Genomic DNA, 72089 nt, shown 5'->3' with positions numbered 1-72089 from the left:
GACCACGTACGTTATGAATTATTCACAGGAGGTAAACTACCTTTAAAGGAACACATCGCAGACTAAAGTAATTTGAATATCTCCCATGTTTTTTTCAAAATTGATTGGCAATATATTGCCCAAAATTCATTAAATCTTAATTGTGACCAAAAAAAGTTGACCCAAAATATAATTTCTCCTTCACTGCCAAAATGTTATAAGTATGTTATCTGCTGTGTAGTTTTACTGACTTCCTGGGCATTTATACTTCATTTGCTGTCACTGGTCGCCAAGCTGCAAACACCAGGCAGATCATAGACTTAATTTAGTGTGTTAATGAGTGAAAGACGTTGTCTCTTTTCCCCCTCTCAAGATGCTGAAAAGGCCTCCAGCTGCACTGAGCAGCTATTTATGATGAAATGTCTTGTCTTATGGATTTCAACTTGGGCTTCTCAGGCATCCAATTTGGGGTCATATGAAATATTGGGGTAAGGTGTGAAGCCAGGAGCGCAGGCATTTCAAATAATTGAATTGTAGCTCCTCCAATATCCCACACCTGCCAGAACATAAGTTTTAAAGATCCTTACAGTGCAGAAGCTGTTAGGCTGCTGCATTTGGGCAGTCTTATTTCTCCATTACATATACTGGCTGCATCAGTAGCTGCTGAAAGTATCACTGCATAACTCTGAAGCTACAGTGCATCACACAGCTCCTAGCGTTGGATTTCTCATGGTGGACCAGTTACAATTGTCTTTTTTGCTTATATGTTAATAATTTTTTTCTTTTTGTCGTTAAGCTGTATGTAGAGGCTTTATATATGCTATTGTTATGCTTTTAATGCTCTCAATAGACTGATTTCCAACAAAAAAACTCAATTTGGATATATTAAATTAGTGCAAGGCTGTAATCAAGGGGCACAGGTGGAGCAAAGTAGAGGGTTGGAGCTCCTAAAGTTTATATTGTTGGGCCCTTACCTTCCTACTTACTCTATGCTAGAGAAAGTGCCAAAGGGAGCTGGATGTTTGTGACTGTTCTTGCTCCCAGTGCCCTGCCTCTAGCACCATGCTTACATGTTTGTCTTCACTTCTGTTCATATTGTTATGTTCAAATTCAATGTAATGTTGAAATAAAAACACTATGAAATATATGGCAGCCAGGGTAACATGCTTCTGACATGTGCTTCTCTGTGTAAGTGTTCAGTGTTATTGCAGGCTTGGATTCGCTGTTAGGCTGGTTACACACTATACAAAATTTCTCCCAATGCGATATCCTTAACAATTTTACCAACCAATAAAAAAAAAATGTTTCGATCAGCAGGCCGAGTCATGTGTACACACTATACACGTTTTACCTTCAGATCTGTGCTCTTCATCTGTCGTAACCATTGGCTGATGAGATCCTGATTCTGTACACTCCATAGAGATCTATGGACACTGATAGTGGTGAGTGCATACACACTGCAGCATTGGAACGACATTGTTCTAGTGTTGAACGAGGTTTTTAGTCTGGTTTAAAAATCAAATGAAACGATACAATGTGCTTTGGAAAGATAATCGTTCATCGTTGGAGCGTGCACACTAATGTGATATCGGGCCAAACAGTCATTTATTGTTTGATTGGCCCGATAATCATCTGAAAACCCTGTACTGTGTACCCAGCCTATCATGGATGGTCTAACCTACAGGTAAAAACATAGATTGTGAAGCAAACGGGAAACAAAAATGAATGTCCAAGTCCAGTGCTGCATACCACCAGGCAATGTGTATGCCTAGGCTTTGTCAAACTATGTCCAGCTTTTATAGAGTTACAATTCCCAGGATTGTGGCAGGGATAATGGAGTTTGTAGTTCTACAGTCGGTCAATCTCTGTGCAACCCTGTTCAGAGTTCTAAGGACCATATTATGCGCTACTCGGTGTATATGTTTGTTGAGGTTTGTCAAATGTTTTTTGTGGCCCTTGTGTTTGTATGTCATGAGAATAGGGGCTGCATATTGTACTGGGGTCTGGATGGGTCATTTATAGTGGGAAAAAACAGTTGCACAGAAAAACTGCAGAACAAGCCTTGGATGCTATTCGGGGGACAATTTTGTCCTTTAGTTGTCTGCTTGTTCAACCAAATGTTTGAACTAACAGAGTAAAGCTGCCTTACTTAATGCCAGTGGATGAAGTGGATTTGCCGCAAAATCTACTTATCTGCCATAAATATCGTAGCACAGGCTATAGGTATGTTGCTTTCTTGAACTCTGTTGTTGTGGATAATTTCTTTTATAAAAGTTAAATATACTTCTTTTATATATGTGATTTGTCTCCTATTAGCGGATGGAAAATCCATAAGAAAGTTCACTAAATGCCCATATTGCTTGAGGAGATGCGGAAGGATAAACGCATTATGTGTTTCAAAATACACATCCGGATTTGAGTGTGGATCAGACATAATCATGGTAGCACCTTCTATGCAAATCATGGGGACCAGACCATCTTACTGATTAAATAAATCATCTTTTATTATATATTTTTTTCTTATACACTTAGATGCACAAATCACAGTAGTGTCATCTCACAGGTTGACCCGAAGCAGAGGTATCAGGGTTTCTCCTCTTGTCCTGATCTCACCGCACTACAGGGTTTCTGTCACTTTTAGGTGGTGTAGGAATGTCTTTAAGAGTGGACATTAGTGTTCGTCTTACTAGCAGGTCATACTAATAGCACCTGGCTTGGTTGTTCCTGGATTCTCCACTCTACAATTGCGGACATGCACTGTCATGCCATTGCTGTCACTATCCTTAACTCCTGCTATAATGAAAGTATACTGGGTAATAAATGGTTCACAACTAAAGGTATAGACTTGAAGGACAGATAGCAGTCATCCTCAAAGTGTAATCTTAATACTGAGTTCAGATTGTCACTAGCCGCGGCGGTGCCCCAAGCTGCCGCTGCTCACATCATACTCGCAGCTCTGTCCTGTGTTGTCATCCCGACTGTCTCCTAGGCAATGGTCGGGACACTCTTCTATTCTAATTAGTACCATGCCAGCTGGGCATGTGCGCATTAGTTAGGACTTAATTAATTTAATCAGACCCTGGGACTGATTATTTACAGACTGAGCGCTTGTTTCTTTATTAGCTATCTTCTGTATTTAAGGCAGGGAGGGCTTAGCCTCCCTGCCGGTTACAGCGCGTGCTGCTGACCGGCTACCCTGCAACTCCTAGATACTTGGCTATTTGTGACCTGTTTTCCCTGTTGTGAACTTGGTTTGTTTTCTAGACCCTATTTTTTTGTCTATACTCTTTAACCTTCCTGCTTGCTGTGGACCCATAACCTAGACCTGTCCCTGATTTCTGCCTCCAGTATTTCGGTTCACTACACTGTGCTGCATTTATCCTGATAAGCTGCTATTACCATAGAGTTAAGTCCTTTAGTCTTCTGAGTACCTTGGAGTGCATGTTGTCCAAGAGAGAGGCTGCTGCTAAAGGTGAAGACCTCTAGTAGTCCGATTTCTAAAAGCTTACTAGATAGTTGCAGCTCTAACAAAGATGGAAGGTTCAAAGCTGAACTTTTTTCCCCTGGCACTAGATGGGGCACTTAAATGTTCCTTTAGCACCAATACACACTAACTGGCCTCAAAAGTGGTCCCATTTATGACACAGCGGTCTGGGGCATCACACAGTTTAATTATTATTGTTTGTTTGTAAGAGTGTTCCTCAGGACAGTGGGGAAAACACAGCATACTTACAACAGGGTCATATAAGGTAAACACAATAAATTAAAACTTGAAAGCAAAGGGTAGGGAGGAGCCTGCTCATCAGAGAGCATACTATCTAGTTGGAAAAGCTTAGACAAAAGGAGCAGGATGGAGATGAGGTTAGACTGGTGGGAGTAGAGCGGACTCTAATAAAGAGGGCTTTTAACGATTTGCAGGCTTGGGAAGAGTCTGCTCACATATGTTGCAGAATTCCAAAAGAGTGTAGCATCATGGGAGAAGTCTTGTAAGCAATAAATTCAGTTCAGATTAATGATGAAAGACACTGATGGTTGCAAATCTTACGTCTCTACTTAGCACTGCCTCTGCTCATTTCAACTGTACCACATCATCATCAGCTATTTATATAGAGTTACTAATTCCGCAGCACTGTACAGAGAACACACTTGCATCAGTCCCTGCCCCATTGGAGCTTACAGTCTAAATTTCCTAACACACACGTCACTTTTCTCCCCTGCAGCTACAATTGTTATTCCACTACTTTTATGTATCAAGTGTTTCCCACACCTCTTAGATTATAAGATTATTTGGGCAAAGACAGCTTTACCTTCTGTTTCACGTCACTGTTTTTATAATTGATTTGTGTCATGAGCTCCTCAACAGACAGTGTTGTGTTATATACTGATAAGTCACAACATTAAAACCACCAGCCTAATATTGTGTAGGTCCCCCTTCTGCTGCCAAAACTGCTCTGACCTATCGAGGCATGGACTCCACAAGACCTCTGAAGGTGTCCTGTGGTATCTGGCACCAAGATGTTAGCAGAAGATCCTTTAAGTCCTGTAAGTTGCATGGTGGGGCCTCCATGGCTCTGACTTGTTTTTCCAGCAGCTCCTACAGGTGATCAATCAAATTGAGATCTGGGGAATTTGGAGGCCAACATCTTGAACTTTGTCATGTTCCTCAAACCAAAAAATGAATTGCTGCTGACCTGAAGGGGTGTACTCTGCTCTGTAACAATGCTTAGGTAGGTGGTATGTGTCAAAGTATCACCTACCAAAGTCAAGGTTTCCCAGCAGAACATTGCCCAGAGCATCATACTGCCTATGCTGGCATTCCTTCATCTCATACTGCATCCTGGTGCCATCTCTTCCACAGGTAAGTGACACACACACACTATGCTGTCCACATTAAGTATGATTCATCTGACCAGGCCACTTTTGGCAATGGACAGGGGTAAGTATAGGCACTCTGAACGGTCTGCGGCTACAAAGCAAGCTGTGATGCACTGTGTGTTCTTACACCTTTCTATCATAGCCAGCATTATCTCTTTCAGCAATTTGTGCTACTGTAGCTCTGCTGTGGTAATGGACCAGACGGGCTAGCCTTCGCTCCCCATGCTAATCAAATGAGCCTTGGACACCCATGACCCTATTGCCGGTTTACCAGTTGTACTTCTTTGGACCACATTTGGGAGGTACTAACCACTGCATACTGGAAACACCCCACAAGACCTGCCATTTTGGAGATGGGTCAGATGCTCTGACCCAGTTATCTAGCCATCACAATTTGGTCCATGTCAAAGTCACTCAGATCCTTACGTTTTCCCATTTTCTCTGCTTCCAACAAGAACTGATTGTTCATTTGCTGCCTAATATATCCCACCCTTGACAGGTACCATTGTAGTGACACAATCAATGTTATAAACTTCACTTATTAGTGGTTTTAATCCTGTGGCTGTGTTTTATAAATAGAGGATAAAGGATAATTAGATCAGAGAAAAAAAATAAGCTCATGCTCGGTATATCCCACATTATATATGGTACCAGCTGCTTGGCAATAAGCCAGCGCTCGTTATATCCCATATTGTATTGTTTGATTCAGGATCATTAAAATAAATCTAAATTTAAATAACCTCCTTCAATGGAAGGAGCATTGTTACGACCCGCGACCACCAAGATGAGTTTTTAGAACGGATAGTGTTGAGGTCTTCACCTTTAGCAGCTGCCTTTCCTGTAGAGCTTTATGTGCTCACACGTACTTGGATGCCCCCAGGTCTTAAGCTCAGTGTAGTAAAAGTTCATCTATGATGGCCACAGTGCAGATGGAACCGGTGGTGCTAGCCCAGACTGGAGCGGGTGTTCAGAGACAGGCCAAGGTCAGGGGTCCGTAGCAAACAGGCAAATCAGTATCCATGCAGAAGTCAGGATCACAAGCGAAACAGTGGAGTCCAATATTCAAGCCAAAAGGGTCAGGGCAACAGGCAAGTCCAAGGTACAGGCAAGGGTCACAACAAGAGATCAGGCAAACGAGTCCAACAGCAGGTCAGCAACAGCACAGGACTGCAAACGCTATCACCGGCAGGGAGGTCCAGTCCTCCCTGCCTTAAATACCCAGAGCAGCCAATAGGAGCAGAGCAGCCCGGCCTAACCTAATCAGCCCCAGGAGGCTCATAATAAATTATAATTTAATGCGGACACGGCCGGCTAATTTCCCTGCCGGGATGTGGCGTTTTGGCGCTTCTTGCCCTAGAAACGGTCTGGCCGGAAGTGACGTCCCGGTCTTCAATAAGACGACCAGGACGTCGGGGGGCAGAGGAGAGCGAGTCGCAGCGAGTATGGACAGCGCCGTGGCTCGTAACAAGCATTAAGTGGTTCCCAAGTTACTTTCACTGTCAGAAAATTGCTGAACAAGTCTGACTTTCATGAAAGGGAACAGGACAAAGCCCCGTCTATCCAAAACATACTCCATGGCGTAGGTTTGCAAAGTTGTACTAAAAAGAAACAGAAGACTTTGGAAACAATGTTGTTCAGACAGATCAGATGAAAGTGAAGTTGTTTGGTCTTGATGCACAATGTTTAGTGAAATCTAAAACACAAACACAGCATATCACACAAGAACCTCATATCAACTGTCAAGTTTGGTGGATGGGTGATGGTTTGGGATTATTTTCCAGCTACAGGGCAGAGATGTTTGGCCACCTTTGAGTCTACCATGAACTCTCTATACCAGAATGTTATATAGGTTAATGTAAGGCCATCTGTATGACAACTGAAGCTTGGCCTCTATCCTGGATGGATCACTGATGAATTGAAAAAAAACAGATAACACACTAAAGGCAAAACAAGGTATAATAAAAGTAAAAATAGTAGTTTAGGTGTGTGCACACATATGCACCCAGGGTATTGTCATTTTTTTTGTCTGTTTTTTTCCCCACCCATTTCTCCTATATAATGTCTATTTTTTTCACTTTATTCATCTCCATTGTGATAATATAGTGGGACCTTGAGAGAACTGTGCATAAATGGATGATATTAAACATCAATAAACTGATGCAGATTTATAAGTTGGAATAGGCCAAAATTCCTCAAATAGAAAGAGACTATTAAACTCACACAGAAAATTATTAATTCAAGTTAATGCTTCTAAGAATGCCTCTATAAGCTACTGCATCATGTGGTGTACCGTTTATTTTTTGATGTATGTGTATGCTTGAGTGACAGCTACCCCCAGAGAGGTGCAGAATCTAACAGGGGAAAGGTATTCACCAGGGTTTACCGCAAGGGAATATGGTCTTAGCTGCTCTCAACTGCTGCTTGCGATCCTCTAGGGGGCGCAGAGCAGGTAATACAGAGAACAATGAAGTACCTGTAAGGCAGAATGGAATATAGCCTCAGGTGTATGGAATTCCTGAACAGAACGGGTGCTGTGCGATGATCAGCAGTATAGCCATGAATCTCAATAATAGGATAGGCTGAGCAGGAAGTACTGTCACAGGTCTAAACAGCGGAATAAGCTGAGCAGATATAGCTGTGTGGCAATGCACTGCAATGAGCAGAAGCAATGAGATCCACACAGGTGTTATAACTCTGGAACAGGACCGATGCTGCAGCTGATAAACGAATGGCCCAACTCGTGAAGACAGAAACAAAGATAAGTATGACCACGGACGTGAGTCAGAGAAGATGCTTCCTAACAGGTAGGAGACCTGATGATCTGACACCCATAGAAAGGAGGAGGACCCTTATAATGGCACCTGGTTGGTGATCCTCCTATCACCGTGGAGCAGAGGCGTTAAAAGGTACCCGGGGTTGCACATTTGCAGAATGCTTGGCAAGATGGCGTCTGAGGATAGAGGAATGCCAGGCTGTACAACTGATAGGAGTAACCATGTGAAACCCATGTATACAAGGCTCAGAATGGAACTAAACCGGTGAGATGTTGGATATTCAAATTCAAAAACTATAATAAACAACTAATCCAAACTAATTTGTATCGGTGGAAACTTTTTTTTCTTAAGGATTCTGGCTACATTCCCACTCTGGATATATTTGCATAATTTACAATGTGGATTGGGACCCCATTAATGTCTTAAAGCAGCCCTAACTCAATATATCACATAGTCTATACCAGTCTATCAAGCTTAATACTTTCACATTTGTTTTGCTTTTGTTTCTAAATGTAATATTCTAATCAGCTCTATGGGCCATTTTCATGTTCATCTTGACAGTCTGTTTACCTTACCTGGAGAATGACTGAACATCATATGTTAACAATGAGGAGCAGATAGATGTATGGTGCAGACAAGTGTGAACCATCACAAGTGTCAGTGATTGGCTAGCACTCTTAAATGCTTGGTGAAGATTGATGCATTAATATTTAGGGATGTGACAGCCAATCTTGATGCAAATATGACACTGGATGCCCACATTGAATCTGCAATTAGATTGTATGTCTAGTGCAGGGGAGGGCTGGCAAATTTTATCCCAGGGGGAGAGACTTTACTCATCAGCCTATTAGGAACATTTTAAAGTAAGAAAAATGCAAGTAGCCCAGTGATCCTGCCTGAGGTAGCCCAGAATGGACCGGCCTGGGCTAGTGCAAGTTTAACATTGAAGCCAGTTGCTATGGCTTAGCGAAACCTATTCTTCAATGCAAGGCTAGATGTGTTTTGTTTTATGTTGTTCGATTCATCCAGCAGCAGTTCAGCTATTGGCTAAGGCTTGTGGGACGCGTGTTTTGGTGTTTGTTATCAACAAAGGAGATTGAATTTCCAAGGTTAAAGTGTGATAGTTTACAAAGTTATTTTGCATTTTACCCCTATGCTTCAAAAGCAAAAAATTACTTTCTTGGTTTTATTTTTTTAAAGCACTTAAAAGCACATAACATTTAAAGACAGACTGCAAAGCGACCTTTACAGGTATCAATTTTAGTATCCAAAGTTTATGTTCCCCTGTTTACAGCACAGCATGTGCATTTATTTGGTTTTTGGAGCATTCATAACATTTGCTTCTGCAAACTTCCCTGACGGTAAATTAAAAGGACAATTATAGACTATCAATATTCTAAATATGGAGTCAGAAAGCATGAAGAACATGTGACTTATTAGGACAGGACAAACGGAAAGGCTGACTTCAGCTAATGACCTGTCTCCTGAATGTCCCTCCTCATAGTTCCCTTTCGGATAAGACTGTATCATTTTCAGAATTCCAGCATGTGAAGACAATGGGAGGATGAGACATCAGGATCAATCAGTAAAAATATCCTTGTTTACCAGCAAAATCTTTGTTGGAAGGGTCAGAGGTTTGGTCCATTTCATCCTCTTCCTTCTGATAATGTGTCCATGAAGTTGATAAATGAAGGTCATAGTGATAAATAAAGAAAAACAGGATCATTCACACCAGAGAGCCAGAGGGGAGAGAGAACATCACACAGTTATTTGGAAGAAGGACCAGATCCAATTCAGCCATCTATACTTGGATTTTTAAAATGCTTTTTCTTCTGACCTTCTGTTTCTACTTCAGAATTAATCAAGTGACCCCTTTGGGTAAGTGCCTTCACATATTAATCAAATCATAGATCAGGAACCCTACATGTTCCAATATTGGACTGTATTTAAGTGGAAGTTAAAAAGCTCCACTGTTATTCATAATACTACAATAAGCCAGTACTTGCACAGCACGGTGTCTATATGCTTGTGGTCTTTATTGTTGATTCTCTTAATTATAAAGACTAAGTGAATTGTGATTCAAACACAATAGCAACAGTCATGTTAATACTGCATAATGCCTGTATTTTAAGTTGAGGTCTGTACTTAGAGTTGAGAGTACCCTAAGTATTGTGAGTGATTACACTTTAAATTATCCATTGGGAGTTTTCCATATTTATCCTCCTTTATCCGACATCTCTGCTCTACTCTCTTTCTTCAATAAATAGGTTGTAGGTTAAGGACAAGTTTAAAAACAAAAGGGAGAGCACTTGAGATATATAGATAGTTTGCATATATGATTAATAGGACCTTATATAGCTTAAGTAAAATGTTTTGTCTGTGTACATAAAGCTAATATGAACCAACGGTAGATAACAAACTGCTGCTGAACTTCAACTCCTAACATGCTTTGTCAGTCAATGACCCAAGTCAAACACTGCATCCTGTTAGTAAATCTGCCCTAGGGGTTTATGGAGAACAGTACATGTTATGGTGCAATAGTAGAATGATACAATGTGATGAAGTGGTATCCAAACTTTCCAAGCTGTTACTCAGGCCCCTTTGTATAAATATGTATAAATTCATGTACACGTGTGAAAGTTATATGAAGCTGTATAATGGACATTTTAGATGTTCATGTTCAAGGGAGATGCATAAAAGTCATAACTTTATCTAAATGATGTTGCTGCCTTGGATGCATTAATTAACCTACAATTAACATTATAATTCATAACTAATTGCAAGTAATTTAGCTTAGAGCTGACTTTGATCATTTGGCAAATGCCTTAATTTGTCAAATATGTAGTGTGGTAGCTATTTATGTCTAAATGCAGCACAGATAATATACATGTAATTTTAGTGATTTATATTGCTGATAGATGCATAGCACAACAGTTTTCAGAACAAAAAAATATCTCAGAGGGGACTGAATATAGAAATGTTACAATTATTTTATACATATAATAAATTAAAATAATCTGCACTTAAACCTAAACAATCAATACCAATTTTATTTTTGCTCTCTCATAATGTTATTTATTAAATTTCATCCCGTATAGTTATGAAGAATTTGCAAACAGCCACATTAGTAGCTTTATTGTATGTACAGCAGATGTTATCTTTTTAGTTGTTAAAATGTTTCACCATTTTAATCTTTCCATTTGCTTTAAGACATAAGTGGATGTTTTTTTACTTGAAGGTTTATGAAACTATGTGCAGTAGTTTTACTTTTTCAAACTTAGCTCTGCTTTATAATTTATGTTTACTATTATAACTTTAATAACTATTTTCTTAAAGATAAAATAAGCTAAAAGTAAGGTTTTAAGTATGTGGCTCTTGACACTGAGGATTGTAGTTCAATAACACCCAAAAAGTTTCATGTTTTCATAATCATATATAACATAACAAACATACTTTCCAATATTAATATTTTCTGTTCTTTATTTGCTATAATATTAAACATTTCTATAGTAAATAAGTTCTAATGAGATCTCTTCATTGTCTTGAGCTCTGGATCCATGTTCTGCTTACATAAGTCTGAACGAGCCTTGGAGAAACACAGACCACTTGTTTAATGAGTCCCAGGACAAACCAATGTGTGACAACCACCTTGATGGGGAGTGGTATCGCTTCACTGGCATGGCTGGAGATGCTATGCCAACGTTTTGTATTCCGGAAAACCACTGTGGCACCCATGCGCCAATCTGGTTAAATGGGAGCCACCCAAATGAATCAGAGGGCATTGTGCAAAGACAAGCCTGTGCCAGCTACAGTAATAACTGCTGCCAATGGAACACCACTTTGGATATCAAGGCCTGCCCTGGAGGATATTATGTGTATCGACTAACAAAGCCAAGTGTTTGCTTCCATGTCTACTGTGGGCGTGAGTATTCTTTTGTCTATGCATCAGAATAATGTGAAGTCGTGTATTTTGTCCACAACTATTAAATTGTGGAGTCATTTTGTAAATGCAGATTTTCGCTGCTTTATTGAAAATAATCTAACCTGCTTCCCATCTCAACTGACATTTACACAATTTCTTTTAAGTTTTCATAAACTACCAGTTTGTGAAAACATAAAGTAGAAAAAGAACAAAGAGGCATGTCTATAGTTTGTTTACAAGGTTAACATTATTGAATGGTTTATTCATTTGTAAAATTTTATCCTAGAAGTTCATAGTATTATTTGTTTGGACACTTATGAAGCCATATTCATTTTTTTTAGATGATTTCTTAACATTTGAATTGTATTTTTGTCTATGCTTGTGAATTATATTCACAAAAGTTTTGCCGATTTAAAACAACATTTTAATTGACAAAACTTTTCGGAATATGGGCATGGTGAACATGTTCTGTAGCGCTCCTATGTGTTTAGTAAGTTGTGTTGGATTCATTTGTTATAAGAAGTCTGCAGCATTTACGGATGTTTTTCTGAGTTCACGTAATGTTTAACATAGAGCATCTGTGTTATTTAGACTTCTATGATATCTGTGATTTGATGGAGTGCGGAGGAACATGTCTGGACACTGGAGATTGCATTTGCAGTTCTGGAACAGTTCTAGGTCCTGATGGTCAGACCTGTCTGGGTGAGGAAAGGATCCATACCTACTCATTATACAGTTTGCCTCGTGCATGCCCCTGCAAAATGTATATGGCCACACATGATTTCTTTTTATTTGTGAACATATTGTATTTCAGCACAGTGACCTATTAATATGGAGGTGCTCATGCTACAATCTGATGGTTTTAAATTCAATGGGTTGAATTTAAAACTTGGGTTGAAATTGAGAAATGACCAACCAGCCTGTATCGTACATATATGTTGCTTATATTAGTATGTATAGTAACTATATTTATATGTAATGGTAAGGAAAGTACAAGTTCCCAAAGAGATGAACATGAGGTTTTAGATGCACCCCTTAATTTGTTAAATTCCAATGTTCATCCATGTAGCATACATCTGAATAGCAGTGTGATGGTGAACTACTCGTCCTTCACATCAGGAAGTAAAAACAACCTCTGCCTTGGGTAAAAGATGGCTTCAAGCAGAGATTTCTATCTTCCAGATCAGATTTGTTACAGGTCGCTAGGCAGAACTAGCGAGCTGTGGGCCCCGGTACAGGGAGGTGGGGAGGAGGGAATTGGGGCCCCCAACCCTCTGCATCTGCCATGCAGCAGGCCCCATTATCTCCATAGGCCCCGGTGCACTGCACCTGCTGCACCAATGTTGGTTCTGCCACTGACCCTAAGCTTGTCTATTGTCATTACTCAAGAACAATGAAAATAAACACATCTGCCTAGAACAGTGAGGGGCAACATGAAGTAGCTGAATGACCCCAAGAGCCGGCCTTCAAAGGGGCGCACAGAGGATGGAGGGTAAGCAGTGCACTCCCTCCTCTGAGTATGACATGTGTCCTCCCTGCATTGCACAGAGGTGGTCACATGATGCCGAACTTTGCTTCCCCCGTTCTAATAACACCTGGAGCAGTTGGCGAGGGGGCCGCCAGAAAAGGCTCAGCAGGCTGCTTGTTGCTCCACGCTGGCTTAACTCATAGATTGCCATTATTGTCTATGTGGAGAGAATACTGGAAATCTATTCCATTATTTGTATGATACTAAATGTTTACCAAGTACCCCATAAAGTACCCTTAATCTGAGTACATTTACACAGAGCTGCTCAGTGAGTTTTATATGTTTTATTTATAAATGTAATGTTATGTTGAGCTACATTTAACAGACCGAAGTATCCCTAGAGTCTGAGGGTTCTCCTTATACATACCACATGTTGAGCACCTCAGACATGGATTATACTGAAAGGAAAAGGCAATAATTATATGCTATATTTATCTGCAAAATGCTGAGTTTTATAGACCTGTGTGAGGTATCCTGTTTTGTGCTTATGTATGTTTTTTCACCTGACCAATGTTCATACCATGACAGGAGCTAAAATATGTTAGACATTGTATCTAACTTTTTTTGACGACTTTCTCATGTATGTAAATATGCAGGATTGTTCTTTAGAATTGCAGCTGAACACTTGGTTTAATGGAGGTCTGTGCCAAGTCTGAAATGTTATATGCAGTATGCACCGATTTGTCAAGTAGTTTTACTTTATCTTAAAAAGTTCCTGATATTTTTGCATAGATCTGTAAAATGTAAGCAGAAATTATTTTATATAATAGTGAATTTATTGGTGCGTTAAATGTTTTGTGTGTTCACATTTTGGCTTCTCTGTTTGTAGCACACAATCGGGGTGTAATGTACCTGCTTTATCATACCTCTTCAGATACAGAATTCCTCCACTATACACTATAATGTATGTTCCTATGAGAATAAATATGGAGATAGGATTCTTGTTGTTTGTTTATTTCCATTCACTTGTATTAATTTCAATAATCTTGTGTCTTCATGTAGCTAGAAGACATGTTTTGAGGAATTTCCTCCTTCATCCACCATAGTATACAATCTAGACCAAGAATGCTCCTCACCACTTCATTTAGCAGATGTTTATTTTTGCTTCTTTACTACAGGCAGACGCTTTGTGTCTGTTATTCTGTCTGAAGAGAAAATTACATTGTGACATTGGTTTTGCCTCTTAACTAGTTATCTTAGTTTTAGTAATAATTATCATGACAGGAAGCATGATGACACAGTGGTTAGCACTTCTGCCTGACAGCGTTGGGGTCATGAGTTCAATTCTCGACCAGGGCCTTATCTGTGTTGAGTTTGTATGTTCTAACTGATTTCTGGTTTCCGGGAGCTCTGGTTTCGTCCCACATTCAAAAAACATGAAAAAGATCCTCCGCATAGCGCTGCATAAATGGTGGTGCTATATAAATAAATGGAGATAATGATGCAGATTGTTGCTCCTCCCCAGCATGCACTGCTCACAGCAACTATGTATGTAAGAGAGAATGAATGTCTATGAGTAAGTATTGGAGCTGTTGTGATAATGAAGTGACATATTTCTCATCACTGTGTACTTAAAGCTGGATCTTGCCTATTGTCAGCAATCAATACATACCTGGTTTGTGCCTTCAATAACCATGTTATTTGATTGCGATTTCAAGCTATTGCCCTTGGCATGAGCTAACTTTGCCTGTAGCAGGCCATTAGTTTCCTCTCACCACCTCTTTTGTCTGCCATATTGCAATGGCTTCCAGTTAGGATTATGTTATTAACTTCACTCCACGAGTTAATTCTGATTTAACCTAAGAAATATAATTCTTATTTTCCCTTAAATCCACAGGACCAATATTCATATAATAACTTATGCTTATCTCTTCAAGAATAACCGCAGACAAGATGTAGGTTCATTTAAAACGTGTTGTATTATTAATTAACATTCTAATTATAAAATCTATGCATATATTATAAAACCGTAAACAGTGTATTTATACAAACTCCACAGATGTTGTTTCATACAATACATTGCAGTCAAATGCCTGTGCTATAAATATACAAGTCATTGTGTCTGTGTTTTGACTAACTATTGTCTAAAGGTGTGTGAATGTGTGCAGGGGGAGGAGGCGGAGACCTGTGGGAGAGAGAGAGACACACAATCAATCACACATTTTAACCTTCCAAATATTCTCACATTTGTCTCTAAACTTCTACCATTTATCCATCTATCACTTCATTTCACTTATCTCAGTCAAAGTCCACCAGCCATTATTCACTGTCCACATTCCCTTCACATGAAAGCTTCTAGATGGCAGCCATTTTACAAGCATGAAGCTTCTAGATTCATTTTCCCTATTGTCTGAAGTCAGCCTACTCTAAACACATGGTATTTCACCTTGCTGCCATATTAACTACATCAACATTTCCAGCAATAAACCATATTATTTCAGAGAATCAGAGTTACAAACTACCCTTTAAACCAACAGTCTAACAAAACGTTATATTTAAATCTGACCACTTCCTGAACAATCCACTCATTTGCTACCATCTAAGTCCTGATCTCAGCCACACTCTTCAACAGCAGCATAGCAGGTTTTCCAATACCATCTAAATCAAAATCTCAGAAATATATACCATATACACTTTTTCTTCACTTTCCCATGAAATACTTTTCCAACACAAACATTCTATCTAACATGCATATCTTCCATGCACTTACTATACCTTTACACTAAACTGCATTAAACAAACTATAACCATACACTTCCTTTATACAGAATTTGCAATTTCCATTACACAAATGCTACCATGACCAAAACTTCACTAACTCCATTTTATCTGAACTCAGATAATTCCATTTAAATAACCTAACAAAACTCCATTTTAACATTAAACTGACACAGAACCACACAGAACTATGTATATATCCAGATTCAACCATCTTCCATTCAGAAACACATTACACTTCATTCAAATTAACTCCATTTACAGACCATCACAAAACTATATATTTCAAGTTGCACTTACCTTCCATTCAATCACATTTTTCCTACTAGCCAGGGCCTAAAAGGCCAGAGACAACTTACTTTCCAGCATGTCCAGCTAGGAGCTGTGTCTACATGTCTTATCAGGCTGGGAGCAGGGCACCAAGAGACCCTTTGTGCTCTTTGCTACATAACATGATACCTTTCTACTGGGCAGACTTTACCTTTCCACAGGAAACGGATCACAGCCTTTCACATGTTAATTCTGACCAACTAAACAGACTTGCACAAACATTCACAAACCTTCTGTTTCTAGTGGGGGGAGGAGAGACTTTGTTCAGACCAACTTCTGTTCATGTATTATAAAATGAAATATAAAATAATTGATTTATATACTCTTCATCAGTGCCCCAGCAAGATATCAGCCATACATGATGAAATAAAAGATGATGCCGTACAAACATAACTGACAATGTCAGGTGATTATTATAATCATCATGATCACCATTTATTTATATAGCGCCACTAATTCCACAGCGCTGTACAGAAAACTCACTCACATCGGTCCCTGTCCCATTGGGGCTTACAATTTAAATTCACTAACACACACACACACACAGATAGACAGAGAGACACACACACAGAGACAGACAGACAGACACACAGAGACAGACAGACAGACAGAGAGAGAGACTAGGGTCAATTTGTTAGCAGCCAATTAGCCTACCAGTATGTGTTTGGAGTATTATTATTATTATAATTATTAACGTTTGTTTATTTATAGGGCGCAACATGAGATCTGCAGTGCCATACAGAGGGCACACAACCAGACTGTACATGGTATAACAGTACAATACAGTATACAAATAACACTACAACTCTCAGCCCAGCTACTGCGGTGCAATGGGTATATTCAGTGCAGGCTAAATCTGTGACCATTAGCATAGGTGCAACTAATAGGTTTAGAACAACTGAAAAAGGTGCAAAGACAGTGGAGTAGTGGAGTCAATGGGCAGAGAGAATTGTCTATACTATATTGCCTATACTCTCCTCACATGCTTCCTTCATTACTCTCTTCTAATTCTCCTGGATCTTTCTGCTGCATTTGACCCTGACCACTCTCTACTCATACAAACACTTAAATCCCCAGGTCTTCAAGACCCTGTCCTATCCTGGTTCCCTTCCTAGCTTTCTAATCAATCTTTCAGTGTAAATTTCTCTCGATCCATCTCTGCTCCGCTTCCTTTAACAGTTGGAGTACTACAAGGCTCAGTCCTAGGTCCTCTGCTATTCTCTATCTACACCCCTTCTCTAGAAAAACTAATCAGCTCCTATGGATTTCAGTATCATCTCTATGCGGTTGATACTCAAATTTATCTTCTCCTGATCTCTCGTCGTGTTGTCACAAAATTTCTTTCTGCCCTTTCATCTTGGATTTGCTCTTGCCAACTCAATCTCACTCTTTCAAAAGCAGAGTTAATAATATTCCCACCAGACTACAGAAATTACCTAACTGACATTTCTATTTCTGTTGACACCATGACCATAAATCCCATCCCGCCAGTTCGCTGCCTAGGTGTGATCCTTGACTCAGAACTATCCTTTGTTCCCCACATCAAGTCTATATTTAAATCATGTTGCATGCATATAAAAAACATTTCCATAATACGCTCATATCTTACACAAGACACTGCAAAAACGCTAATTTATGCATTCATCATCTCCCGCATTAACGATTGCAATTCCCTTCTTTCTTGTCTTCACTGAAACAGACTCTTACTACTACAATCTATTTTTCACTATGGTCTACAAACCTTCAAGCATTCTCTGAAAACCCACCTCTTCAGGCAAGCTTATATTATTCCTCAACCAACCTCCTAACCACCCTCCTACTACCACACTTTACACAATTCACCCAAGGCAAAAACTCTCTGAGCCCAGACCAACATTACTGTGTGACTGCATCACATAGCATACGAATCACTTTTACCTTTGCACTCTGGCTGGACCGAAATGCAATATGTAGATTTAACCTCATGTATCGAACTCCCATTGACCCAGAGATTGTGAGCTTGCGAGCAGGGCCTTCTTACCTCTCTGTCTGTATTAACCAATATTGCTTATTACTGTGTTTGTCCACAATTGTAAAGAGCTACAGAATTTGCTGGCGCTACATAAATTGATGATGATGACCACTTTCTCAGTCACCTCGTATACCCAATATCATTGAACTGAATTAAGAAAATGCAGTTTTATTTCTAATGGTAATTACTACTACAGCCTTATTGCCTTATTGCAAACAGTCTGATCTGAATTAAGAAAATGCAGTTTTATTTCTAATGGTAATTACTACTACAGCCTTATTGCCCTATTGCAAACAGTCTGATCAGAATTAAGAAAATGCATTTTTATTTCTAATGGTAATTACTACTACAGCCTTATTGCAAGTTGTTCTTTCACTGTTTGTTTGTTTAAACATTTTACTGCTAAGGTTTGTTGGGGGGGGGGGGTTTATTGAGGGCTTGATTGAAGTACTCTGATCACATGTGTCTGTTAAGCAGATATATTCATAGTAGAATGGCTGCAAAGCCAGTGATGGCTGATTAGTTAGTGTGTATAGCTCTAAGTGTGTATAGATACAAGTGTGAAACAAGAAATTTAAACAGCATAATTCGGAGTTATACCGGAGGAAACAGGAGAAGAACATTCTGCCTATTAACTCAGCTACACAAGGACAACAGTCAGTACTCACCTGAAACTCCATATTCTACCTCTGATATTTTCAACTCCCTCTGGCTACAAGCTACATGCAACATGAGGACTGTTTTGGACTCTGATCTCATTTTCCTCTCATCTCATGAAAGTTTGTTCTATTTGTCAGTTTGTTTTCAATGCAAAATCCACTCTGTTTAATCAGACTGCTGTACTACTTGCTCAACCACTCCCTACCCATGCTACAGTTATTTCAGTCCCCTATCTCAGCACTGTACTTCAATTCTATTTAAGCTTTGTCTCCCTTTACATGTAGAAAGAAATTATACTGTCTTTCAACCAATCTCCTCTCTCATGAGTCTGCAAAATCTTAGCTACTCAATTACCTGCTCTTTATTGCTCTCCATTCAACACTTCCACCCACTCCCCCACATGGCTCCCCACATCATTACTTTATACTATCCCGACATCCAGGAACACACTACATTTGCTGCAGCCTAGCTCTGCACTACTTATCTGATTACACTGGACATTGCAATTAGGCAACTCCTTTAATTCCTCACTTTTGCTATTTGACTACTAGTCCCAATGCTTGCCAAAATATTTTTCTTTCTCTCTTTTCATGGCATTTTCTTTAGGACTATATCATCCCTCACCCATACTGCAACACACACCTCTGTCCACATTGCCCCTTCATTACTTCACTCACCTCTAGTGAACACTCATGAACTCTTTTGCTATTTAAATTCAATAACTTTAACAGCCTCACCCTGCCGCCAGAAACTAAAAGGACACACATCTTACAATCATCTTTCCTACCTTTCTTCCTCCCTGCTTCTATTAGCTGGTGATATATCACCTAATCCAGGTCCCCCTCACTTCTCCCACACACATATATCTGAACACTACAGAAATATGGCAAACCTCAAACACATAACCTGTCTCCCCTCTCTTCCAAAGTCCTTTAGATGTGCCCTTTGGAATGTACGCTCTGTTTGTAACAAACTTACCTCCGTACATGATCTCTTCCTCTCATACAACCTCAACCTTCTAGCAATAACAGAGACATGGCTCACGCATTCAGACACTGCCTCACCTGCAGCCCTTTCACATGGTGATCTCCATTTCACCCACACCCCCAGACCAGGAGGCAGACAAGGAGGGGGGGTTGGACTACTTCTCTCCCCACAGTGCACATTCACAGTTCTACCAAGTATCCCTTCACTCACATTCACATCTTTTGAAGTACATGCCGTTAGGATTTTAAACCCATTCTTTATGCGTGTTGCTGTCATCTATCGCCCCCCTGGTCCACACCAACAATTTCTTGAACACTTCTCTGCATGGCTCCCTCACTTCTTATCTACTGATATCCCCACCATCATCATGGGTGATTTCAACATCCCTATTTCTAATCCATGTTCCAATGCTGCTTCCAAACTACTCTCTCTAACCTCCTCACTTGACCTCTCCCAGTGGATTGAATCTGCTACTCATCAGGATGGCCACTGTCTTGATCTTGTTCTCTCGAGACTATGCTCAGTTTCTAATTTCCTTAACACTCCTTTTCCCCTCTCGGATCATCACCTTATTAGCTACGCGCTCACCCCCAGTTCTTTACCCTCCCTGGTGTCAAACTCTTCCAAGCCTCCTCGTACCCGCAGGAATATCAACGCTATTGATTTTCAACAGTTTTCCACCTCTCTCCAACATCTTCTCTCCTCAATTTCTACATTCTCCTCCCCTGATCGGGCAGTACCCCATTTTTATCAAACCCTAGCAACTGCTCTAGATCAAGTGGCTCCAGCGACACTACATACTTCGCGTAGAATTCGTTGCCAACCATGGCACACTACAGTAACACGAACTCTACAAAAACTTTCTCGTAAAGCAGAACGTCACTGGCGTAAATCTTGTGCCTCTAATGATTTCATCACATAAACTGATATCTACCACTCCTACAGAAATGCTCTGGACACTGCTAAACAAGCATATTACCAATCTCTCATCTATGCTCAGGCTTCTAACCCCAAACGCCTCTTTAACACATTTAACTCTCTTCTGAATCCTCCCGCCCCAAATCCTCCAACTAACATCAGTGCACAGGATCTTGCTTCCTATTTCAAGGACAAAATAGATAAGATCAGACTTGAAATGGTGTCTCCCTTGACAAGCAATCTGCTCAATTCCTTTGTAGCACCCTCTGACACTCTCTCTTCATTTGATTCCACAAATGAAGAGGAAGTTTCTACTCTCTTCTCATCTTCCTACTCTACCTCCTGTCCTCTTGATCCCATTCCCTCACAAATGGGTATGTCCCTGTCTCCTGTGCTCATTCCCCCTCTAACTAAAATCTGTAATCTATCTCTTTCTACTGGTATTTTTCCATCTATATTCAAGCATGCAGTGATTACTCCCATTTTAAAAAAACAGAATTCTGACCCTAACTCTCTCATAAATTACCACCCCATCTCCCAGCTCCCATGCCCCTCCAAGCTTCTCGAGAGAATTGCCTACACACGCCTCACACACTTTCTTACAGCAAACAACTTATTGGATCCTCTTCAGTCAGGCTTTCGCTCTCAACACTCCACAGAGACTGCGCTGACCAAAGTTGTCAATGATTTGATCACAGCAAAAAATAATAACCAATACTCTCTTCTAATTCTCCTGGATCTCTCTGCTGCATTTGACACTGTTGACCACTCTCTCCTCATACAAACGCTGAAATCCCTAGGTCTTGAAGGCACTGTCCTATCCTGGTTCTCATCCTATCTAATCGCTCTTTCAGTGTTAATTTCTCTGGATCCACCTCTGCTCCGCTTCCTTTATCAGTTGGAGTTCCACAAGGCTCAGTCCTAGGTCCTCTGCTATTCTCTATCTACACCACTTCTCTTGGAAAACTAATAAGCTCCTTTGGATTTCAGTATCATCTCTATGCGGATGATACACAAATTTATCTATCCTCTCCTGATCTTTCACCATCTGTGTTGTCTCGCGTTACTGACTGTCTTTCTGCCATTTCATCTTGGATGTCTTCTCGCCAACTCAAACTCAATCTTTCAAAAACTGAATTAATAATATTCCCACCCAAGAACAGAAGCTTCCTGCCTGACATTTCTATTTCTGTCGATAACATGACCATAAATCCCACCCCGCAAGCTCATTGCCTAGGTGTAATCCTTGATTCACAACTGTCGTTTATTCCCCACATCAACTCTATATCTAAATCATGTTACATACACCTAAAGAACATTTACAGAATACGCACATATCTGACACAAGACACCGCAAAAAACATTAATTCATGCACTCCTCATCTCCCGCATCGACTATTGCAATTCCCTCCTTATTGGTCTTCCCAAAGTCAGACTTGAACCCCTACAATCTATTTTGCACGCAGCGGCTACACTGATTTTCCTTACAAACTGTTATTCCTCTGCTGAGCCACTCTGTCAGTCTCTACATTGGCTGCCTGTATTTCAACGAATCCAATATAAAATTCTTCTACTAACATACAAAGCCATCAACAAAATTGCACCGACATACATTTCCTCACTTGTCTCGAAATATCTCCCTACTCGACACCTCCGTTCTGCACAAGATCTACGTCTCTCCTCCACTCTCATCACATCCTCCCATTCTCGGTTACATGATTTTTTCCGGGCTGCACCTACTTTGTGGAATTCCCTCCCTCGCACAGTAAGACTTTCCTCTAGTCTTCAAACCTTCAAGCGTTCACTGAAAACCCACCTCTTCAGACAAGGTTATGATATTCCTCAATCATCATCTTAATTTACCTAGATTACCCTATTGCCATCCTCTACACTGCTAACGCAAGACAACAACCTTCTGACCAACATTGCAACACACACAGCCCACTCAGTACTTTTACCTTTGCAGTCTGGCTCGTCCATTGTGCAATATGATGTAGCACATGCCCTTGTGTTTCTAACTCCCATTGTCCTATAGACTGTAAGCTTTCGAGCAGGGTTCTCCTACCTCACTGTCTGTATGTATTAGGGGCGGATCTAGGCAACTGCTCTACCCGGGGCGATTTTAGGGGGGGGGGGATTTTAGGGGGGGGGGGCGATTTAGGCCCCGCCCCCTTTCTAATTTCTACGGCTGCTGACGGCTGCACAGTATGTGCAGTTCCGTTCAGCAGTGACAGTGTGCTGTCCCGCTGCTCTGATTGTGTTTAAAACACAATCAGAGCAGCCGGGCAGCACACTGTCACTGCTGAACGGACCTGCACATACTGTGCAGCCGTCAGCAGCAAGCCCCTGCTAGGGGGGGCGATCGCCCCCCTGGATCCGCCACTGGTATGTATTACCCAGTATTGTCTTATTAATGTTTGTTCCCAATTGTAAAGCGCTACGGAATTTGCTGGCGCTATATAAATAAATGTTGATGATGATGATGATGATGATGAATTGAACAATGAAGGTTAACGAACAAAAGGAGCCATGTAGGAATTTTACTTTGTTTCAAATACTTTTATATGTTTTATGAAGGTGGAACTTGTCTCTCATTATTCAGTTATTTACGTTATATATGAACTGTAGCAAGCTGACCAGTAGTAATATTTTTGCTCTGTAACTTAGTCTTTGATTGACAATACAGTAGTGCCCTCGATGGAAACACAGTAACAGGGTAAAGCGACGACGGTTTGGAAGCGAGTTCCTTTATTTCATTCCTCTATGGCTCAGAGTCAGTGTACAATTTGATTTGGAGCATTACCTGTTCCAACAAGAGTCATTAAACTCCCATCTCATGCAGACATGATATATGGAGGGAAACTTTCTAAAGCTAAGTGGATAATCAGCAGCCTTTCTGGAGATAAAGGATGAGCAGGTTTTAACACTATATTGGTAAGGCCAAGAATATTTTAGTTTTTCCATTTGCCAGTAAAGGAGAAGCTGAATACTTTCTGATTTATAGCCACCCTAACTTACACAATGGAAAAATCATCTGCCAGCAGCTATTCCTGATCTATTCATTTATTCCTGTTGAATCATGATAGAAATCTGGTAACTTCAAGACAAATAGGACAGCAGAGGGTTGTTAAGGAAAAGACAGACAGAAAGCGAAATGAGAGAAAGGGGCTGAAAACAAAGACATTCTGAATTTTGTGCGACATCAGTAATGAAATAAATATCCCTGCTGGTTCAATAACATTTAAATAGAAATCCCTCTAGACAATACACAGGCCACTGCAACTGCTACATTATATAGATTGGGGAAGGTGTGTGATGTAACATCTCTTTTCTAATGGGCAGCAATCCAGTACCACTAAATGTTGCAGGTTATACTGCAGTAAATCTGGGCTTTTTTGTCAACTGGGTTTATTGTGAATTGTCAAAATTGCATGCAAAATATTGAATGAATAAATATGGACACACTATCCAAGAAAATGCACCGCTCTGGGCTCATACACTAATGTGTCCATCTACAACAAACATGAAAGATATCCGCCTGAATATATGGCATGTGGCTGGCATGTCTTCTTGCACCACTGACCCCTGGCATAGTTAGAACCTCCTGAAACGTTTGCCAACAATATGCCGGGTTTAGGGCACTGTCTGCTGCAAATCGTGATCTTTGTCACTGTAGAAAATTGCAACACTCACCAATCAATCAGACACTACTTTTCCCACCCCAAACTGATTGATTATGTATGTTTAGAGTTGAATGTAACAAATGCACGTTTGCAGAAATATGCATCTATATACTTATGTCATGTGCAAGCTAATTTCTGGCCATAGAAATGTGCAAATATGTGTTTTTGAATTAATTCCTAGAAATGGTGTGACACGGCTCAGAGGAGCTTTTTAAATCAATATGTTTGATTATGTTAAACTTCCCAAAGGGTGCTGGTAGATAAGAGCCCTAATCCATTGTGGAACCTTGTATCATTTACGGCAGGTCGCAAAGTGAAAGTCTTTGAAAATATCTCTTTATTGACAAATTCAGCTGAATATGGTCACAGTAAAATATCATATAATTTTCTCCAATATCATACTTACCAGAGGCATGTGTGGTATGCAGATGAAGGGGTACTTATGGCCTGTGGTGTGGAGGTAAAATCATGTTTGTAAGCCATTCTGGTAATAAGTTGGGATAGGGTATTTAAAACCTGACTTAGAAGTTGTGTCCACAGTAGTCATAAAACCCTAATTTGCATTTACATAGACCTTTCAGTTCTGACATCACAGGCAGGGGGGTTGTGGGCCCTTCCGCAGTCTTTAAAACTGTAGTATACTTCTAAGAATATGTTCACTTTTGGGAGTCAATCTGATATTGAAGAGTGTCCCATTTTTCTGCTTCTCCCAGCACCAGAAATTTGATCATACGTGAGTTATCAATTCTGTGTTTTATACTTTTTATTTTATTAGAAACAATTGCATTATATTTGTATGTCATTTTACTAACTGTTTTATCTTAGGCATTGTGGATGTATTTTCCATATTAAATTACACTTATTAAGTTCAAGTCTCTGTGTTCTTATGAATTCACGCAAACGTTTGGTCAAAACGCTACAGATTTGAAAACCGGGGAGAACATTGTGGTTTATGTGAACTCTGACTAAAGAATATTGTGCTAGATTAGTTCTAAGGGAGAACCGAAGGCTTCCTAAAAAAAAGAGTGTCCGCTCTTCATAAAAAAAAAACCTTGGTGGTGGCATAGTTGGTACGGTAAAGCTAGTGTGTGGCATAGATAGGGAAGGATTTAATCATTTTAGACCGGCCAGGTGGTTGTTTTTGGTTAACCCTTTGTCACACACGCGTCACGCAGGCTCCAGTGAGTGCTGCTCGAGACAACTTACATTCCAAGTTGTTTTTTTTCAACTACATGCGTCTTAAGTAATAGCAAGCCTTATATCTAGTGTATAGATGTGTCAATCATCTTAAACTTGAAAGCGACACCTGTCCTGTGAAGGAGCAACATTTCTGTCTGTTAAGGAACACATCTGATATGTGTAACCAAAAATATGGTGCACCTCAATCAGATGTGCCTAACTTGCATCTGCAGGCCGCTACTATACGCACTTGCATATGAACGCCCCTGAGTTTTTATCCTTTTTCACTATTAACTGGTAAGCTTTTGAGTAGAATTTTTATTTCTATTGTGTCTCCATATGAATATAAATGTTAATATTCTGGGAATGTGCTGCTCATTCTTCTATCTTTGCCTTGATGCATAAGCCCCAAAGACGTATAGCACCTCATCAATTACCAGACACCATATCCCCCCCCCCCCATATATTATCTGCTATTTATGTCTTACATGCTTCTCAATTCCAGCACTGCAAAGAAAATGTATATTCTATAACAATGTATTTTAAGGCAAGGTGAATCTATAGGACAGTGATGGCTAACCTGTGACACTCCAGGTGTTGTGGAACTACAAGCCCCAGCATGCTTTGCCAGTTGATAACTAGCTAATAGCTGGCCGAGCAATGCTGGGACTTGTAGTTTGACAACACCTGGAGTGTCACAGGTTAGCCATCACTGCTATAGGACATACATTAACTGCTGTTTGAAACCTATTGCAGATGAAAATGAATGTGAGCAAGATAATGGTGGTTGTAGTGAGGTCTGTATCAACTTGAAGAACTCCCATCGCTGTGATTGTGGAACAGGACGGGTGCTTAGCGGCAATGGGAAAACATGTGAAGGTGACTTATCTTGTCCATTATACAATGATTGTCACTAGGTTACCATGGAAACCCCAATGTGAAAACATGTCTTGAAATTGTCTTACATATAAATATGTGGGAATGGTGGTAGTGCAAAATGGAAACTAGAATCAGATTGGTTGCTATGGGTAAAATGTTCCCCAAGTGTTAAGCTGTAATAATGATTGAGTGTCTGGTTACTCGGCAATAACACTAAAACCGGAAATTGCCACAGACCAATCCCGCCAGTCCGTGGCAACTTTCAATGGGGAGTTAAATTCAAGCATCCTGTCAGGCTATTGCTGTGCCATTAGCCAATTAGTGATCATTTTTTGTGCAAAATGATACCCACAAAAACTAAGGGCTAGATTTACTAAGCTGCGGGTTTGAAAAAGTGGGGATGTTGCCTATAGCAACCAATCAGATTCTAGCTTTCATTTATTTAGTGCTTTCTACAAAATGACAGCTAGAATCTGATTGGTTGCTATAGGCAACATCCCCAATTTTTCAAACCCGCAGCTTAGGAAATCTAGCCCTAAGTAACAACTCAATATATTAAACTAGCAAAAATTCCCCTGTACTTTGTTAAGGTGGACTTTTATTAAACTCCACAAACTCATGGGTGTCTGTTTTCCATATGTAAGTTCCATCTCCAACCTCAGAATATTTTTTCCAAAGGTGGCGATGTTACACTGGAATGTGCTGATTGCTAAAACCATGCAGGAGGATATGGGTACATTCTGTACAACCACTGCTCAATGTGGGAAACTATTGTATCTTCTCTGAAGCAGTAGGTTAATTACAGAATTAGTAACGTAAATACATTATTTATTAAATACACTTTGTCTATAATACATACCTATTTATACAAATATCTGTGAAAGTATTTTAAACGGGATTTATTACACGTAGATGAAAACTTAACCAGGATTGGGTGGCTAGGATTTGTTTTGACAAGTATGTAATGCCATACTTGCCAACCTTTTAAAACTTAATTCCGGGAGATCCCGGGCAGGGGGCGCGCGGTTGGAGGGCGGGAAGGGTGGGGCATTTTGGTGATGCTCTGTTGTGAGTGGAACCTGTGAATCTCTAACCAGCTCAGTGTAATATCTCTCCTAATAGACATTGAGAGCTGTCAAAACAATAATGGAGGCTGCAGTCACACCTGTGTGCAGTCTGGTGATACATATCAGTGCCAGTGCCCGCGGGGGCTTGTATTGTCTGAGGACAACCACTCATGTCAAGGTATGGAAAAACATGTAAATGCATTTACATTATATGTTTATTATTCCTTTAAAAATAACAGTTACACCTGTCATGTCCTGCACCCTTCAATCTATGTGCTACTTACATGAGACAGGAAATACCTCTAAGCAACAGAGGAGGTGGCTTCAAATGTAAATAAGGCCATGTGATCCAATGGGTGTAGTGTAACGTGAATGCATTCTGCTGTGTTACTAGAACAGGTCTATGGAATGTAAAAGAGGTGTGGCTAATGACTGGGGTGTGGCTTAGGTTCCAATGAAGTAAATCCAGCCCTGTCCAGAATTCTAATTGATTCAAGATAAAAAGGCATCTTGTAATATTCACAAATAAATATGTAAAACAGGGACTGGCTGAGACAAAAATAATAAAAAAATCAATTCATTTTACAGAGTAGAAATGACCATGCATCCCTAGGAACAGCAAGGAGTGCCCCTAAAAAATGAGCTCTCTCTACACTTTTATCTAATTTTAAAGCTCACGTTATGCAAAAAGCACTGTTGCACCTACTCCATGCAAGGATCACCCCTGCTCTGCATCCTTTTGAATTGCACTCCACAAAAGAACTTAATATTGCCAACACCATCTCTGAGTTGACTGAGATTGGGTCTAGTAAAACACTTTGAATGGGAAGCATTTTGCATCGCTGTTGTTGCAGTTTAGAGGAGAAGCACATTTTTAAGTGTACTTTTCCCAATGTTAAAAAAAAAAAAAAATTGTGTTGTGAGCAATAGGAACCGGCTCCTGGTCAGGGGCAGGCTGGGCTGGGGGGCAAGGGGGCATCTGCTTCCCGGGCCTGTCCCATAATGGGCTACCTTGGGCTGGATCACTGGGCCACCTGGGTTTTTTTTCCTTTAAAATAGGCTGCGGAGTCGAGTCTTGCCCCCCAGGATGAGTTTGCCAGCCCTCCCCTGCTCCTGGTACTGTATATTTTTGGTGTCTGAAGTAGCACCAAGCTCTTGTGTTATCTTTATATGATACCTGACACATTCCTTTTAATTGAAAATAAAAAAATTATTCAAGTTGTTGGTCTTCTTCTGTTGAAGCTGTAATGTGCACCCTGACTGTTTCCACACATAGTTAAGAGCCCCTGTCATGTTCAATATGTACTGGTGTGAAAGTAGCAGGAGGCCTTGACCTGCACAGAGAGCGATTGTTCTGTTCAGTTACAAAGCTCTGTCTATGATGGATCATTTAATCCTACCTCTAATAATCTCCAGGGATTCCCACAATAGAAAGTGATAGAAGTTATCACAAATTGCATTTTCTGGATGTGTGACCTTTATCTATCCCCTGCTCCCGTGGTATATACTGCAGAGCTACAGTGAACAGTAAAAGTTTATTTTTAACCACTTAAGTTTTTCTAACCAGTATTGTTCAGTGTTCTTTTGCGTTGCTTCTGTTTTCAGTTCCAGTGTTATGTAAACCAAGCTCCATAGAGGTCTCTGTCCCAAAGGATCTAGTTGGGGGGCTTGAGCTGTCCCTCTCTAATTCCTCCTGCAAGGGTGTGTCCAACGGCACACACGTCAATATCAACTTCACCCTGAAGACTTGTGGGACAGTCATCAACGTACGTAACTGCGACAGTGGTATACATTCTTGTCATACACCAAATGTTACACGTTGCTTATTTATCAGATCAATATATGTTTTCATGGCTGTCCTCTTTCTATAATGAAATATTAGGTACTTTCCTGTTATCTGGAGCCATTTTTTTTAATTTATGCCATTTTAATTTATTTTTCGGAGACCAGAAAATTTTAATTGCATCCAAAAGTGACTCAAATACGTTGTCTTCTCCGACTTCCAGTCTCCAAATGAATTCGGCTAAATAAGACTTCAAATGTTGCTGCGTTGTTCCTCTGTCGTTTATTCCACCATTTAGCAAATCCCCACATTTGTTCAATGCTCTGAGTACAGACATCAGTGTCAAATGTTGAAATCCGGGCTTTTCCAGTTCTTCCGTCTTGTTGGTGTGCCAACTATCCAAGTAAATTATAGAGCCTCTTGCGATATTGTCCAAAATCACCGTCATTAAATTTTCCGCACTACGACCATCCACTTTTACCAAAAATCACTTGTGCGTCTCCCGACAGAGTCCTTCGAAGATCCACTGCTGAGGATGCACTCGGCTGGCATTGGTCTTACGCTTAGTAAACAAGCTCTCTTTGATTAATCCTTCGCCTCCGATCTTCTGTTTTGGCTGTCGATTGAGGTACTCGGCGCAGATTTCTCACATGTAGTTGTTCCAGTCAACGGTTGTGTTTCTGTTCGTGCCCAATCCCTCTTTGCATGACTTGATCGATGTCAATTCCTTGGCCCAGCTATAGAAGAAGCGAACGGCTGTCACGAATGGTAGACGACTGTCGGTGAACCAATTTCCCGGCGGATGTTGACCTTCTTTCGACAAGTAGATTATCTACAATTCCAGGAAATACACAAACCAAAGTACAGCTTCATTTCTTGATTTCTTTGACACAGCATCCTAGCTGCCAGTATTCCTTTCTTTTTCAAAAATGCCACAGCCTCTCTTTCTGTAGAAGGCAGAGTGACTAAATTCATTTTTAAATGTCTGTTGTATTTTGTTTGTTTATTCAAATGGCTCCAGATAACAGGAAAGTGCCAAATATTATTTATTTATATGTGAGATACTTTATTTAAAAGTTAATGTCATTGCCAAATGAACGTGCAGAATGTATTACATTTCGGCATTGTATAAATTATTTGAAAATATGTCTTCTAGTGTAGTATTTAATTATTGTGGTGCCTATTGTTTACCACAATGTTAAACATGTTTTCTTTAACCAGAAAAACAAGTAATGTAGCAGGGTTTAACTTTTTTATATGTATTAGTTTGACACAATATAGAATACATGTTACTCATGGTCTGCCATATTGTGGGCTGAACCAATATTGACAGCAAACTGACATCATGGAAACATAAATACTGCTTCAGCTCACAAAATGGCTGCCTATCACTCAGTCCATGCACACTGGGCCTGAGTCATTAAGGAGAGCAAAGCAAGAAAAAGAATTAAGTTTGCTCCTGGACCAACCATGTTACAACTTAGTTTATTATTTTGCACATAAGTTTATTACTGGCTGTTTTTTCATGAAATGTGAAGTTGATCTAGGACATGCCCTATCCCAACTATAAATCTGTCCCCACATTTTAAATTTACCTCCCCCTCCAATGTAACATGGTTTTGCCCAGGTGCAAAGTTCCTCTGTTTTTATGCTTTGTTCTCCTTAATGACTCGGGCCCACAGACTTTGAGCAGCTGTGGACAGGTACATGTATTAATTTTTTTCTGGTCATGGTCATTTATCCATCATATTATTATTATTATTATTATTATTTATTAATATGGCGCCACATGAGGTTCACAGCACCGAACAGAGGGTAAACAACAAGACAGTACATAGTATAACAGTACAACACAGTAAACAAATAACTCTACAACTCACAACACAGCTACTGATTTCCTCACAACACCCATTTGCCTGAAGTGGTAGGAAACAATAGTCATTGACCCATTTCCTTACAATGCCCATGTGCGTGAAGTGAAAGGAAACAATCAAAAATATGTTTCTCTTCAGCAACAGAAGGCACAGTTTTATAGACTGAAGAAATGAAAAAAGACCTCAGACAAATTGGTGTTTTAGCCCTGTATAAGGTACTATCAGTTCACATAAGTCCACACCAAAACTCATCACTTTGTGCACATAGATATTGTAAGGAAATAAATAAATGACCATGGCCTGTCCATAGCCCCTCATCTTACAAGGTCCGTGTGCTTGGACTGAGTTATAAAACAGTGTTAAAGCGACATGGAGCTGTTTTTTGGTAGCAAATTTGTAATGATATATTTGGATCATGTTGGCACCTCAGGTTTCATTTAAATGTGAATTCAGATATGGTCAATAGTAGATAAAAATTTGAAGAAAATATGATATCGGTAAAAGCCAAGAATCACAAATTTTGTATTTTAAATGTGTGTTGCTTAAATTCACCTATTTACATTTTCCCCATGCTTACAGGTAGTGAGTGATAAGATCATTGCTACTAATCTAGTGACAGGAATGCCCAAGCAGACCCTAGGAAGTAATGGGGACATTATAATTCGTACAAGCAAGATTCTAATCCCTATAACATGCGAGTTCCCCAGACTTTACACCATCTCTGAGGGTTATGTACCCAACCTTAAGAACTCACCGCTGGAAATTATGGGGCGCAACAGAGGAACATTCCCCTTCACCCTGGAGATATTTAAGGATAAGGAATTTGACAAGCCTTACAAAGAGACTCTGCCCGTACTCAAGCTCAGAGATTCCCTGTACTTTGGAATTGAACCTTTGATGCGTGTGAATGGCCTGGAGACCCTGGTGGAGAGTTGTTTTGCGACCCCTACCTCCAAAAATGATGAAATTCTGAAATATTACTTAATCCAGGATGGGCAAGTGTTGCATTTTTTTTTTTTCATATAGTACTTGGTTGTATATGGTAATAGAAGCCATCACTGTACTTGAGATACTAAATTAGAAAATAGAGTTTAATAGAGATGAGCAAAATTTTCGCAATTATTCATTTTTCTCCTCATTCCACATTTGACCACGAAATCTTGCAAGTTTTGCCAGTGGAATTTGACAATAAGTGTTACCTGTCCCATTGCTAGCAGTGCCACACCACCAGAGAGAGTCTGGCTTGTGATATCAGCACATAGTCAGCATGATGCATGGCTAGAAACCAAAAAGTGAGGTCCGTTCTGCAACTCTCTCTCCTGTTGACATATGACATGCCCCCACTAACTGGTTTGTGCATCTTGTATGGGAATTGAAGAGTTGGAAATACCTATCAACTGTCCCTCAAGATTACAATCTGGTTTGGTCTATGCAGCTCTAATATATAGTGTATACGTCAGTAATATATTAAATGGTATTATAATAGATAATTACAGGGCTGTGATCCAACCCCAGTCCTGCTCCAACCACACCACACCGCCGATTGAATTGATTGTGACAAATTGAGAATTTACAAAATGACATTCCATGGAATGATGAGGCAAAACGAAACTTAAAGATTAAACTTCACTCAATTTTCACAAAATTCTGGATAAATTTCACTCACCTCTAGAAGTTAATATAATTGGGTGAATTGTGGGTTATTTTCTAAAAAAAAAGAAAAAAAAAGAATCCTGGAGTTTTTTTTAGAAAAATTCTAAAAACTAAATTTGCTTAAGACAATATTCACAACATTTTGGAGTTCAAATTGGAGGTGACATTAGTCCCTCTTAGTTTTAAGCTAGTTTTTTTCATTTTGACTGCAGCAATCTTAAAACATGACTTTTGATCAGGGATTCATGACATTTTTTGATCTGAGGTCCACAATGGGAGACTGTAATGAATTGAACATACCTCCCAACTGTTCTGATTTAACATGGACTAATGTCTCAAATTGGGACTGACTGTCCGAACAGCTTGGTCTTGCGGGTCAGAAAGTTTGGGGGTATGTCACGTTTACTGCATAGCCATTGGAGTTCATGGCAATTAATGGGTACTTGGAGAGCAGGGGGGAAAATGGGTAGCCTAATACTTCAAGTACTCAAGTACTAGGCACACCCCTTGTTTGTAGCCACACCTTCATTTTGATGTGGCCACACCCCCTGTTCCGTCACATAGGGAGCCCCTTTGCAACACATGTAGTCTCCCTCACCTCTGTAGTAACGGGTTACCTTTCCCTCCTAATCTCTGTAGTAACACATTACCTCTGTATTAACCCATTTTACCTTCTCTAGCAACACATTTCTCCCACACCTCTGCCCTCCCCTATAACACATTATGCCATCACCTTTGTGATACAATATCCTCCATGAGCACTGCAGTAACAACATCCTCCATCACCACCTCTGTAGTATAACAATTCCTCCCATCACCTGTGTCCCCTCCCCAACAATCCTCTTAACACATTCCCTTCCATCAACTCTGTAGTAACCCATTAACCCCATCACCTTTACAGTAACACAATCCACCAATCACTTCTATAGAAACACCTTCACCTTGTAGCAGCACCACACCCTCTGTAGCAACACGTTCCCCCCCATCATCCCTGCAGTAACATGTTCCCCCCCCATCAGCCCTGCAGTAACACGCCCCCCCCCATCAGCCCTGCAGTAACACGTCCCCCCCCATCAGCCCTGCAGTAACATGTTCCCCCCCATCAGCCCTGCAGTAACACGTTCCCCCCCCATCAGCCCTGCAGTAACATGTTCCCCCCCATCAGCCCTGCGGTAACAAGTCGTCGTCCCCCATCAGCCCTGCAGTAACACGTTCACCCCCATCATCCCTGCAGTAACACGTTCCCCCCCCATCAGCCCTGCGGTAACAAGTCGTCCCCCCCATCAGCCCTGCAGTAACACGTTCACCCCCATCATCCCTGCAGTAACACGTTCCCCCCCCATCAGCCCTGCGGTAACAAGTCGTCCCCCCCATCAGCCCTGCAGTAACACGTTCCCCCCCATCATCCCTGCAGTAACATGTTCCCCCCCATCAGCCCTGCAGTAACACGTCCCCCCCCCATCAGCCCTGCAGTAACATGTTCCCCCCCATCAGCCCTGCAGTAACACGTTCCCCCCATCAGCCCTGCAGTAACACGTTCACCCCCATCAGCCCTGCAGTAACACGTCCCCCCCCCATCAGCCCTGCAGTAACACGTCCCCCCCCCCCATCAGCCCTGCAGTAACACCGTTCCCCCCATCAGCCCTGCAGTAACATGTTCCCCCCCATCAGCCCTGCAGTAACACGTTCCCCCCATCAGCCCTGCAGTAACACGTTCCCCCCCATCATCCCTGCAGTAACATGTTCCCCCCCATCAGCCCTGCAGTAACATGTTCCCCCCCATCAGCCCTGCAGTAACATGTTCCCCCCCATCAGCCCTGCAGTAACAAGTGTCCCCCCATCAGCCCTGCAGTAACATATTCCCCCCCATCAGCCCTGCAGTAACACGTCCCCCCCCCCATCAGCCCTGCAGTAACACGTTCACCCCCATCATCCCTGCAGTAACACGTTCCCCCCATCAGCCCTGCAGTAACACGTCCCCCCCCCATCAGCCCTGCAGTAACACGTTCACCCCCATCATCCCTGCAGTAACACCTTTCCCCAACCCTGCAGACACCCCTCTCTCCCATAGCAACAGCCCCTCTCCATAGCACTGAAAAAAAGTGCTGTACATAGATACAATTCATGGCAGTGCAAAAATTGGGAGTGTTCATGCACCCACAGCACCCGCAGAGCTAGTTACTATGCGCCCACCATAGCAACACATTCCCCTGCACATTAATTACCTTTCCTCCCATACAGTTGGCCAAAGTGGCCTATTTATCATTAGAACCCCCGAGGTGGCGATTAGAATCCGGAGATGGAAATGGCAAAGCAGGTATTGCGACATTACAAGTACCACCACAATACTTGTTAAATCTGACTCTTAGCTTCACTCGGTAGCCTAAGCTCCACAGCAGTGCAGGGACTCTCTGGCAGTGAAGCTCATTTGATCTGATTCACTGCCAGACTGTCCTCACTGGCGAATGGTTGGGTCTCACTACAGTTTGGACCTGCACAGCCACAATGAGACCTGGTACAATGTGAGATAGATCCTAGGAACCCAAAACTTCAGGGACGCAGGGACAGAAAAAATGCTGTATTATTTTTGTCCCTGCGCCCCAAGTCTCCCTGTATGTGTTCCCTTAAAACACAAAATGGCCTTGTGGGTGGCACATGTTGTACATCAGTGGTTTAGATGTTTGTGACTATGTAGTTAAGGTGTTTTCATTAACAATGCCATTGTTAACACCATTTCTGATCTCACTCCGCATTTTAAAAATTTGGTCTTAAGTATTCAAAACTCTGCAGTGTGCTTTGTTGTATCAACCTGTATAAACAAATGGTTGCACCTTGTTGGCCATTAATAAAGAAGTGGAAGAAATGATGTTGTATGAAACTTTACAGTTTGCTTTTCACTCCGAGTTGGGCTAGATTGCAAAACTTTTCAACTATTGAAAAATAAGATGATCTGTCACTTGTTTTTTAAAGGTGGTCTCAAGATTGAATATGTTTATGCTCTATTTCCAGGTGTGTTTCAGATGATGCTGTAAAACAGTACACATCAAAAGATCATCTTGTCAAACACTTTCAGGTTCCAGTGTTTAAATTTGTGGGAAAGGATAACAAGGTAAATGTTGTTATTTTCAAGTATGTGCTAACTTATTTATACATAGAGAATTGCATTCTTAAAGAGAGACATTGGGGGCTTATTTATCAATGGGAGATGAGCTCTTTCTCCTGAATTAGGGCTTCTCACAGTATATGAAGTGGTCACTACTGGTAAAAAGGTTTCCCACGTTTTTTTCAGTGAAAGGCTATTTACAGTGGACAGCAGTGGTACAAGCAGTGCTCTAATTGCTATCTCCTGATGGTGATAGCAGGGGATAATAAGGGTAAAATACTGTATTTAAATACAGCATTTTTCCCCACTGACTCACGGGGAATTGTTTATTTATTTTTAATATTTTTTTTACGTTATCATTTTTTTTAATGGATAGTGGAAGTGAAAACCCAAGTTTGGACCATTTCCACTGTGAATGTGTGTCCCCGGCAATACCAGGTCATGCCTGAGCAGAGGCATTCTGAGCTGGTTGGCGAAGCAGTAGGTGTCCTCTTATCGCTGCCAGCTAGTATTGCCTGGAAGATCACTGACCAGGCAAAACCTATAATGGTAAATTATGGTGATGGAATGCAAAGCTGTGAGAGACAATGTTGTTCCACAGCCAGGGCAGATATGGTAAAGTAGAGGAGTAGCTAATAAAAAGACAATGAAAGATTGCAAGCAGAGCCACAGAACCAATAATAAACCTAAAATTAAAATGTACCTGGCTAATTGGTTCATGCATGCGCAGTAGTACTAATAGCCCAGACTTTGTGATACATTAATTTGGTATCAGGAAAGATAAATCCTTCAAAGGACTGTGTTTTTTTAAATAATAACAATAAAGATATACCAATTTTAAAAGTTTATGGCCATTTTGAGTGCCTCACTCTTTGGACACACTTTTTCCTCTCCTTTTGTAGTAATACTGATTTCTAATAGTGTGTGAGTGCACCCTCTATTAAGTATTATGGGTAAATTATCCCATTATTGAAAGACTTTAAAGGAGTATTTTGGCTTACTTGGTGCGGTGCAATCCAATTATTGACATTAATTTGGTATTTACAATGGCACTAAGCTATAAAAGCGGACCATTATGCATATGAGTTAAGGTCTCTGGATATAGATCGGTACTATCATCACAAGGGATACAGTACACATTTTAGGTCAATGCTTTATGAAATACAAGCGCCTTTATTGCCAATGCCATATATTTAGCAGGAAGCAAGCACCTATGTTATGAAGCTCTTAGGAAAACTCAAGATATATAGCTATAATAATATTTATAATGCCTGTAAATATTTTCTCTGGAAAAAATTCTGTAATGTGTCACAGGAATATGTGAAGTCAATTATAGTACTTAACATTGGAAGGTGTTTTGTTTTTTAGGTGGGTGTGTGTAAGAGGGTGTTGGTGCCAAATTAAAATGATTTGATTAAAAACTATAATAATTTCATTTAGAGATGTACTTTTTCTTATACAGTGTTTGGGTGGATTGATATGTTCAATGGTTTAGTATTTTAATATTTGTGTGTTGTGTTTGTTTGGGTGTGACTGCAGTTTAGAAAATACATATTAATAAATAAGCTTAACTGGATATTCTATCCAACTGATCTCTGTAATGTCAACAGTAAGTGTCTCACCTGACAGCCGAGGAAAGAACAACAAACATATACACACTCTTCCCCTTCAGCTATGATGTGTCTCCAGGTCGCTCTAACCACTGTGTACTCTGCAGAACCTTATGTGTAACTATACTTGTGATGTCTGGAGGCTCAACACACTTGTTGACAGATAAGTAGAGTTTTTGATAGACAGAATTACAGGGATTAGTGTATGTGTATCTGCCAACCACACACAGTGGAGGCAGACATTGTGCCAGCACAAGCAAAATCCAACTAGACAGCCTGTGAATTCACTGAAGCACAAAGTGTGTGTCTGCATGGTGTCACATCGCTTCCTAAAGAATTAATAGACCTGAAGTCAAATGAATATTTTTGCTGCCCACAAAATGCCCATCTCTACTCACAAAGAAAACAAATTATATATACATATATACAGAGAGACAGACAGAGAGAGAAAGATAAAGAGATATAAATAGATTTAGATACATATAGATTTAGCTATAGAGATAGATAGGTAGATAGATATCTATGTATGTATGTATGTATGTATGTATGTGTGTATATATATATATACATATGTACGTGTATGCATACGTGTGATATTTCTGTAGTAAATATTAATTTATGAAACCTAGAGAATGGGAATAGATGACAAGAATTGTATCTAAAATGCAGAATAAAAGGTATTTGATTGTGCTGACGATCAATATAAAAGAAAGGACTATTCCATGGACAAATATTGAAACCTGGGACTGTCCCTGGACTTAGGGTCTATATACAATTACATTTTGAATGGCATTTAATGACACACCTAGGTGTTCTTAGTGGAGTTTGGGACCTCAACAAGACCAGTTCTTAAGGGTCATCAGCTCTCAGTAAATACACCTAATGTATGTATTATTGTTTCCCTCTATATAGGAGGTGTTCTTGCACTGCCAGATTTTGGTCTGTGGAGCCACGGATGAGCGATCACGCTGTGCTCAAGGCTGCCGTCGCCGGATGCGCAGATCAGCTGATACAGAGGAGATAACAAGTCATCTGTCAAACCATCTCCTCACTGGAGGACCCATCATAATAGATATGGAAGAGTAGTTTTATCCCCATCTAGATTCACAGTGCTGTACATAATGTGCCTCCTCATGCTGATTCTGGTTTTCCATCTTCTTAGTCATTATATTTAAAAATATTGCCTGATTTCATGTGTTTATTTATCTAACCCATAAACGTATTTTTTACATTTTACAGTCTATGTACGAAGTCAAAATCTGGCACATTAATGTTTGCACCAGATGTATGAAGCTAAAACATTTTATGGTTTCTATTTTTCATTTGATTACAATGGGTGTAACATATGTCCAGGATATTGCCAATGTTTTACTTTGATACATTGTTTGTGTTTTTCCAACTTGGTTTATAGAAAAAAAATAAAGGCCATCAGGTAGGAAATAAATTAATTTATAAGACATTGGTTTTTTTTATCATTCCCATTCACTTACCTTTTTTTTATAGCTACGTCTGTTTAATTAAACTGGCGGTGCCTCTTAAACAGCCGTGGGCCTCAGGCTAGAGCATTGCTTTGTAGCTCTGTTTCTGCACCTTTGTGATATCTCAGAGGTAGAGTGCCCTTTTCTCAACCAATCAGTATGTGGCATCTTTCCTAGATGGAACATTGAGACTAGACAAAAATAGGCATTCTTTAATTTTCCTGAATGCACATGCTGCATAACTTATGTTGTATTGTCAATGCCAAAATAATGTAAGCTGTCTACAAAAGTGACAAAGGTTGTCTATTCTTGAATAAGTAATGTTTGCATGTTTACAATTGCAAAGTATGATTATGTGGAGTAGACTACACTGCAGATATTATACTGACATCCAGATGATGTCAGCCTCTGAGAAACTTACTGGACTTCCCTTCCATTCTCACATACTGGGCATTAGTTTCTCACAATGTCTTACAACTATTCTCCCAAATCTATATTGTGTATGTCATTTTGTATTTAAAATATAATATTTGTGAACTAGAAATAATATCTAAACTTTTGCCTGGTTGTGCCCCAAATGTATTTCCAAGGGGATCATTACTGTCCAGTTCAACACTAGATGCTTCTGATTGATGGTTAGAAAACACAAGTCAATTATAGGCATTGCCTATGTGTTGTGTTATAGGAAAAAAAAAGTATTTATTATATAGATATGTGAGCTAAATTTAGTTGTAGGTTGGGTTTGTTATCAAGCTAAGATATTATGTTTGTAATATCAAAAATTTGCTAATGCCTTCTTTCATTATTAAGTTTAATTACACGTGTATAACTAACCTTGCTTTGTATTTGTCTACATTAAGTTGGAGACCATGTAAATGAGGTATGACCATAAAGATAGGGTACAATCGTCTAAGAATGTAATAATTAAATAATTAAAGAAGAGTTCCAGACACAAAAAACATGGCCTACTCAGCTTACAGACTGTTGGTGGTCCTTTGTCTGAGACCCCCAATGTCAGGAAGAAGCAGCAGACTGATGACTCTCAATGCTCCGTCTCAAATCATCTTGCTTTGAGAGCACAATTTAGACGGTTGTCACAACATCAAGAGCTCTGAGATCCAAAATTGGTCAGGACAATGATATTTACTGTATCACCAGGAGTTAAGTGACCAAGAGTGTCAGATGTCTCGGGCACCAGAAACCAGTGATTCTGCTTGTTGGGTGAGGGCTGTTATACTATAGGAGCGTGGCTGGAACTCTTCTTTTACACTTTCATTTATGGACCAAGGAACAACATTTTAGTTGGGTAAGGCTAGGTGCACACTGAAGAATTTTCTGACCGACATGTTATCTCAAACGATTGTACCTACGACTGAAGGTCTGATCAGTCTAGTGATTCATACACACTGACACAATTTACCTTCAGATCTGTGGTCTTCATCTGGTCCTCCAGTCTTCAGAGAATGACAGCACAATATTCATTCATTTATTCATTATTGTCACACTGATTAAAACCGCCTTGTTATAGCTATTCACATGTCCTAACGAATTTCGTTAGCTTCTATGGCTCTGAAACTAAATATCTGTCTCAGACCGAACAAATGAATTATTCCTTCTACAGCACCCTCTACATTTATTCACTGGGACATTCATCGCTAGAATCGGCTGAAAAGAGCACGACTCTGTAAACACTATGGAGATCATGAGCATGAGTGCATACACACTACATGATCGGTCAGTGGTTGGTTGGAAAATATTAAACAGTACGACCTACCAAATGAAACGATGATCGGCACTTTGGGACGACTTTAGATCATCGTGTCACTATACACACTCACACGATATCTGACCAAACGGTCGGATGTCGGCTGATTGGAGGTTTTTAATGCAATCGTTGGGCACTAAGTCTGCACATACAATAAATCATTTGTTTGCACCAACTTTTTCTGTTAAATCTATATACCAATGCAAATGAGCAAAGCTGTATGGACAGAAGAAGTTCTCTTGTCATGGGCACATTAGCATGTCCATGGACATTCAGTTTCCTAACACAACCTATACCCTACATTGCTTGGCCCTGCCGCACCCTCTTTTGTTACTCTTTGTACAGCAAAACTATACTGCAAAATTATATATAAGCCCCCTTCTCCATAATAGCATGTGTATCATTTCCAGTGGATGATTGTGAGGCTGCCTATTGTTTGTGAATCTCTTCAGTATTTATGTAAGTTGTGTGTCTGTGTGTGTGTGTGTGTAACAGAGCAATCGGTATCATTAGTGTATAGTAATGTAAATGGAGAGTGCTCAGAATATGTAGCAAACATGTGCAGCTCCGAAACGTGTTACTAAATTATGGCTGCAGCCAAGAGCAAAGTTAAACATACTTGCACTTTGCTTCCCCATTACCTTATTGTAATAAGCCTTTTAGTGTTTGACTTTCTTTCTCTAACGTGTCTTAACCAATACTGTCTGCACACAGTACCTGCATTGCAAATTATTTTAAAAATATTAAAATCCGCTGTAATATGAGAGGTCTATGAGTGTGTTTATAATACACCAATAGTCATTTACATGCATATATACACTGGTATAAAACACACACTTATCAATCCTGTAGAAAAGCACATGTCTATGCACACTCGTACAATACTAATACCTACACTTACAAACACACAGGCATGCAGACACTTCTTTGTGTGCTATTTTAACCGGTTCAATAACAATTTCATAGAGGGTAATAACCGGGTCAATGTTACTAGTGTAAAGTCAAGACATTGTCTAATCCAGGTTTCAAAATACAAACTGAATGTATAAAAAGATTAAGTTAAAAGTAACATTTGCTTGCAAAAGTGAGCCATGTAACCAGTGCTTGATGGGTCATCGCTTTATTTTGTTCTCAATACAAAATACAAACTACTACATTGTTTTTTGATCCCAATATATATAAGTTGCTGGAAGGACATGTACAAGACAATACATTTCTGTAATTGTTTGGTAGATAAACCCCAAGAAGTACAGCTGCCTTGTATATTATTTAGACTTACTATGTATTGCAATTAGCTATACAGTATTTAGAAGACTCATTGGATATGCCGGACTGAGATCTCTTATCCAGGGAATTCCAAAAATCAGAATGAAATAAGGAAACATTATCTGCTCTTTGGCAAGAATTATGTGCACACAGGCATGATCGCAAACTGCTTCTTCCAACAATCACTGTGAGAAGCCCTGCAAAACCATTTACTAAGCAGATGAATGTCTGGGGCATTGTGGGGAGATGCAGGAATCATTTTAAAATGTATATTACTATATTTTAGGCATGTTACTTCAAATTATGAAAGAACTCCTTATCTGGATGATTCCAGTCTCAAGTTTTCCAGATAGCATACATAATTGATTAAAATGATATAAACTTTGACTGGCACCTCTGTGTGTAAATGACAGGTGCACTAACATTGCTATAGATTCATTAGATATGTGAAGAACCAGGTTCCCCATTATTACAATGGTGCATGACATAATATGCTTGTTTTCCTCAAAGCTAGATTTGTGGAACTGCCCCAGTGCGGAGGGGCTGCACTTATTGATTTGGGCCCTTATTCATTAAGGATCTTAAATGAAGAGGTATATTATTTCAGTCTCCTGGACAAAACCATATTACAATGCAAGGGGTGCAAACTAGTTTTCTGTTTTGCACATAAGTTAAATACTGACTGTTTTTTCATATAGCACACAAATATCAACTTTAAATTTCAGTGTACAAATAAGCTATTGAGTATTTGTGTGCTACATGAAAAAACAGTCAGTATTTAACTTATGTGCAAAACAGAAAACTAGTTTTCACCCCTTGCATTGTAACATGGATTTGTCCAGGAGACTGAAATAATATACCTCTTCATTGAAGATCCCTAATGAATCAGGCCCTTGGTGTTTTTCCTATTTTTGTATATTGATCATTATTTAACATTTCAAACATTGAAAACATGCTCCTGAGCACAGTGTGAGTTGGAAGATTTCCACGTTTATTTTACAGATATGAAAGGAATTGGGGGTTAGATCTAGGCAGGGCTTTTGTGGTGGTGGAGGGGACTGTACAGAAAAAAAAGTCCTAAAGCAGCAAAAATGTAAATCTGGGGCTAATTCCCCCAAGTATATAAATTGTGTTTACTCAATGACTAGGGATTGATTGACTGTCTCATCTCATCTAGGTTATAACTCTTCAGTTTTGCCTAGAAGAGCATTCAGAGTCTTCAACAATCAGGGGCATCGACTACTGAATCCTGGTCTAAATACAGCTTTGGAGTTTGGCCATTCAGTCATGCATCACTCAGTGAGATGTATCTATAGATTAGCTGTGTCTCCGATTTCATGATAGGACAGTTATTTACAAACCTTAATGAATAAACTCCATAGGGCATCATAGATGGCTCGCTATTGATTCTAACTTAATAAAAAAAGGAATTCCTGCATCCACATAACGTAAGTTCTTTCAACTCTTTGTACTGATTTGTTACCTCAATGCTGTTATAATGCAGGGATGTGCAAATCCTCCTACTAACTTCAAATATACCCATTAGGGTCAAGGGACCACAACCTTGTACAGTCTTGATTTCAGGATAGGAGTAATTGTGCCTCTACTTCTTATCTGTTATAATTAATAGAAGGTTTATAAAGTTTAAATAGTCAATGGGATGTCCTAAGGAGAATTATTTCATAATAAATATATGGTAGCGGTCATTGAAAATGGAAATATTGTGAAAACAGATGAACAATGCAGTACAGAAAACATCTTTGTCCAGTATTGCGAGCAGAATAGCAACTTTCAGACAAACAAGTCCAGCCCAGGAATCTGGAATTAGGAGGCGTTCCACTGTTTAAAAACAAAAAACCTGCTATCACTTAACCTTAGTGTCCAGATGTATTCTTAACCTACAAAGAAGTTTATGAACAGTGGCCCATTAGAGCAATGCTTCAGTGTTCTTAGGGTGAATAGTGATACAGTGCTGTAATACTCTGTAGTATCCACTGAATGCCAAGCTGTGCCCAGCAGCAACACTTCAAGATGATTGGACGAACGCTTCATCGTTCTTACAGTTCATCTTTTTCCTCCTCATTGCAGATGCAAGAGGATCTCTGGCTGTTCATGAAAGGTTTACATCCCAAAGTCCAGACAGTGTTAAAGACTGTGTCTGCCACTGATTCACAGGCTGCAGGGAGGTAAAGCATATGTCATATATACTGTACCATATATTTCTACACACAGAAGGCAGGAGAGATGCATTATGTTTTTTGAACAAAGAGCAAAAACGCTACTGTTAAGTATTATACATTTTTTTTAGGAATAAATGGCTGAAAGTACTGGGAGTGATCCATGATCAGCCCATATACATTATTGCATTCAATACTCAGACTTTTATTCTCTGTCAGTCAAAACAATAAGGGGGATCTCAATTATATTCTCAATAGTACCAGAATCTACACCCCAAAATATTTAAGATTGCGCCAAAGGATGTATTTAGGGTACAGCTCTTGCTCTAACATGTGGGCGCAGAGCTGACAAACTGACCTGATCTTTACACGTTTATTTGTCTGTCTGTATAAAGTGATAATGGGACGCAATTTGTACTCACCAGGTGGAAATTTATTTGGGAAAGACCTTTTCATCACACACATACTAATGTAATCAGAACACAATGTACAATAGTGCCACATACCCTCAATGGTTATTTACGTTACAAATAAATATCGAACAAGCTGTATTTTTGGAGGAAATAGAACATTGAAATCAGTGATGGGGCTGATTCTAGTATACAGGACTTTGATGTTACATTTTTATTTTTGTTACCATTAACACTAACATCTGGGCCAAACTGAGAAGTATGTATGTACTAGACAGATATACAGGTGCAGTTATGCACAATACAATGTACTGTACGTCTGTGTAGTTCCCTGTGTGGAAATTGTCTGCCCGCCCTAATCTGTCCTATAATTTATTGGATGAAACATGTATAATATGGATCTGTTGCTCATTGAAAGCTTTTTTTTTCTTGAATTATAAAAATGTCTAATTTATGTACATGACACAGCAGCAAGAGACACTTACGCTCCCCCACCCCGATCTGCCAATCAGATTTATACATTCTGTAACAAGTACCAGACCTATAACAGCTTTTGTTGTGTATTTATTCAGGCTTAATGCATTGCTGGTTTACTGACACCACTTATCTTATTTAAAAGTAAACTGCCCCAAGATTTAAAAAAGTAATTAATATTCCACAATTGATAAGATTGTAAACTCATGTTATAAATATATTCTATTCAATTAATGAATGTACTCTTTGGATGTATGAATGGCAATACAGTATTAGGAAATGCCAAGACATAGGTTAGCACTTACCTTCAACTTTGGAGACAAAGCCCAGGCTCTTTTTCAGATCTGAGCAGATGGAATGGAGGCACCAGCGGAACTTTGCGTCACAGCGATATTTGTTTGCCCCACAAGTATCATAGCAAATATCAAGTTGGTTACAGCATTTCGTCATAGCAGGGATTCCCATATCCAACTGAAAAGAGGGGACGAGAGGTGGATTTAAGAAATAAGAACAATATTATCAATGTGGAAGTTTCACATGGGCACCCATAATGTGAGTTGATCTATCAGTTTTAACTAGCAAAGGGTGCAACTGAGAGGAAGGGCAGATTAGCGATTAGTAATGAGCCATAAAATTAATTTTCCCTGTACCTAAAATTAAAACTAATTTAATGCCTGCAATCATATGTTAATTCCGGGTTTTAAGTTTTATTTTTAAAAGTAATTCCCCATTCTATTTGCCTGAATTATAGAGATGCCACTTCTAGGACCCAATTTATCTGTGGTGCTCTAATGCTTGATGAAATCAGCTGGAGGACCTTATTTCAAGTCACAGCAAAACCATCATCACTCAGATTTAGGTCATCGGTGCAATTAGCTTTCATAGTCCCAGTAAGAAAACTGTTGGCCCTGGTACTTTATCGGTTGATTCACATATATATGTACTGGGAAAATGAGTCAAATTGTATTAAAGCTAAGCCGCTTTTTAGTGACGCACTAGTATGTGCTTTTCATGCATTGCGCTTTTACCAGTACAATCTATTGCATGGGGTAGCACAGTGTTAGCACACTAGGGTGTGATGCATTCTGAAATCTTAAATGCAGCAATAACATTTTATAACATAATGGTGGGAACAGCACCCTTCATACTTATTTATCCTATTTTATTGCACAGTTCATGACTTTCTTAACATGTGAACCCCCCGAAAAAAGGTAAAGCGGTAGTGAAAGACCCCTAAACATTGATGGTGTCAACCTTTATGATGACACTGCTGACAGATGTCTGCTGCATCCTGTCAAGAAATTGTGCTTTCCAGCAGAAACCTGAACAACGTACCTAGGGGATTAAAAAGTTGGGATGTTCAGGTAAGGGGTTTGGGAGATCATTATGCCTCTACTAAAATAATTGTCCTAACTTTGATTACTGAGACTAACCACAGATAATTGAATATCACCATGGTTCAGCAGTATAATTTAAACTTAAAAATGCCTGAATAATGTGGACAGTTGCTTTTAGGCAGCTAGATAGCAAAGGTAATTAAATCTAAAATTCAATAATTTTATAATATATTTTTTAATTGCTATAATTTCCTTCACCTTGTTTCACTTTTACAAGAACTGATAGCTTGATAACTAAGTTTGGCTTTGTCCAATGATTATGGCATAATGCGGTGTTAAAAAAATAATATTCAAATGTGGTCATGAGTACTCCCAAACATATGAGTACTTGTGAAGTAACTGTCGGTAAGTAAACCAGGGTTTAATATATAATAATGTACTTTAGAGACCTGGTTCTTGACATCTAATTTGAATTGTTTATGCAAGAGAATCCTGTGTCCAGAAGACAGTCAACAATAGTTTATGGAACCCCACACCACATGCTGAAAGAGTTCAGAAATTCCTTTTGCCAGGAGAACCGATTGGGATTGGAGACCTAGGGGTGTCATTCCAAGTGTATTATTATGTTATTATTATGTTTTATATAGGAATCAACATGCTTCAAAGCAAAACTTTTTATAATGCATATTTGAGGAGGTCTCTGTATACATTTGTAAATCAGTAAACATGGTAACATGTGTCATGCATAGATACCAACCTTATCAAAAAGAGAAAGAGATCAAGCAACTTCCCAAATAATTTATAAACATATATTCGTGTCTCAGATGCATATGTTTATATACTCATTGATTGGATGTAACATTACATTTCTATTATGTTCCCAAAAGAGAAATATTACATTTTATGAATTTCTGAATAGAAAGGTGTTTGAACTAAAATGACCATAGAACACAAAAGAGAAAATGATAAAGGAGATAAATGATAATGAAAATTGTTAAAAATTGTCAGTTTGTGGGGTTGAGTTTCTCTACTGATGAATTGTCCAGTCCTTGTCGCCTTCTGTAGGCGGCATAATTTGTGAGTGTACTAATTGTTATTATTACCATTCATTTATATAGCGCCACTAATTCCGCAGCGCTGTACAGAGAACTCACTCACATCAGTCCCTGCCCCAATGGGGTTTACAGTCTAAATTCCCTAACACACACACACACACACACACACACACACACAGACACACACACATACACACACACACACACACACACTGAAAACTGAGTAGTTAATAGTGAGGGCGAGAGATAATTTTGGGAGGATTTTAATCATTTTAAGACAGACCAGATGGTTTTGTTTTGATTATTCCTTTCACATCTACAGGTCACACATGCTCAAGTGAGGCTTACCATGACACCTTATTTTATTCTTGATAAGCAGCAATCAAATGTCATTTAGTGGCAAGGGATACCTTTTTGTTGAATGGATCATATTCAATATGTGTTTTGCACAACAAATTAAATAAAAACTATTGTTGTTACATAACTCATGAAAAACATATGGTTGTCAAAATGATGTTTAAATAGATACTTTTTGTTTTAATCACATTATTAGAGAGCAAACGCTGGCAAGACCGATGGTCCTTGCCACTCGCTCTATTCAGCTGCCTGTGCTTCAGTAATTTATTATTTTTTTACAATTGAGAAGTTCAGAAGAATTATTTTCTTTTATTTTCTCTTGGGTCATTGTTAGTATGAATTAAACATGTTTAATTGAATCAGATTTAAGATATCTTAAGAATTACAACAAGCATTATTGATATCTGTCCTTTTAACACCAACAAATTTCACAGCACTGAAATGTAATTCTACACAAGAACTTGAGACCAGATCCTGGAATGCAGAGGTGGGTGGACTACATTGATGCCACCTCCAAATATTATTTTGCTGCCCTGTGATGTAGTGTTTAGCCCATGTATTGAGAAATATTATTTCATGCAGAGGTGTCTGCAACTTTGACACCACAATGTTCCTGCACCACTTTGACAGAGCCTATACTCTGGCTGGAGTTAACTTTCCAGAAAGTTTTTCACTAATTTGATACACAGGTGCTGGTGCATATGGCCATTTGTTTAGCATAAAATAAACTAATTTGCACTGCGCTGGGCCACACACAATAGCACACAACCGCCCATATGCAGAGTTGGTACCATCTGAAATCTGTCTCCTTACAACTGGAGAGATGGATCTGGGGAGGAGAGGGGTATGCAAATGTATAGAGTAAGGACGTGTTTGCATAATTGTGAATAACTCTTTAACAGAGGGAAACTCATACCATGGTGTCCCAATGTCACTCAGCCCTAGCCTGGTCAGCATTGAGCGGAATTCCCTAGGGAATGGGGCCTGCAAATAATGTTGTTTGATGTATATTTCAGAGAGGCCTGACTTTATGCTACAGGATATAAGATAAGACCAGCATGTAAGATTAAGTATATGGCATCCTCCAGATGTCATGACTTCACAGGACAATGACTGAGGATCTCTCCAGGTCATTATATATTTATAAAGGAATAAGTATATCAAAACCATATGATTCCCAATCCATATTTGAGATGGTTCCTGTATGTATGTATAATAAGAGGAATGCGTTATTTCAAATCTGTCAAATATAACTATAGGCCTACATTTTATAAAGATTTACAGTATTGTATTTGTGCATAAAACCATGTTCGGTATATTAGACTGATCATTATATTTCTACAATGTTCTAGTGAAAAAATATTTAATTGCTAGAATTCATTACTAAAAATGTGTGAATACAGAGCAATAAAAAAGGTTTTAGAACCAATTATGATATGCACAGCCTTCTCTCAGTGACCTTACAAGGCAGGAGGGTTGAGGGGGAAATGGTTTTAAGAGGTTGAGTGTAATGTTAGAATTCATCAGTAAAAGGGTATCAATCTGTTATTGAGGTTTTGTCCGTTTTTCTGCTTTCCCTGGCAATAGTTACATGAAAACTACATTAGTTTACTGTTTCTGTTATCTTGTTTTTTATGAAATTGTTTTGCAGCTATTTTATTGTATGTCATTTGTTTTATACATTAAGCATTGTGACTTTCTTCATCATATATGATGGCAGGAAGGAAATTGGGTTATCAAATGGACATCCATATGCTAAGCTGGCTTCCCAAGACTGTGTGCCTTAGATGTATTTAGCCTAGTTATACCACCCCTGGGGCTTATAGGCCACATTCCTAAAGCAATTTATCTAAGAAAAAATTATTTATTTACAGTCATATCTTTATTTCAACTTTTTTAATTGGGCCTCCACAATGACACTCCATTTAATAATACTCTGTCTTATTGCTCTTAATGGGTCCACGTGCAGATAGACTTGGCTATTATAAATGCTATAGAACTAAATAGATGTTCTTTTTGGTGTACAATAACTCTATTTAGTTTAAGTTGGGATTGTATTGTGAGATAAGCCAGGGAGTAACCAAACTATTCATCAATGTCTTAGTTTTGAAACCAAATCTTGGAGGTGGCAGAATAGTTAAATAGTGATTGTAAAATAGCATTTTGGGGAATTTTAATAATTTGTAGATAGACCAAGTGGTTTTGTTTTGATTAAGCGTTCACACCCAGACATCGAGCAGGCTCAGGTGAGTTTGTCATGATACGTGTTGCTCTTGCTTTCTTAAAAATATTGCTGTGCTCCTTTTGCATGTACCGGTAATTTTCATACTAAACTCAAACTCATTGAGAGCCAATTTGATTTTAGCTTGGTTCTGTATCCAATTGACTGCTAAGAAGTTGTGTATGACTGGCTTGCAAAAGTAGCTTAGGCTTAATAAATTAGCAGGAGCAGAACATGTTATTGTTAACTACAATTTAATCTCTGTTTGTGCTACTGAAAGACAGCCTACAGGGCAGCCCCCTACTACCATCAGATGGCATGTTCAGGCAGGGCTGCCCACAGGGTTTGTCATGTAGAAGAGATGTCAGGGGCCCCTGATCTCAGGTGGACCATGGCTATTATTGCAAGAACTTTCATAAAGACGACATTTTTGATAAAGGGGACTATTTTCTATCTCACTGGGTGTTTGCTTTACATCTCCAAAACATAATAAAATTATTACTCTAAACATATTTTAGTAATTAGTCAAATACATATGTAGACACCTGGAAAGCTACACATAAATGTTTATTTTTATAACTCCAGTTTGTTTGAAAAGCTAAACAGAGGCAGCCACTCAGTGACCTGTCCTCAAGGGAACCACTGCAGATTGAAAGGTAAGTCTTGTATAGAGAGCCCAGAGAACCATTTTGCACAATCACAAACATGTAATAAAGACAGCCAATGTGTATCTTAAGTCAATATTTGATTTTGTTTGTTCATCGATTTTAGATTGTATTTCTTTGATATAAAAGGCTCAGGTTAAAAGTAAACAACAAAGTACTTTAAGTGATGTATTGTCAACTCCAAATTAATGTGTACTTATTGTGTAACCTGATGCAAGGGCTGAATTTAGAAAACATAGGATTGGTTAAAATTGGGTTTAAAAAGAGAACAAACCAGCTAAGATATATATTCTACTCAACACTTCAAATGGAGAAAAGGCATAAATATTTCAATTAATTAATTAAACCCCCTCCCCCTTTTATATCACCATCATGTGTTACTGCCAGACAGTGGCGTATCTATTATGGATGCATAGTGCGCAGTGCAGACGGGCCCCATAGCAATCCATTGACTCATGAGCCTGCCGTACACTGATGTGGTTGGCCCTTTGTTACCTGCTGCCATTCTAGAAGAGCTGGTGTCTCCCAAATAGGCTGAAGTCTATCTTACAGCAGGATTGTACTTCAATAACTACAATCTTATAATGTTAAGGTGAATTAGGTGAATTCTATTCTTGGGCTGTCATGGCTTTGGTAGCTAGTACAATATGACTGATAACATACTTAGACACTTTCCTCTATTCAGGGGTAAAGCTATGAAACAGATCCAAAGTGGGATCCAGATAAATCAGATTTCCCTTCATGCCAGAGAAGTGGAAGATTGCAATACAAATAGAAAGAAGAGGATGATGGAAATTCAAAAAAGTCAAGGTACCACTTTATATTGTGTCTTCACATAACTGGAGCAATTGGACATAGATCTCACATTGGCAAAAAGGGAGAACCACTCCTCCACCTCCACAGCACAACACAACCCCTTCTTCCAAAATCATACATGGTAATTTCACTAAATCTGGGGGGTTACTGTGGAGATTGTACCACCAGGAGATTGCTCCCCCTTTGGAAATTAATGAATCCACAAGAAAGGAGTGGAGGGCAGATGGGTTAGAGCATAGTGCAGAGACTAAGAAAGCCCTTACCTGGAGATATTTGTAGAAATCTCTAGCAGTGAGATAGCAGATTAAGCATAGATTGTTGAAGGAAAGTAACATAGAGGCAGAGTTAAGATCAGTCAGGGTGCAAACACCAGAACACCTATTAATACATAGGAGGAATTAATACATACATTTACAGTAAACATCAGCATCCCAAAACTTTACAGCATATAACACAGTGGTATAAGTCACAGACAGAGTTGGGCGTAAGCTCCTAGGCAGCCAAAGTTGATGACTCAGGGAATGCCCTCAGTGGAGGCCTCCCCCTTTATAACCCAGGCTTTATCTGAGTGTGCAAAGGCCTAGTAATGCAGATGATCCAAAATGCAAGAGTGCAGTAGGATGGGAATCAAGAACCCAGCATGGTCCCTAGACTTCTAGGAGAGTAGATACAGGAAATATGGGTCAGACAAACACACACTCTTCATAGAAATTCTGAGGGAACACCTTGAGTGGTAATAAAAAAGAGCTAGGAATCAGAAATGGGATAGCCCAAAATATAGAAATATGGTTAGAACCATCATTTAAGAGTGTTTCACTACAATGAGATGTCATTCCAAGAATACTTCTAATATATATGTATTTAAAAGTATTTAATTTATAATAACAATCCTCTTGGAGGGCCTCCACTGAAGATTCAGGGTTAGTTCCAGCTATTAAGCCACCAGTCAATGGGAATATATGTAGGATACTCTTAACGCTGCCTTTTGAGTATGTTTGTGTGCTGCTCGGACTTGGTTTGAGTTATCCTTATCCCTTATTTATCGGAAGATATCATAAGAACTTTCAGTAATTGCAGTGATGGCTCCAGTGGTAGAGTAAACAGTACAAAGAAACATGTCAATTGTGTTTGAATATACAGATGTGGTTGGAGAAAATGTAGAATGTTAGCGGCAATACAAATAAAGGGCAGAGTCTTGATACTGCGCCGTTGGTGGGTGGGAAGTCTTTGAGGTGATGGATGAAGAAAATTGATTTTAATCTTAGATTGGTATGGACATTTGGGGAAGGTGTGAAAGTTGTGGTGTGTGATGCTAATCTTATTATCTTATTCTGCATGAAGAATTTTTTTACAAGTTAATTTGCTTATGAATTTCTGCAGATGAACGTAGGTCTCAAATTAGTTCAGTGGATGGGAGGGTGAGAACTTAGTAGATTTATTTGAGGGTCTAAGAGTGCTGTATCACTTAGATTGAAGATACCCTCAGGTTTTATTTCTGGATTTTGCTCCTGAATTTTCCTTCACCAAGTCTTCCTTGCTTACTCTTGGTCTACGTTTCCTCTGCAGGGTGTCTGGGTTGTGTTTTTGTATTGGTACTTTTAGAAACATTTGTTCTGAGTTTGGTTGTGGGGTTTGGGCTAAATAAGCTCTGACTGGTTCTACAGTGGGCCCATTTGAGCTGTCAGTTCTAAAGATTTTGGTGAATCACTAAGTTATATTTCAGGGTTTATATATTAAGTGTTATTTCTGACTCTGGCTCGGGCTGTTTAAAGGCTACATGCTGTTCTACTTCTATTTAACTTTGTCCATAAGTATTAATCTAAATTTTCCTGTTTTAAATAAAAATGTATGTACACAGCAGCATGCCAGGACATCCTGATGCCTGGAGCAGGAACACAAATGTCTCCCTTCTTCGGGGCTGTATTTACAGCTTGTATTGCTCAAGGCATTGGATACTTCCCCCATACACAGGCTTATGTCAATACTCATCAATCTCTACTAGATTATTATTATGGGTAATATATTGGTGGTTGGTATGGACAAGGTAGCAAAAAAGAATATTAAAATATAAACAAAATTGACATAACCCCATATCTTTGCTGCCCTCTAAACTGATTTGCCCTAGACAGGTGCCTAGTTTCCCTTTTGGTAAATACAGCTCTTCCCTTCCTTCAACACTTGTACAAGCTACCATATTCATTTGTGTTTGGTGTTGGTGCACTTTAAAAAAGAAATATTGTAATTTTTCATCAATCTATGAATGTGATAAAAAACACTAATGTACACTATTGAAACAAGAAAGTAGACGTTTTTTTAGACCAACTCCCATAATTTTGTGCCTCCCAAAACTTGTTGCCTGGGACATCTTCCTCTTGGCTCTTCATTATAGGTACACAGTACATACATTATCGCTGAAGTGAATTATGATAGTCTGTCTGGATATTACATTTGTTGGATGAATATTCATGGGTATGTACATTAAATTTAAAGGAGGAACTGGTTGAACTATATGATGTAATGCGGAGATTGTAAAGGTGACTTTGAGGTGGAGAATAAATTTAGCCATTTATGAAAAATTACACTGTCTTAAAACAGGATTTCAGGATTGGAAGATTATTTATTAAAACAACCTGCAAATTAAGTGACTGTGTCTGACAACTAATGTCACAGGAAATAATTAGCTGTTAACTCATGTTGGCAGATTACTTAAATTGTGAACCAATTCCTAAAGGTAATAACACGACCATAAAATAATGTACTTTATCTATTTATTTTATTACATTTAGCAACTACTGTTAATTTCTGATTTGTTTTTACATTTACAATTTTGGCAACATGCTGGTTAAATGAGATTAACTTTTCATTTTTTAGAGAATCCCAGTAAATTTCATATTGTTTTGTTTCTTTTTGTGACCGATAGGGCTATTACTGTTAGTGTTATATATACTGTAAATAGTCTTTTATTCTGTTAGAATATTAGTATATTGTGCTCATGATTATTTCCACACCATAGGGCAGATTCAATCCAGCTGCAACTAATACGGCGTTAAACCTAATATCGTTAATACGGTAATTTTAAGCCTGCTTTCTGCTTGCGGCTCCCTGAGAGACGAGCAGAAAGCAGGCTTAAAATTACCGTATTAATGGTAATTAAGTGCACTATTAACGTAATGTCGGTAATAGTGCGCAGGGCACGTTACTTTTTACAGTAAAGCAGCCAATTGAATTCCCCCCATGAGTGTTTCTATTCCTATTCTGTATTTCTTTTATATGTGCAACCACCATAGATGGACAAAACTATTAATAATTTGTTCAAATTAGGTGGACAATTTTCAATTGGATTGATGCTGAATTGTAATCATACAACTAAAGTCTAAGGCAGTGATGGCTAACCTGTGACACTCCAGGTGTTGTGAAACTACAAGCCCCAGCATGCTTTGCCAGTTATCAGCTAGTTATCTACTGGCAAAGCATGCTGGGGCTTGTAGTTTCACAACACCTGGAGTGTCACAGGTTAGCAATCACTGGTCTAAGGGGTATATTTACTAATCTGAGGGTTTGAAAAACTGGAGATGTTGCCTATAGCAAGCAATCAAATTCTAGTTAGCATTTATTAAGTGCATTCTACAAAATGACAGCTAGAATCTGATTGGTTGCTATAGGCAACATCTCCACTTTTTCAAACCCGCAGTTTAGTAAATATACCCCTAAGTATCCAACACCCTTCCTACATTACACGTGCATTGCCATTTCTCATTGCTTTATCACATAAAAATTGTATTTGAAGTGATAATTAATTTATGGGCAATCTATTTTAAAATGATTAGATTCAAAACAAATGAATTGCAACGTTTGTGGCTCTATTGAATATTGAGGTCACTGTACAGAAATGCAATAATTTGTTTAAAAATAAAAAAAATGATGGTATGGCCACAGTTTCTTACAGAATATTTTACCTATAGTTCCTTTTTATTTAAAAATGGTTAAAAATATTGCTGATATTTCAGAAAGTTGATGGTTATGAATTGTTGGAATTAAAAGGTGTTAAGGTTCGTGCTGGGAATACAGTAGATGTTAGTGGTACATACACTCTCTGGTACCTTGAGACCAAGGAAATAGGAGCTGCAACCATTGGGTTCTGGGGTCTTGTAGTCTGGTCTGGGAAGGGGGGCTTTACCTGGAATAAAATAAAATACAGAAAAATATTAAAAGCAGAGCTTCATTGTAACATAGCTAAAATAACATAGTTAGAGTGCACTCTTTATCTGACCAGTTTTGCAAACGAATTTGAAACATTGTGAAACTTTATTGCTAAATATTTGTTAACAAAATCCCTGGTCTGGTTCTACAACACTGTGCCTTTACATATCTAGAACTTTGGCAGATGTTTTCAGAGATATAAAAAGTACTGATAGTCTATGTGTTCTAGATCTGACAGCGGATAGGGAAGTACGGCATTTGCCACAGGAAAGAATATGTACATAGTACTGGATCTGTGCCTCATCTCTTTACACCCTTATCAGCTCAATCTTCTGCAAACCATAGTCTCAGAAGTTACATGATGCATCCATTACCTTTTTTTTAATTGTCTAGACCATTTTAATATGTTTCTATGGTACCCAATATTAAAGTTGTTGGAGAGTGTCAAGGTAGCAACTGTGTTACTGCATTTGTCCCAATAGGGGGACAAAGTGGGACACAATCTGACCACGCCCTGATCTGCACAGTCACAACACTATTTTACCAAGTCCACAGCCCCAAAATTAGTAAGCTCAACTCCTTTTTGTCACTGAAGTTTGAGACTGTTGGAGGGGATATATCATTGCTAATTAGCTAAAAAGCATTGCTAATATCTTATATGTAATTACTAACTGCTGCATTTAGGCGTTTCCTATAAAAAAAAAATATGAGATTTTATTTATTGCACTGAATGAAGGTTATGTTTTATATGGAATTCCTCTCCTTATTTTGCCAGTGATTTTATATGCTTGCAACTGAGTGGAAAACATCACTATGCAACATAAATTACCATTATAACTGTATGCATGGTACAATGTAGTGATCTTGACTGACTGCCAAAAGACTGATTTGTCCACACATAACATGGTCAAATACTGCACAAATGGTCATTTAGCTATATGCACCTTCGTGCATATGGTCTGACCAATTTTCTAGTCTCCTCAGTCACAAATTAGCAGGGGTTTGATTAGGCATTGTTGGACCACAGAGCACTGAGCAATGTCCCACCTACTGCATTAAAAACTATTTATTTATCCAACTTAATCACACCATATGGTGAGCTATGAACAATTTTGAATCCTAACCTTAATAAAGATAACATGATCAAAGCAATTGTATATCTTTCATAAAAATAAGCACAATGTAGACAGCCGTTGTGAGGTAGGGATGTCACTAGTTACTAATGAATTAATAGCATACTTGCCAACTCTCTCGGAATGTCCGGGAGACTCCCGAAATTCAGGTCAGTCTCACGGACTCCCGGGAGAGCTGGAAAAGCTCCCGCATTCCGCACCTGGCACCCAAAAATGACGTGATTCACTGTGAATCGCCTCATTTTGGCCCCGCAACAAAACGGCAATTCCGTCGTGGGACGGGGCCCCATGCCCTCCCGCCCTCCAGGCATGCCCCTCTCCCGGACAAAGCAAGGGAAAAGTAGGCAAGTATGATTAATAGGTTGTTTTCTCATGGATATTGGTTTAATCTACAAAATGGCTGCCACCTCTGTAACACTTCATCATAAATAATAAATTATGATTCATGACTTTAGACCTGGACCATTTGAAATGATTATAAATAAACAGAATATATGCAGAGAGGGCAATGGACAGTGAAATGCCTCAATCAGTAAATGATGATTATCACCACTACACCATGTTCCTGAACAACAGCCCAATGTCTGTGATACTTGGGAACTTGGTTTACAGCCGGCCTACTTACATTGCTTGCACTGCAGTAGTTCTTTTAAATCAGACTGGTTTTATTTGGAGTGGAGGTTCACTTTACAGTAAGAATATATTGTCCACATGAAGATTCCTATGGACGATATATTTCAGAGATATGAGGTTTACTAGGACACCTGCCCAGCAATTGAAAACATGGAGGTGCATTTAATATTATTACTAGAACATTTTAGAAATGATCTCCTTGCAACTGTGCTATAGGTTAAACAATGAGGGGAATAAAGAATTATTGTGCAATGTAGACAATTACACATATCTACAAAAGTGAAACAGTGACACCAAGTGGCCAGATTATCATAATCTGTAGCTTGCCATTACTAACCAGTACTTTTCTAATAATATATTTTACTTCTTGTTTGGAAAATAAACCCTTTTTTTTAGCATTATAGTTCTTTAGCCAGTAAATTAATTATCTTGACTGACTCATCCCGCAATTCAATCTTCACTCTTCTGCTTTTTCTTTGACATCCCGCTGAACGCCCTTCTGCATTGTATTTGTAAATTATTTTGCGGAATTTATAGTCTATGAATAGAAGTGGAACAACAGTCATTTCATTCTGCTTTGTGGTTAGAGTAAGACTGGGATAGTTAAGGCCAAATTCAACGGACAGAATGTGAACATTTTGCTGCCAAATGCAAAAGAGGTGAATATTTCGCATAACAGTTTGATAATTTTGCTCACCTCTAGTAGAAATATTCTTAAAACCTAAACAGTTAATGATCACCAAGGGCCTGATTCATTAAGGATCTTAACTTAAGAAACGTCTTATTTCAGTCTCCTGGACAAAACCATGTTACAATGCAAGGGGTGCAAATTAGGATTCTGTTTTGCACATAAGTTAAATACTGACTGTGTTTTCATGTAGCACACAAATATCAACGTTAAATTTCAGTGTACAAATAAGCTATCAAGTATTTGTGTGCTACATGAAAAAACAGTCAGTATTTAACTTATGTGCAAAACAGAAAACTAATTTGCACCCCTTGCATTGTAACATGGTTTTGTCCAGGAGACTGAAATAAGAAGTTTCTTAAGATCCTTAATGAATCAGGCCCCAAATCTGTACTTTGTTGCTCTATAACAGATAAGTGCTCTGATAATAAAGTCATCACTTGTGTTATCATGAGGCAAAAGCTTACCATATCGACATTTGTATTGACAAACTCCATTTCTTCCACCAAGTAGTTCCAGAAAGGAGTCAAAATATCCATTGACTGCCTCAAAGCCATCCCGTATTGTTCCAATACCCCAGTCTGAGGATGAATCTTCAGGGGGGATCTGGTTGGTGGTGCTATTTTGAGTTGCATCGTCTGTACTAGTAGCTATACTAAGTGCCAAACAAAGCACAATGGCTCTAATAATCACCTTCATTCTGTGTTGAGATCTCAGCTGTGCGGGATCTCTGTGTTGTGAGGCAGCAGTAATGCCTGAGAATGGACTTTACACACTGAAATGGTAACTGAAGTGAGGTCACTGCAATAATAAAAATACAGAGAACATTCGGTTCAAAGGTTGGCCCTGATGGAAGTCTGACCAGGAGCTGATTAGTCAGACTGTGAGCTACTGATTCCGCTAAATACATCTAGTATGTCCAGAATACTTTAGTTGTATAGTCACAATATTTCTCGCCTTATATTTTATTTTCTCTGTACATAGGGCATTGGTATTAGTGTAACACCAGGAGGGCATAGATAGACAGATACATTGGGCAGAGGTGGCAGTTATGCAGTTGATTTAACTTAAAGAGAAAATAACACCCAAATTTGTAATTGTCACATAAGAAGCCTGAAGGTGTAATGCATCATTAAGTGTTTCCCTTACTTACCCTTTCAGCTTTGTTAAAAAGTAGAGTGGGATGGAGTGTCGTCCCCCATCACAATCACAAAATACACACACCACAGCTTTTTACCAATATGCAAAGAGTTTTGATATCGGACTAAAAGCTCAAATAGCAAAGCATAGCATGTCAGTTTTTTTTATAGCTATATATGAAAGTGTAAATAGGACTTAAATGGCACTGCTTCTTTGATAATCACTGTGCTAGTACATCAGTATGAGAGAGCAGCTTGCATGAATATAGAGTGACCTGTATAACTTGTGACAACAATCATAGTGGTGGAATTGAAGAGCAGGTAAAACATATATATAACTATGGGTGATCATTATTGATAATATTAATATTAATAATGTAGACAAACTTTATATAGTCAGGTCGGTGCAGTAAGTATTTGAGGATACTTGTATTTTGTTTTTGATATATAGTTTATGAATGGTTGCTGTGTTGTTTTTACCTAGGTGGTAAAGTATCTTGCAGTAATATATCTCTGTGTAAACCCTATCTTTAAATTCAGAGAGACCTCTTAGTTGTGCCAAAATAGTTAACCATGCTTATGAGCACTTTATAATAGGTAGCAGTTGTCAGTGGTGCTCCATAGAGAAAATCTGTTAATACTGTACATCCATCGACAATCTGTTTAGGTCTTAGTTCTGATACAGCTATCGCTTGCTCACAATGCACAGTAAGTTCTTGCTGAAATGCATCAAATTATATATAGGTCATTGCAAAAAAAAAAAAAAATCTCAGTGAAGAATTCTGCTGTTCCCACTTCCTCAGACTAGCGCATCTGTCAGAGTCCTTCCCCTGGAATCACTATTGTTAGCATGCTGCAGCCTGCCTTGAGCATATTTATACTAAGGATCTCTACAGGAGAACTGCAAAATAACAGAAGGAAATGAGGGCTTTGGCATACTAGATGAAGCCTCTCTAATCTTTTATAGTAAACACTAGTGGCACTATAAATAGAGTCCACTCCATGATAATAATAAATTATTATTACCCCCATTAGCAATCAAATTACACTATATAATCACAATATACCCCACAATATAATTATAATATAATATTGCCCCCTTAATATAATGTTAAAATAATATTGCAGCTTTAATATAATCAAGCATTCATTTCCCCCTAATATATTCATAAAATTATTTTTCCCCATTTAGATCATTATTAATTATTTTTTGCCCTCTTAATCACTAAATAAGGATTGCCGTCATGATTACAGTATTGTGCCTCCTCTTATCTTCTGAATAGTCAGCTTGCATGCGGTTTGACTCATCCCACCTCTTTTTTTATGGTGGTCTTTCTATCGGTTGCTGCAGCTTGATAAATGTCCCACTTTGTATTCTTACCATGTTAAAAAATCAGTACGGCGATAATGAATGTGGGGATAACAAAACAGGTGGTTTTTGTGTGGTCTGGCACTTAGTACATCTGGGGGTAAATGTATCAATGTCCGGATTCTTCAACTCTGGCGAGATCGGCGTCTTCAGCGCTTAAATTTAAAGCGGCGCTGCCTTGTAAAGGGAAACTTCCCTTTACAAGGCAGCGCCGCCTTAAATTTAAGCGCTGAAGACGCCGATCTCGCCGGAGTTGAAGAATCCGGACATTGATACATTTACCCCCTGTGGTGGTTTTGATAACCGCTGGAAAAAGCTGTTAAAATGTCGGGTTTACTAAACCGCACTGTGGCAAATTTCTCCCAAATTATATATATATATATATATATATATATCTTTACAGCCAGGGATGGTTGTAAAAGAGGGGAGAGCCTCAGGGCCATCTTTTCCATTGGGCACAATGGGCAGCTGCCCAGGGGCCCCACGGGCAAGGGGGCCCCATAGGCACGGCTCTTAATGAGAATAAATAATCCTGAAAAAGAAAAAAAACCTGCAAAAAAAACCTACAATGGTCACTGAGCAAGTACATCTATGTATCTCTATCTCTATATATCTATATCTATATCTTTATCTGTATACATCTATATATCTATATCTATATCTAGGGGCCCCGGTGCACTGCTTTGCCCGGGGGTCCATAATGTTGTTAAGATGGCCCTGGAGAGCCTAGTTGAAAATCAGTATTATTCCAGTCAAAAATGATCACGGATGGTATGATAGTCATTTTTCTAACGGAGTACAACCAGATAGAGCTAGAAAAATGAATAATGGGATCTAGCAGTGGTTTAGAGAGTTTAGTGGAATTCAAAACGGAAGTCAAGGAAATTATACCAGTGATAACAGTTTCAATTTGAAGCCAACTAGCAGAGGATGGGAGGGTAAACCAGGCCATTAGTCGCGATAGATGAGTAACGTAGTTGTATATAAAGAAGTCCGGAAGTCCCCTTCCCTCTTCATCAGGTGATCTAATAAGGGGAGGGGGGATTTCAATCTAGGTGGTTTATTTGTTAAATAAATGCATTAATAAATCATTGTAGTTGTTTTAGAGTGTCTTGGGGAACCAGGGGATGGTCTGGAGTACATAGAAAATCTGGGAAAGGTTATTTATTTTTACAACCACACATGCAGCCTTTTGAATGTCAGAAAAGAGGGTGGGAAAGTTTTCTTTATATTGTGAAGAGTAGGAAGTTGTACAGTATATCCCCAAATATATTCTTTTTTTAGTTCTCCAATTAAAAAGATATTTTTGCAATAGAAGATGTGTATCAATGTCAGGATATGTAATGGGAAAGTTTCAGAATTAGAATAATTTATTTTATATCCTGAGATATCCGAGTAGGAATTGAAAACTTTCGTACTGTACATAAATATCATTTCCCTTACTTATAAATACATGTTCTGTCATGCATACGTGTCAGTCATCACTATCAGTTGGCTCTTACCGTGCAGCTGGTGCATATGATACAGCTAAACAATACCTAAGAGATGCCCTGAATTTAAAGAGGCCGAATGTGCGTGCACTGAACCTCGACACACCCTTACTTTACATTGTCTATGTACGTCCACCCCTTCCCTCCCCCTGTTCCGGCTTTCAAGTCGAAGTGTCATTTGCATTCAGACATGAATTGCAATTGCGTTCACTGGCGTAAAGTCGTTTTGTGAGCATGCGCAGAGCAATCTCATGCAAGATACGGCACGCAACAGGACTTGCGTGTAAAGATGAATAAGGCTTTGCCGGTCTTCTAGTCCTTTGTGCCCTGGCTGATGTCCTCTGTTGATCTAATATCTTAGTTGGACTGCCGTAGATCTGGGCAGTCTAGGCAGGTGGCAGGAGGACAAGAAGGCATTTATGGTGGTGGATAATTCAAGACATGAAACTGAATTAGTTACATAATCTGTACTAACATTTTTCAAATTCTTTCGAAATTCTGTAAGAGTCATGTTTATTCAACCATCTCAAAGCTCGTTCAATATGCAACGACAGAAGAACATTCAGCACGCTTCTTACCACTTCCACCCAGGAGAGCATTTGTTGAGAGTGGGTGGATTTGACCAATAGTTCAAGATATTGAAGTTGAATGTTTAGGATATTCATTTTCTTATTATGCTCTCACTTGTGACTGGAGGCTAGTTGAATTTAATGACCTTTAATAACAGCTTTAATGATCACTATGTTTTAATATGTTTGTTACATTTTGAATATTATCTTTTCTCAAACTTCGTTTACTGTAATTTTCATAGCAAAACACCAAAAGTTCCCAGTTATGATGTCCTTTATTAGGATCCAGTTTTGGTGAACAATGGCTGCACCATTTAGAAGATAATGTTATTGATGGGTAGTGTAGTGCATCTCTCTTGTATGTTATTTAGTAACAAAATGCAAGAGGGCTGTTTAACAAAGAAATTAATCAGACATGAGGTTTGATCAATCTGTTCTAGTGGTGGACAATATTATACACTTCAGGGGCTGCACAGGGCGACCCTCTGACCATAAGAGTGGTTGCACATTAACATCCATATTAGTAATAATTTAAAACAATACATTTAATCAAAGAAAAAAAACTATCTGTAATAACATATCAGCAGGTATTTTTTAAGCAATTGATACAAACTATAACAAACAAACTACAGACAAATCCTTTGACTTCATGCTTGTTTTGTGCTCTGACATGCACTGTAAAGTGTGGGACCTTATATAGACAGGTATGTGCCTTTGTAAATCATGTCCAATCAACTGAATTTACCACAGATGGACTCCAATTAAGCTGTAGGATCATCTCAAAGATGATCAGTGGAAACAGGATGCACCTGAGCTCAATTTTGAGCTTCATGGCAAAGGCTGTGAATACTTATGTACATGTGATTTCTTAGTTTTTTATTTTTAATAAATTTGCAAAAATCTCCCCAAAAACTTTTTTCACGTTGTCATTATGGAGTATTGTGTGTATAATTTTGAGGGAAAAAAGGAATTTATTCCATTTTGGAATAAGGCTGTAACATAACAAAATGTGGATAAAGTGAAGCGCTGTGAATACTTTCCGGATTACTATTTTTTTGTAATTATAAACAGTTATGCAATTATAAAATTCATATTGATCCCAGGCTGCCTCGATTGCTACCATGTATTTTCTAGAACATTGTTTGTGCCACTAGAGCCATGCTAGGATATCTTTAAAACCCAACCTTTTTTCAGATATTGAGAAATGTAAGGTGATATACAACACATTCTTACTGGTAGTGAGTTCTAGTCGGCAGTTTGTGGAACATTCAGATTTTGCTTAGAGATCTGACTCAGAGGACAAAGTCCGGTAGAAACAGATAGCAAAAAATACTGATGAATATAGATTCTCGGTAGCTGTGTAGATCAGATTGCAGTTTTATCTGCTGAATGTGGCCCCTCTACCCTTTTATTGCACTGTTAATAGGAATAAAGGTTGCTGTCTTACTTTGCTAATAGCACGTTGTCCTCATTTGCTAGTTTCGAAACTGGTATGTTTAATCTAAATATATCTCTGTCTGGTAACATAAAAATACACATTACCTTTATAACTGAGATGAGAAAGTGTTGTGTCTTTGGATGACAAATTCTCTGCCAAAGGAGCTATAGTAATTTAGAAACAATGCATGTTCTTCAGCTGAATAAAATAGGGACACTCCTGCTGTATGTTTGAGATGATTTGTTACAAAACATCGTAAAACCAAGCAAATATTTAACTACTAAGACCTCATTTGGTCTCAGTCTGATTCTGGTCTTGTTGTTCTAGAGCCTGATTCATTAAGGATCTTAAATGAAGAGATATCTTATTTCAATCTCGTGGACAAAACCATGTTACAATGCAAGGGGTGCAAATTAGTATTCTGTTTTGCACATAAGTTGAATGCTCTCTGTTTTTTCATGTAGCACACAAATACTTGATAGCTTATTTGTACACTGAAATTTAAAGTTGATATTTGTGTGCTACATGAAAAAACAGACAGTATTTAACTTATGAGCAAAACAGAAAATTAGTTTGCACCCCTTGCATTGTAACATGGTTTTGTCCAGGAGACTGAAAAAGGATATCTCTTCATTTAAGATCCTTAATGAATCAGGCCCCTAGATTGTAGAATATTTATTCTGCAAAATACTCCACTTTGGATTTTTTCCCTTTTGAGTAGTTACTACAAGTAGCATATTAGTAGATAAAATACCTGAGAACAGGGCACATATATTTTTGTGTCAAAGGGTAACAATAATGTTGATTTAAGCGAGACCAAATTATCTGTTCAATAAGTGCAACTCTATACAAAAGTCTATACCAGTTATAACTGCCTCAAGATAAAGAACTAAGATATTGTTGCTGTTCTTGTACCTCAAACAAAATATGGTTCTACTTCAGAGGGAGCAGGGAGCAAGTTCAGTCCCTTGTAATGAAAATACTGCTTACTACCGCTCTGCTGCTTCCAAAAACTATTGGTTCAGGAAAGCATGTGACATTCATGCTCACTTCTCTCCATTGTTGTTTCTGGTTAGTCTTGTGTAACCTTTTGTTTTTATTTTATTTTTTTGTTTAAATCTCTTTATTTAAGGCTTTACAAATAGGAAACATTGCACTTACATCTGGTTGCAGGTTGCGTGATTAAAATAAACATTTGTACATATATCTATCTAGTAAGCTAGAGCATGGTTGAGTATTGTTTGATGCACATTATAAATTTTAATATATTTATAGTAACCACAATAAATGCATAAATTAATTAGTGGGTTGTATCATTTTAAATAAATGGGAGTAGTAAGGGTAGGAGGGAAGTTGGTGGGGACGGGGTGGAGAGCATGAGGGATGAGAGATGAGTAGTGGAGTTAAGATGGAATGGTAAAGGTGAAGGAAGTTGTGTGTGTGTGTATGTATGTAACACCCTTGCACTAGGTATTATTGAGCAGTTAGTGCCTACTACACTTATGGTAAATACAAGCAGGGGCGGATCTAGACAATAACTTTACCCGGGGCGATTTTAGGGGGGGCGATTTAGGCCCCGCCCCCTTTCTGATGTCTAATGCTGCCAGTGGCTGCACAGTATGTGCAGGTCAGCTAGGCAGTGACAGTGTGCTGCCCCGCTGCTCTGATTGTGTTTAAAACACAGCCGCCGGCAGCAAACCCCTGCTAGGGGGGGCGATCGCCCTGATCGCCACCCCCCCCCCCCCTCCCCCCCCTTCCCCCTGGATCCGCCACTGAATACAAGATAGGGAGTTGTGAGGGCTTTTAATAATAAAAAAAAATGTAAGCATTTTATATGCAATGCATTATATTAATATAAGTGAATTAAAATATGGATATAAGTATGAGGAGAGATTCAGGAAGCCCTTCCCTATAGTTTCCCGGCAATAATTATTCTGATAGATTTATGCAGACAACCAAAAATATGTGTTTTATTATATTAAGGATTATAGCAATGGAAAGTATTGATTACACAATAACAACAGTGGTGAATATCATACAGCACATCCCAGAAATTAATACATTTAATGTAAACAGAAATCAAAATGTAATTTATATAATTTAACTAATGGTCTTAATCATATCATATTACTCCCTAAATCACTCATTTATAACTAGTTAACCCTAAATTTACACAAGACAAATTTGATTGCTACTCTACTAATAATTCTTCTTTATAAACTGTTACTTTAATAGTATTACACTATGTATGAGATCGTTGGTCTTCTACTATAAAATATTAACCCTAGAATGACCGTGGGTGCACATATTGGCAGTTGAGGTATTTAACCATTGCAGTGCTGAAGTGCCCAGTATAATCAGTGCATTGAATATCCTTGTGCAATTATTATCATTTTAATACGTTTACCAATATGTCTTGAATTAATGGAAAAACTACAGTTAATGAAGAGGGGTTCCTTTGCCGCATTACATAGCCTTTTGTCAAATCCATCCATATAAACCATATAATTGAAACCTCAATTTGTTTCTGGAAAAAATTGCAAGATGTTGTTGTTGAATCATAACATTTAACGTTTCATAAATGACTGATGACACAAAAGTCTGTGGAAAGACCTTCGGTGAAGTTAAGGTGCATCTCTGCTATAGAAGAAAAAAGAAATTAGAATGAATAGTGGGAGATCTATTTTTTTCCAATTAAAAGCGATGAGACATATCGCTAGAAGGATGCAACCAGTCCAGTTTTGTGTTTTCAGGTCGCTGGGGATTGGGAGTGGGAAGAGATTATAAGAGATATTCTGTGGAATGTGTACTGATAAGTGCGATTAAGTGTCAGACCTTTCTCCAGATGTTTAAAATTTTGAGTCATGCGTATTCAGGACTAGTCCTAAGGACTGAAAGATTCACCCAGTTCTTCTTCCCATCTAAGTTCGTGCAGTTTCTTGGTCACTTGGCCATGTTTAATGAAAAGAGAGTGAAAAAATGAGATGAGGCCACTGGAAGACGATCTACCAAGGCCAGGGTCGGATTAACCCGAGGTCTAACTGGGCTACAGCCCAGGGGCCTCGGGCATCCAGGGGGCCCTTGACAGAGCTCAGCAGAATTACTGATTGGGACGGGGGCGGGGGCTCTGTCACTGCAGTCCTCCTTCTCCGGCGCTCAGTAATCTCCTTACTGAGGAGATCTCGCGAGAGTGACACAAGATCTCCTCAGTAAGCAGCTTACTGCAGTGACAGGAGAAGGTAAGCGCTTGGGGGGGTCGGCTAACAGGGGGGCCAGGTTGCTAATGGGGGGGGGGCCTCACGGGGGAATGGGGGCCCCCTTAGCCCAGGGGACTCCTGTAACAGATTCTGGATACTATATTACTAATCTTGATTAGCGCTGGCTTACCTGAGGTGCGGAGTCTAACGATCTCCCCGGTGTTCACCAAGAACCGCCGCAAGGCGGGGTGGGCTTCGCTGCCAGGAGTCGCAGGTCGCGGTCCCCAGGTTCGCCTCAAGATGTAGTACAGCGGAGTGAAGCGGTGGTAGCGGAGTCAACAAGCCGGTTCGGTACACAGGACTGGAGTCAGGCAGAATCAGAAGGCAACTCGGAGTCAACAAGCCAGGTTCGGTACACGGGTCACAAGAATAGGAGAATGGTCAGCAAGCCGGGTCGGTACACAGGGATTAGAGAGCCAGGGAAGTCAAACAGGCAGAGATCAGCACACAGGAGACACTGGAAACAGGAAGACACTGCAATCCACGAAGAGCAGGAGCCAGGAACAGGTAAGTGTTGCTCTGACACTCAGCGAGTGTCAGAGTGAGGTTTTTATACAGAAGGGGATTCAAAATCCCCGCCTCTAGGTTGTGGTCATGTGACCGCCTCCGGGTGCGGTCACATGGTCCTGAATGCGGAAGTGCGGCTGGACGGAGCGGCGGGGATAAGGTAAGTCCGTAACAGTACCCCCTGCCATAAAGGTGGACTCCGAACACCTAATAGGGTTTCAAAGGAAATTTTTTATGGAAGGATTTAAGTAGACGGGGAGCATGTAGGTCAATGGCTCTTACCCATGAGCGCTCCTCAGGGCCGTAACCCTTCCAATCCACCAAGAACTGTATGGCACCTTGAACTTTACGAGAATCTAGGATAGTTTTAATCTCGTATTCAACTTGATCCCGATCCACAGCAGGAGGAGGAGTTCTGGATGAGGTGGAGAATCTGTTGGTTACCATCGGTTTTAACAAGGAGACATGGAAGACATTGGGTATGCGTAAGGAGGGAGGCAGACTCAATCTAAAGGCTACGGGATTAATAATCTCAGATATAGCAAATGGGCCAATAAACTTGGGAGCAAATTTTTTACTGGGAACCTTTAAACGAATGTTCTGGGTGGATAGCCATACCCTGTCACCAACTGCAAAACTTGGAGTCATTCTTCTCCTTTTATCGTAGAATTTTTTGGAACGAGTGGTTGCTTGTTTTAAGTTTGTCTTGGTTTGTTCCCAAATATCAGAGAAGTTACGAACCAGAGAGTCCACTGCTGGAACTTCAGAAGATGAGACTTGAGAGAAGGTGGGTAGTCTAGGATGGCAGCCATACAGAACAAAAAAGGGGGAGTTAGAGATGGCCTCATGAAAATGGTTGTTATGGGCGAACTCGGCCCAAGGGAGAAGGTCCACCCAGTTGTCTTGGTTACTAGAGATGAATATTCTTAGAAACTTCTCTAATTCTTGGTTGGTTCTCTCAGTAGCCCCATTGGACTGGGGATGATATGCGGAAGAGAAGTCAAGCTTAATCCCGGATTTATTGCAAAAAGACCGCCAAAATTTTGATATGAATTGTGATCCCCTATCGGAGACAATATGTTGAGGACAGCCATGGAGGCGAAATATTTCTTTAATAAAAATATCGGCTAAGGAGGAGGAAGAAGGAAGGCCTTTGAGAGCAATAAAGTGAGCTGTTTTAGAGAAGCGATCCGTGACCACAAGCACTACAGTACAGGATTTGGAAGGGGGAAGGTCCGTGATAAAATCCATGGAGATCTGTGACCAAGGGTAATCAGGAATGGGTAATGGGAGCAAGCATCCATAAGGCTTCTTCCTAGAGGTCTTGTGTTGAGCACATTTGGAACAAGCAGCAACAAATCTCTTCACATCCTCCAGCAAGGAAGGCCACCAGTAGCTTCGGGACAATAAGTCCCAGGTCTTGCGAATGCCGGCATGCCCAGAGAAGAGTGAGTGATGAGCCCAGTGAAGGAGCCGGGTGCGTAGATGTGGCAAGATGAATGTTTTGCCTGGAGGACAGCCCTTTTTCAGGTGTGTAGCTGCCAATACTTGACATGGATTTACAATGAATTTCTTATCTTCCGAGGATTCCATGTCAGCTGGATCAAAAGAGCGAGATAAGGCGTCTGCCTTCGTGTTCTTAGATCCTGAGTGAAAAGTGATGTTGAAATCAAAGCGTGAGAAGAATAAGGACCACCTTGCTTGTCGAGGATTTAGACATCGGGCAGTGCGTAAGTAAAGCAAATTCTTATGGTCGGTATATATGGTGATAGGGAATTGTGCTCCTTCTAGTAAATGTCTCCATTCGGAGAGAGCCAATTTGATGGCCAGGAGCTCTTTGTCGCCAATCCCATAGTTCCTCTCAGCAGGTAAAAAGCGACGGGAAAAGAATCCGCAGGGATGAAGTTTTCCAGAAGAACCTCGCTGTGATAGTACGGCTCCTGTGCCAACAGAAGAGGCATCTACCTCCAAGACAAAGGGACGAGAACAATCTGGCTGTTGAAGAATGGGTGCGGATGAAAAGAGAGACTTTAATAATATAAAGGCTTGGATAGCCTCAGAGGACCAAATACCAGCATCAGCAGATTTGCGGGTCAATGCTGTGATGGGAGCCACGAGAGAGGAGTACCCCTTGATAAATTGACGATAATAGTTGGAGAATCCTAGGAAGCGTTGAGTGGCTTTAAGGCCTGAAGGTTGGGGCCAGTCAAGTATGGCTTTCAATTTTGTGGGATCCATCTGTAGACCGGTGCCCGAAATAATATATCCCAGGAAGGGAATTTGTCTCTGCTCGAAGGTGCATTTCTCCAATTTGCAAAATAACTGATTTTTTCGGATACGAGAGAGGACCTCCAATACATGAGTACGATGAGATGCTAGATCTTGAGAAAAGATGAGAATGTCGTCCAAGTAGATGACTACAGATTGGTACAAGAGGTCTTGAAACAGCTCATTCATAAAGCTCTGAAATATGGCTGGGGCATTGCATAGCCCGAAGGGCATGACCAGATATTCAAAGTGGCCGTCTCGGGTGTTAAACGCCGTCTTCCATTCATCCCCCTCCTTAATGCGTATAAGGTTATACGCTCCTCTGAGGTCAAGTTTAGAAAAGATGGTGGCACCCTTGATCCGGTCAAATAGTTCAGAAATCAGTGGCAGTGGATACCGATTTTTAACGGTAATGGCATTCAGGCCTCTGTAATCAATGCAAGGGCGGAGGCCCCCATCTTTCTTTTTTACGAAGAAGAAGCCAGCCCCAGCTGGGGAGGCAGACTTGCGGATGAAGCCCCTGTTTAGATTTTCTTGGATGTACTCCTCCATAGCCTTAGATTCCGGGAGGGAAAGGGGGTAAACACGGCCCCTGGGAATGGGTTTACCAGGTATCAGATCAATGCCACAGTCCCAGATTCTGTGAGGAGGAAGTCTAGTGGACTCTTGTTGACAGAAAACATCAGAGAAGGTTTGATATGGCTCAGGCAGGAGAGTCACAGGAAATTCTCGGGTACGTCTGGGACTATTCGGGGGAACCACTCTCTGTAGGCAGCGAGAGAAGCAGGACTGTCCCCAGGACAATATGTGACCAGATTTCCAGTCCAAGGTGGGAGAGTGGGCACGAAACCAAGGAAGTCCTAGGATGACTGGGTTGGTAGATCTCTGTATTACTAGAAAAGAAATCTTCTCCCGATGAAGTGCTCCTATCTGAAGTAGAAGAGGAATAGTGCGTACCAAGATGGACCCCTCAGGGATTCTTCCCCCATCAATGGCCATCAGAGAGATGGGTTGTTCCAAGGCTTGTGTGGGAATAGCGAATTGTTTAACTACTGTGGCAGAAATGAAATTTCCTGCGGCTCCGGAATCTAGAAGAGCCGACTGCGGGAAGGTCTTTTGTCCTAACTGAAGGGAAATGGGAATAGACAGGCAATCATTACTATTGGGAACTGACTGACACTGAGAAAAGAGGCCCAACGACACAGCTCCAGAACTCGTTAGGCCCTGTCGTTTCCCGAGCGTTTGGGACAAGAACTCAGAAGATGGCCACTCTCTCCACAATATAAACACAACTTGTTCCGAAATCTCCTCTCCCTCTCTTCGGCTGATAGGCGGGTCCTCCCAAGTTGCATGGGCTCTTCAGGGGGAAGAACAGGGGTTTGGAAGTTGGGGGCCAAGCGAATCATGCTACGCCGCGACTGTTCCTTCTCGGAATTACGTTCCTTGAAACGCAAATCAACTTTGACACAGAGGGAGATAATGTCGTCCAGAGACGTAGGGAGTTCCTGGGATACCAACTCGTCTTTGATTCGGTCTGAAAGGCCCTGCCAGAATGTAGCTACTAGAGCCTCATCATTCCAGCGAAGTTCAGAGGCCATGGTTCTGAAGTGGACCGCATACTGCCCCACAGACTGGTTTCCCTGGCGGAGTCGTAGTAAGCCGGAAGCGGCATTGGACACCCTTCCTGGCTCATCAAATATTCTCTTGAAGGTGGACAAGAAGAGGTTGAAGTTCTGTAGAATGGGGTCGTCCCTCTCCCATAAGGGGGAAGCCCATGCTAAAGCTTGACCGGACAATAACGAAATCACATAGGCCACTTTCGTTTTTCCGGAGGGGAAGTTCCC

The 72089-nt window shown here is 39.6% G+C and overlaps 2 protein-coding genes across 3 annotated transcripts; one reads left to right on the top strand and one right to left on the bottom strand.

Moving 5' to 3' along the window:
* The first annotated feature begins 9298 nt into the window (after nt 1-9298).
* OIT3 (oncoprotein induced transcript 3) lies at nt 9299-38992 on the top strand. Its single transcript, XM_075216578.1, has 9 exons — nt 9299-9506; nt 11176-11550; nt 12142-12252; nt 26321-26443; nt 27566-27688; nt 29116-29276; nt 31747-32162; nt 35830-35929; nt 38446-38992. Exons 1-9 carry the CDS (start codon nt 9449-9451, stop codon nt 38617-38619), a joined length of 1641 nt encoding a protein of 546 aa, XP_075072679.1. The 5' UTR covers nt 9299-9448; the 3' UTR covers nt 38620-38992.
* Nucleotides 38993-41880: 2888 nt separating this feature from the next.
* On the bottom strand, nt 41881-59000 carry PLA2G12B (phospholipase A2 group XIIB). Of its 2 annotated transcripts, none has more exons than XM_075216576.1 (4): nt 58676-59000; nt 55643-55731; nt 45409-45574; nt 41881-44218 (listed from the first exon to the last, which is right to left on the bottom strand). In XM_075216576.1, exons 1-4 carry the CDS (start codon nt 58905-58907, stop codon nt 44100-44102), a joined length of 606 nt encoding a protein of 201 aa, XP_075072677.1. In that variant the 5' UTR covers nt 58908-59000; the 3' UTR covers nt 41881-44099. The 2 variants fall into 2 exon arrangements, with proteins under 2 accessions (XP_075072677.1, XP_075072678.1); XM_075216577.1 differs by having other exon boundaries at nt 55655-55731.
* Between the last annotated feature and the right edge of the window lie 13089 nt (nt 59001-72089).

Source organism: Mixophyes fleayi, chromosome 6 (assembly GCF_038048845.1).
Source record: "Mixophyes fleayi isolate aMixFle1 chromosome 6, aMixFle1.hap1, whole genome shotgun sequence".
In the NCBI taxonomy this organism is placed as follows: Eukaryota; Metazoa; Chordata; class Amphibia; order Anura; family Limnodynastidae; genus Mixophyes; species Mixophyes fleayi.
This window is presented reverse-complemented; position numbering and strand designations above follow the sequence as displayed.

Bases quoted from the DNA above. Each gene is read 5' to 3' on its own strand.
- OIT3 (XM_075216578.1), top strand. From the start codon at position 9,449: ATGCTTTTTCTTCTGACCTTCTGTTTCTACTTCAGAATTAATCAAGTG. The intron at 12,253-26,320 runs GTGAGGAAAGGA...AACCTATTGCAG, and splicing joins TGATGGTCAGACCTGTCTGG to ATGAAAATGAATGTGAGCAA. The intron at 27,689-29,115 runs GTATGGAAAAAC...TTCTGTTTTCAG, and splicing joins GGACAACCACTCATGTCAAG to TTCCAGTGTTATGTAAACCA.
- PLA2G12B (XM_075216576.1), bottom strand. From the start codon at position 58,907: ATGAAGGTGATTATTAGAGCCATTGTGCTTTGTTTGGCACTTAGTATA. The intron at 45,575-55,642 runs GTATGTACCACT...CCCTCTTTTCAG, and splicing joins GTCTCAAGGTACCAGAGAGT to TTGGATATGGGAATCCCTGC. The intron at 44,219-45,408 runs GTAAGTGCTAAC...ACCTCCCTGCAG, and splicing joins CTTTGTCTCCAAAGTTGAAG to CCTGTGAATCAGTGGCAGAC.